The sequence below is a fragment of the Rhinichthys klamathensis genome, unplaced genomic scaffold (assembly GCF_029890125.1).
Source record: "Rhinichthys klamathensis goyatoka isolate OS25496 unplaced genomic scaffold, OSU_Roscu_1.1 h1tg000123l_1, whole genome shotgun sequence".
Classification (NCBI taxonomy): domain Eukaryota; kingdom Metazoa; phylum Chordata; class Actinopteri; order Cypriniformes; family Leuciscidae; genus Rhinichthys; species Rhinichthys klamathensis.
The window spans coordinates 6,880,703-6,935,000 of NW_026606660.1; the positions used below are offsets into that span (position 1 = coordinate 6,880,703).

Consider the following 54,298-nt stretch of genomic DNA (forward strand, 5'->3'; position numbering starts at 1 on the left):
GCGCTGAATCGGATTATAACAAGACTGAATTGAACACGAATTTGTGTAGCTTACACAATTACTAATTTCATTTTCTTTCAGTACCCCCCAAACTATTATTTATCCCTTTTGGGAGGGTCCAAGTCTCATCTAGGGGGGTCGGACCCCCCAGTCCCCCCCGTAATTTGAACTATGGGCCCTACCCACATAAAACAAACATAATAGAGCAGAAAAAGCAAGGATTCCTGTTGGTTTGCATCAATGGTATATTATTTTATTACGTGCACTTTCAGCATCATGAACAGGTAGCTCAACTAGGGGTGTGCGATATCACGGTTTTTGATCGTGGACGATTAAAATGTCTCCACGATCTGCTTTTGAAGAAATATCGTAGTATCGTGCATTCTATCAGTAGCAGTTCTGGCGCCTCCGTCTCAACATACTGTACAACACGACGTATATTCACATCAAATGTTAACGCGGAGGAACGGGACTCTTACTGGACTAAGTTATAAGTTATCTTTCGAGTCTTATGCGCTAATACGGTCAAATACACACAAGGTTTACATAAAGTTGGTTATGTCTAAAGTGAAAGCAAACAGAGAAAATTTAGAGAAAAAATGCGTGTTTATTAGACGTGTCGCGTGCAGGTCTTAAAGCGACAGTAGCCTAATGGTAAATAAGCTGCCGCTTGTTATTTTATTATTATTTTAGAATGTTTCCTGGGTTGCCCTCATAATGTTAGTATGTTTTTTAGATAAAAAAAAAAAAGTCATAATTTAGAAATAAAAGGCATTTTTCCTAGCCTGATTTTAGCCTCTGATTTGAACGCTCTGTTTGAAGGGGCGTGTCTGCTGTGGGATTCAGTGTAACCAGCCACTGCTGTGATTGGCTGACATGCTTGCAGCCACTGCTGTGATTGGCTGACATGCTTGCATATGAAATAGCTACGCATTACACGTGAAACTCTCTCGATTACTTTTACTACAGCTATTATACGTTTGTACTATTACAGCTATCGAGATTAACGAATCGTGAGAAGTTTTTAAAGTATTTAGATCTATTCCCATCACATAAAATGTTGCCGTGATGAGCATTGAGCAAGCAGATGACGGTCTGTTGATCGCGAGCATGAAGATCTTATCTTATGTTTCTGCACTCTCTCTAATGCTTTAACCAATGCAAACACGATGATGTACATATGCCGTGAGACAGAGGGTTGATGGTACCATTTTGAGGGATTAAACCGAATGGTGATTTTTGTGTAGGTATATGACCCTGTATTTGAAAAATGTGTGATAGCATTAGATTCAAGGTAGTTTTTGATTACGGAGGACGATTTTCAAACATTTGTCAAGAAAAAGGATAAATGAATTTATCTTTAAATAAATTTTACATTTTTAAATTGTATAAATTTAATACAATTTTATAAAATTTAATAAAAAAATTATAAATTTAATAAATTTTTTAAATTATAAAAAAGGATACATTTTTCTCTCTTGTAGTCACTGAACACCTTACCTTGAGGTAGGATCATAAGTGTTGATTTCTAATGAAAGCTACCATGGATCGGATGCTATCACACATTTTCCAACACTAGATATGTGTACCTTCATGAAAAGCAAAAAGAAATTTAATCCCTCAAAATGGTACCGGTAGCCCAAATTTGGGGTCCCGTCTCATGGCCTAATACAGTAAGAGCTTTGTTGTGCAGTGTAACGTGCGTAACGACTTGTCCAGATAAACTTGCGCTGTGTGGAAAGATTGTTCTTTGATCGCTTTCTGTATAATTTGTTCACGTAGCTTTTTTTGGGTTAAAAATTATCCAAAATACATTTGAGAAAATACATAACCACCCAGTGTTCAAAACTATCTCCTTGCCTTAGTTCGATTCAAAACGGTAAGCTTGTAATAATGTTTTTAATTCCAGTGGTACTGGTGGATTTCTGCGGGAGATTCGAGCATGTCTTTGCGTCAATACGTCACATCTGTACCAAGCGGCAACCTCTCTGTCTCTCTCTTGAAACCAACACGGAAGTGAATTAAACTGCAATTCATCTACTGGCCGCTTGAGGCAGGCTGCAGAAGAGAGTCAAATCTGCATCTCCCCCATGTTAAAATGCTCAAATTTACAGCAGAAAAAAACATGTTTACAGCCTGGAGCAAAAAGTGGTTTTGGTCTATATAGCTTATTTTGCCCTTCATGACAACTGTGAGGGGGGTGAATTTTTTTATAACTCATCCGTTTAAATTATATTAAGCCTGCATAATTAAGGGCGTGGCCACTTGAGTGACAGGTGGATTGCGGCCGTTTGTCTGCTATCTGTTAGCGTCACTCAGATAATTCCAGCAGCTGCTGAACTTGCCATCTCTGCCGTGTTTGTGCTTTTTTCGGGATTATTTCATATAATTTAATACACGCATTTAGGGCTGCAACAACTAATCGATAAAATCGATAATAATCGATTATGAAAATCGTTGTCAACGAATGTCATTATCGATTAGTTGGTCTGCTTACGTCACGGGGAGCGTTTACTGGTGATTGGTTGAAACAGGCCAATCATGATGCTCTCTGTCTTACACGCGCTTCATGAGGCACATACGCACACACGCAAGGCCTCTCTCCCTCCGCTGCTCTGCCGCACGCGCGCGCTACACGGTTTGGAGCACAGTCTCTTCTGTCTCGCATGCGCGCTCAAATCCCGGGAGTTTGAACTAATTTGCGGGCATCAGGGAGCCGCATAAGCCGCTATCAATATGCGGGTGACTCCCAGAACCTCCGGGAGACTTGGGATGTCTGTATTTTGTCCCGAGCATCAGGTTGCGCAATCAGTTCGCTCGCAACATAAGTGATGGATTAAAATAGCGCTACCGCAGAAATATTAAATTAAAACGGTCTTTACAAAGCGAAGCACTGAATATAAAGGCAGTTAATAACAGCAGCAGTAAAAGATTGTTTTAGTCACTGTACTCAGTGGTTTTCAGCGAATGCTTGTGCACTAATGCATCATTTTTCCTTAAATCAAGCCTGTTAACTTGCTGCGTACTTCCATTCCGTTCTCTATTTACAGCATTTGTCTATTAAGTTTTAATTGTTTTTCAAACGCGATCTACTGCAGCTCTACGTTCACACGCTTGTTTTCAGTCTTTCTATATTTATTTTATCAATGTATCCTTATAATTCAATTAATTTTAAATAAAAATTAAATGAATTATATATTTTAGATGTTTTTAGTTTATATCTTCACATCTGAACAACATGTCTGTGTAAATTTGTTTTAACAAAAATTGTTTTTTTTTACATTAATCATGGTTGTCAACTTGCCATCAGCAATTATCATTAAAAACAATGCAAATATTGATATTACTAAAACTCAATGTGTGGCTTTTGCACTTTTTAAAGTACACTTTTACACATAAATATCCTAATTTAGGGTTTTAGGTAACACTTTATTTTACGGTGTCCCTGTTACATATGTTACATGTACTTACTGTAGTAATAACAGTAAATTATGCATAATTACATGCAACTAACCCTCAACCAAATCCTAATCATACCCTATTCCTATAGTAAGTACATGTAGTTACTTAATATTACTCTGTACTTAAATATATAATTACACTGTAACAAGGACACCTTAAAACAAAGTGTAACCGGGTTTTATTTAGTCAATAAACAAAAAAATCTAATTGATTTTTTTATCCGATTAATCGAAAAAATAATCGTCCGATTAATCGATTATCAAAATAATCGTTAGTTGCAGCCCTACACGCATTATACCTTCGCCCACGCCGTTGGATTCCGTCATTGTCGAGTATGGAGAGAACAACCAGCGCTGTATTTCCAGTTGTTTTCCTCGCATGCACTAACGTTAATGGATGTCTGACAATTTCGTTGCTTTTTGCAGTTTAGATTTAAAAACGTCTAACGTTATAGATATAGAGAGTTAGAGACCACACTAGTTATGCGGTACTGTTGCTCTCACGGAACAGATATGCTTATTTAACTTTTTAGTGTTAAATAAAAAGTAACGTCAGATGAAATCCTGCAGGTGTCAGTGCTTTCTCTCTGTCCATGCAGTAGATGCACACCCTTGAATGAGCGCGGGTTTCTAGTGCATTTACTTGAACTTCTGAGGTAATATCCTTGGTTTAACCCATTTGAGAGGCGGCCAAAATCAGATTTGAAAATGGACTGAATAAAGTCCTTTACGAACTTGACGTGCGATGCCCTGCTGACTGACATGTGTGCGCATGAATCACTGTCACACGCACAAGCAATATTGTAAGTTACTGCATGATAATACATTTTTATAGCAGAATAATAATACATCACGATACACAGTCTCACTTTTAGTTACGTCTTTTAACAATTATAGGGCAAACACATGAACTTTAACTATTGGCTTTACTTCTTCAATCAGCTGTCACTTTAGCGCGAGGCCAGAAGCACATAGCATTAGCACCTCAGCTCCACCCACATCCCGCCTCTTTGCCCATTTTGTTCTGACGCCAATGTCAGAACCAGAACAAAAGTGGATGTTACTTGTTCAGATGACATTTTCCGGTGAAAATTATTATGTTGGTCATGCTTCCAAAAAGAATAATCTGTGATTCTGAATGCCAGTATCCACACCGGCGCGGTGACTGACAGCCTCACAGTCTCCTCAAACATTGTTCATCCGCGCTGTGCCGTGTTGAAGTACAACTCGCGTAAAGTTGATAATTCCGCGAATGACTGCAATTGCAGATTTCGAACAGAGATGGCGACAAAGAGGAAAAACTGAGGACTGCAGCTTTAAAGTCGGCATGAAATTAAATTTGAAAAATCTTTTTATATGTAATATTGTAGTGTTTATTATAAATGATTTATCTGTGCACTTCATTATTTTTTTGTAATTCATGTACCCTTATAATCTTTAATCAAATACATTACCCTTCCCTCCCCCCTCGAAACGACCTCTCTTCTCTTTCGGTCACGTGCCATGGCGAAAGGGTGCGGCCAGAGCCGATGAGGGTGCGACTATCGGTGCACTGCCTCTCAGAGAACCTGCTCGTATAAATATGGGCTGATTCCTGCCTGAAAATTTAGCTGCTCGTCCTCGTCGCCTCGAGAGAAATCCTCCACAACTGAATGTGAACTGGCAATCAAATCTGCCTCCATTTTGTTTGCAACGCCCAACCTCCAACGATCCAATCAATTCCCGAAGGACGAAATCAAGCCCCGCCCTAAATTTTTTTCTAATTTCAGAAGTAGTTTCACTCGGATATACGTCACAACAAGGAAAAAATGACAATCTCAACTTCCGTTTCATGACGACTTTAAGCATGCTGTAAAAAATAGGGATGGCCCGATACCGATACTGGCATCGGGGATCGGGCCGATACTGTCCTAATATACTCGTACTCGTACTGATAAAAATTCGCCGATACCACGCACCGATACCACGTACATTTTGCAAAACGAAACTGGCCGCCGCGAGTGCTTTGTCGAGGTGAACTGAGGCATAGGAAAGTATAATGTCGGCGGTTTGGGCTCATTTCAAGATAAGGGATGATGACAACAGCAAGGCAGACTGTGAGTTATGTTCAGCTAAGGTGTCGAGAGGAGGGAAAGAAAGTACATCGTTTAACACCAGCAATCTAATTAAACATCTGAAGACGCATCATAGATCTGATGGCCGAGCGCGCGCGCGGGCGGTAATGCACTCACTCTGTGTGTGCGGGTTACGGGAGAATAAAACGATTCGCGGGACTCCCACAAACTAGAAATATCTATGAATAAAACATAAAAACTAAAAGATTTTTATTCATCTCTTGCAGAAAAGCAACAAGAACAACTACAACAAAATAGAAACGATTTACAGGACAGAGTTTCTATTCATAACATGGTTACAGCGTTGAGCGCTGTAGCCACTCACAGACATATGTGTTGATTTCTGGAACGCAATGGCCAATCAGAAGCATTTAAGATAGACTCCCCTCACCGCTCAAATCGGACTTTTTTGTTCAGTGCTGAATTCTGTATGCTGGCGAATCCTCTAATTATAACAAACAAAGTGTGGATATTATAAAAGATTGATTGTGCAGTCAGCTTCATTCATAATAACAGAGATGTGTGAGATCGCGATGAACTGTCAGCTTTTAGGATTTATTAAGGGAGCGCACTTTGCGCGCATTCAGTCATGCCAGACCATGCACGCAGTAGCCTGCTTGCTTTTATGTTAAATTAACAGTGGTTTGTGTGTTAATACATTTATTATTTTAGGAATTTTTATTTATTTTTAGACTTGTTAAAACAAGCAGAGAAGAAAATAAAAACAGTCTTCTAACCTGTGTTCTAAAATAGTCGTCTTCTTTTCTGGGAGCCTATTACTTTTGCGGTAGAAATATCGGTATCGGTACTCGGTATCGACAAGTACACAAATGTAAATACTCGTACTCGTATCGGTTTGAAAAAAAATGGTATCGGGCCATCCCTAGTAAAAAATGATCTGTTAGGCATTTTGAGCTAAAACTTCACATACACACTCTGGGGACATTTTACATCTTGTGAAAGGGGCGTAAAAGGTGCCCTTTAAATATTTGTAATTAGTATTTGAGGGCTGCACTTTAATCCTGATAAATAAATATTACACTGAATGACATATAGGCTGAATCCCAATTCTCTGTCTTACCCCTTCCCCTTAGTTTTGCACGTTCACGTGAGAGTAAGGGCTATCCCAATTCTCATTTTGATCTAGGGGTAGGGCTAAGGGGAAGGGGTAGATACCCCTTAAAACCAAGAATTTTCACGAGCTTACTTGAAACCAAGGGGTACCCAGAATGCACTGCGCAACCGGCAACAATGGCGGGCATACCATCCAGAGAGTCTCATAAATTTATGTATTTTCGGCTTAAATGATTGATTAAAAAATTATGACAGTCTTGTTTTGTGCTCTACACAGTCATGTACATATATTTGCAACTATGTTGTTAATTGAAACATTTTTAAAAATCGCTAGTCTGCTATGCTAGGCTAACATTACATTGCTGATTTGCACAATCAGTCCCGCATTTCTCTGACTAGGGCGATTTCGAGATCGCCCAAAATGTCCGGGATTCGGCGTTTGCTTTCTACAGATGCCATTCATTAGGTGTACATTATTTGACACTGACACATACGTGCCAGCTTTGCAGGTGATGCATTCAGCTTCAAACGGATCCCGACCGAGACAAAAACACAGGAATATTAGCAATGCTAAAACGCACATCAACCGATCACTTGTTTTTGATTGAAAACACCTTGTGCATGTAAACAATGAATAGCGACTGCGGAAAGCAAAAGCAGAACCCAGGACATTTTGGGCGATCCCGAAAAAGAGTATGTTGTTTGGTCACCCCGGAGACATCGATACGTGCTTTGTTGCATACTGTCCTGTATCACACAGCAGACTGATCTCATGAAATGGCGTATGTATGACACACTAGGGGTGGAACGGTACACAGAAGTCACGGTTCGGTTCATACCTCGGTTCAGACATCACGGTTCGGTACGATTTCGGTACAATGGAGGGAAAAGCAAAACAAAAATGCAGAAGGCATTGTATTTTTTAAATAAGTTTTATTAATAAAGGCATAGAACCAGTTTATTTGTAGTGCACTGACAATGGTTTTATATAATTAGTTTATTAATTAAATTAATAAAAAGACCTTGCGATATGTTTGGTAATTGTACCTGAATTAATTTAAAATTAATTTGCTATATTTCAGATCAATATATTTGTTTTCCTTAATTTTAATTAACATTATTAATTAACAATGTAACATTATTCTCATCTGAATTATAATTGATTTCTGTATAAAATAATACTACCATTAAAAACGCATTCGATTTTCTTTTTTAATCAATGTAGAATGTTTAAGATTAGTGCTCTGAGGACAAGAGATGAAAACCAATGCGATATGATGAATGTCTAAAAGATGGGACCCACAGACTGTTTTGAAATGGAGTTGGATAAATATGTTTTGCTTTTAAAACAGTGTGTGTGTGTGTGAGAGTGAGTGAGTGAGTGAGTGAGAGAGTGAGAGAGTGAGAGAGTGAGAGAGTGAGAGAGTGAGAGAGTGAGAGAGTGAGAGAGTGAGAGAGTGAGAGAGTGAGAGAGTGAGAGAGTGAGAGAGTGAGAGAGAGAGAGAGAGAGAGAGAGAGAGAGAGAGAGAGAGAGAGAGAGAGATTTTGGTGACAGTTGTAGGTTACAGTTTGACAAGAGTTTACAGTGTGACAAAAGGACAATGTTGTGTTTTATTGCGAGTGTACACAAATATAAGTAAACACTTTGCAGGTTTAATGATCTGTATGAACAAAATGACGGAGTATGTTTTTTATGTTTCCACTGTTCGATCGCGGCCGCGCCTCTCTCTCACACACACACACACACACATAAACACACACACTCCAGCATTGCAATCTTGACATCACAGCCTGTTCATTATATGGTCATACCAAACGCGAATAGAGCGTTAAATTCGCGTCTATCGCGTCTTGTTCGACGCTAGTCCAAAGCGAATTGGACGCGCGTATAAAGCCAACGTTTGAAGTGAACGCGCGTTCAGAGCTAAGCCGATGGTACAGATTATGTGTCCCTAAAGAACCTGCGTATCTAACAGTAGTTCCGCATTACATTAATTAATTTCCACGCGAGTTTTATTTATTTTTATACCGTGTATTCTCCGTGTAAATTCGTGCACCGAACCGTGACGCCCGTACCGTTTCGGTACGAATACATGTACCGTTCCACCCCTATGACACACCAATTCGTATTTCCATTTTTGGCGTGCTATCAACATTAGACCCCGAAGCCGCCGCCAGGCGCCGCCATTTGCGCCATTTAGAATTTCAGCCGCCGCCAGCCAATAATTTCATAAGCCAAATTGAGCCGCCATCTGATAAAGTTTGGCTGAGCCGGCTAGAATTATTTGCATCAAATAATAATTCTATCACATAGAGACATACACACACGAAATATATAAACAATACACAAGATCTATTTTCCCACTGGATTCATAACAGCACAGTGTGCTCGTCGCTACGATACACAGACTTATATAGCACTGAACGTGATATTACTGCAGTAACAAACCACCGTTTCCACATTGCTAATTCACGACGCATGCTTCAGTGTATTGAAGTGAAATGTGCAAAACTTTGTCCAAAATAATACTGATAACAGTGTGTACTGTTTATATTAAGGCGAGACACTGCAGGCAAAAACATCGGGGGGTTTTTACTGGTCAATTTTGAGATTTTTGGATATTTGTCTTCAATAACATGTCTTCTTTCAGACTTGTGGTGAAAAAAAGTCCGAAAACACATTTAGGTCTTTATTTTACTACACTTCGTCTGTTTGCGTCTGTAGATTTCTCATAAATTCAACAAAAGTTTGCGTTCTTAACATACTTCTCCGTGATCTCTGCCGTCACCCTCTCATCACATGCACCGTTAGGAAGCTCTCTCTCTTCTGTACAATCCTGTTGGATCCAAATATGGTCATTTCCTTTTTATCAGCAACCAATCGTGAAAGTAAAAAGACTGAATGCGCGATCTCATTGGCTGATGATAAATCTTTAAAGCCCGTTTTCTCAAAATGACCTGCTTCAGCCATTTGCAGCTATGAAAAGTTTGGCGGCTGCAGCAGCCATTTAGGTTTTGGCTGAGCCGGCTAGCCAGCCAATAACTTCATCAGCCAGCCATTATTCCCAAAACAAATGGCTTCGGGCTCTAATCAACATGCATAATCGCTTTTCAGCGTGTTTATCAACGCCGTTGACTTAACGTACATTACTATATATATTAGGGGTGTAACGGTACACAAAAATCACGGTTTGGTACGTACCTCGGTTTTAAAGTCACGGTTCAGTACGTTTTCGATACAGCAAAAAGAAAGAAATGCCAGAGAAATTTCCTATTTGTTAAAAGAAAAAATATTTTTAAATAACTGAGTTTTCCTACATCTTGAAACTTTCAGGTTTATAAATGGGGGTCATCTTTGAAGGATGAACAAATAATGTTTTGGTCATCACATTAAAAATAACATTTAAATATATATTATTTGAGTTTTGAAGTACTGGAAAAAGATGTGTGAAGTACTTGAAAGCATTTCACTATTCTAGCCAAACTGGTTACAGTTAGTGTTACTACATTAAATCCATGGTGAATGTTGCTGGTCTGTGGACGTAAAGTATTATTAGTTCATTCACGGCACAATGTTTCTCCTGGTTTCCACGTCAGCGCTGTTTGATCTAATAGAGATCTACGGTTAATAACGGAGAAATGTAAATGCTTCTCACTAGATCTCGCAGCGATGTTATTACTTCAGTGGCGAATTAAAATGTTTTCTTTACTGGATCTCTTAGCGCTGTGTTGTAACAGTGTCGCTTGATTGAGATCGGCTCGCGCTGCACAGATGTTGCTGGTCCGAACTGATAAACGATCCGTGAAGCACATAATGAGTAGCGCAGTTTCGTTCCGCCGCTTTCATTACGCTTGCCATTTGATGTTTGCGCAACGTTGTGGTGGTCGCACCAGCGTGAATTTTGTCGGCAGGAAAAATGGTCCAAGGAATCGTTCGGTTTGTATGCGTACCGAACCGGAAGCCTCGAACCGAAACGGTTCAATATGAATACATGTACCGTTACACCCCTAGTATATATAAATATATGACCTACCCCAACCCCATCCCTAAACCTACCAGTCACTGGGGTTAATACCATTTATGAGTCTTCCCTTACCATCCTAGGGAGGGAGGAAAAAAAAAAAAAAAAAAAAAAAAAAAAAAAAATTCGCTCCCCAGATGTAGATCAGACATTTAACGCCGTGTACATACACGCGGAATCACTCGGACATTTAACGGCGTAGACATGCACGCAAAAGATGACGGTTCACGCAGATAGCTCAAAATGCGTATAGATAACACGCCACTTGACTTGAAAGTGGCGTGTATGTTTACGCAAAAGTCATGATGTCATGTTGCACACAGGGACGCATGAGGAAACCCGGCAGCTGATCCACTTTCGGGATGAAAACGAGCCGAAGTTTCTAAGATCAAAATATGCAGCAAAGCAACTGTGGGAGTGAGTCATGCGTTCATGTTGTAGCCATTCATTATTGTATTGGTATTGTATTATTGTAATCATTAAAAAACATACATCTTCAATCTCAATGCAAGGCAATGAATGCATACTGTATAAGTTGAATAAGTGAGTGATGTAAAATTGAGGCTACTGATGCTAAACTTTTTTAGTTTTTGTGTTTTTTTATGTTTACTTTATATATTCTGTAATAAAATATATTTTTATCTAATGTATTTATGATGATGACGTAACCAAGTGGTGTCTCATTTCATAGGGGTATGTTTTCACCCCTAGCGCTTACCACTCGGTTTCGAGGGACAAGGGCTGGGGTAAGACGAAGGTGGAGGGGAGGGGAAGGGGTAAGAGAGAATTGGGATTCAGCCATAGTGGTTGTCTTCTGTAGGGTTAGGGTTATGGTAAAAAAAAAAAAAAAAAAGTAGTAATGTTTTGCTCAGAAAAATATAAAACTAAACAGGACACATTCTAATGTAGAGGAAAAAAGTTAAAGCTGTATTACACATTTATTTTTATGCTCAAGTTGAAACCCCCTTTTCGCCTTTGACCCTACTGCATTTTATGTATCAACAGTTATAATACATAGTAATTTACATAAATATTATAAACAATCAACTTGTATAAAAAACAAATGCCTGCCAACGACCTGGGGCCTCATTTATAAACGTTGCGTACGCACAAAAGAAGGCGTACGCCACTCACTACACAATAATTGATATTTATAAAAAGCAAACTTGACGGGAAAATGTGCGGTCCTTCACGCAAGCTCTGACCCAGGCGTACGCACAAAAACGGGTGAAATGAGAAATGGCGACACCGTCGGCAGATGGAAGAAACACGTGAAAGTGTGTGAAACTGTGGACCGTTGTGTAAAATAAATGGCAATAGGCCTACTGCCTCTCATAAATAACACGAAGACTTCACAAAGCAAGTCTCAGCCTACAATTAACAGCCTACACGAACACCCGTTTGATCGATCTGCAACAGAAATGCAAATTAACACATATTTGCAAAAAGAAAAGTGAAATATGTTCTGCAATAATATTGGCATGTTATACAATTCATCCTCATAAATAAGATGGTAAACAGAACGAAATAATGTACAAAACTGATATTCTCGCCAATGTGTCCGTCAGGCGGAGCAGATATAGGTGCAATTAGATAGATAGTCAGATAGATAGATAGATAGTCAGATAGATAGATAGATAGTCAGATAGATAGATAGATAGATAGTCAGATAGATAGATAGATAGATAGTCAGATAGATAGATAGATAGATAGTCAGATAGATAGATAGATAGATAGTCAGATAGATAGATAGATAGATAGTCAGATAGATAGATAGATAGATAGATAGTCAGATAGATAGATAGATAGATAGATAGTCAGATAGATAGACAGATAGATAGATAGTCAGATAGATAGATAGTCAGATAGATAGATAGTCAGATAGATAGATAGTCAGATAGATAGATAGTCAGATAGATAGATAGTCAGATAGATAGATAGTCAGATAGATAGATAGTCAGATAGATAGATAGTCAGATAGATAGATAGTCAGATAGTCAGATAGATAGATAGTCAGATAGATAGATAGTCAGATAGATAGATAGTCAGATAGATAGATAGTCAGATAGATAGATAGTCAGATAGATAGATAGTCAGATAGATAGATAGTCAGATAGATAGATAGTCAGATAGATGTATTATTTGTCCACTGGGGAAAGTTGTTTTCATAGTAAAAATGTCTTCATCAGCTACGGAATCATGGTATTCATGCATATGCCTTTAGTTTGTTTTATTTTTGATAAAATAACGTATGACGTAGACCTATGTCTCAATCATTCAGAAAGCTGCAAGAAATTACATTTGCGCTGAACTATTTCCCATTTCCAAGTAGATTATAACCGACATCTGTAGCTTGTCATTTCGGCCACAGTCCGAGGTTGTGAGGCTACAGCATACGGCGTCTGCAACCTTTTGCCACTCAAGTGCCTTTTTGGCATTATAGGCTAATGCCCACACTGTGCCCTCCAAAAAACATTTTTCTCCTCTTTTCCACCTCGCCAACGATAACTTCTACTTCACATTGCGTGAAGTTACGTTTTTTTGATTTCCTCTCTATGTTTGCCATGATTTCGCAATCGATGAATATTAACTTATGGGCGTTTCACGGACTATTTATGGGCAACTATGGGCGTGACACGAAGCCGCAAAAGCTGCGCTACATTTAGAATTGATTGTGATTTATTAAGGGAAAAATGCGTAGGATGTGCGTGCGCACGGTTTTATAAATCCGAATATTTCTGTGCGTACGCACATCCTATGTTTCATCCGTACGCCACTTCTGACGCAAATCCTACGCAAAGTTTTATAAATGAGGCCCCTGGTGATTGTTGTTACACTTTACAGTAGATCAAATCCTTGTTTGGTCAAACAACATTTAAATCAAATGTCCACTTAATCTTTACTAGTCTAATATTTGGCCACTTCTTTATGATAGAAATGCTACAGCCACTGTAAATTATTGATCTAAGTCGAAGACATGTGGGCATCAAAATAAATTCGATGTGTTTGTGTAAGAAAGCAAATTCAGAGCAAGGGTTAAAACTTATTTTGAAATCGCTATGAACAACAGTTAGCATATTTAGAAAAAATTTTAATACATAGTGCAGCATTAGAAAACAGTTTAATTATGCGGTTCTTGGATTCTCGTCTGTGGAAAGGGCCGCTTCCTGTTATTTTGCCAGTTAATCGACAGTTCGACACGGTAATATGCGGTCGAGGATTGAAAATCGAACACTAGAATTTAATCGAGGAATCGTGACAGCCCTACAATTATACTGAATGACAGCTCTACTTTCAGAGTATGGATTATCATTGGTTTAGAAATTTCATTGGTCCATGAACCCATGGATCATGCGGATTCACCGAGATCGCCCTCCCAGCGGCAAGCCATTGAACAAGTCTCTATGGTTTTTACCTGATCTCTGATCAGTTTTATACATGTGTAGACATTTTAATGGGCCATTTGTATAATTAAAAGGAATAGGCTAATAGTAGTTAATTTAGTCTCTTACTGGGCTGTTTAGCTGAGAAACAAAACAAGCATTGGAAATTGATAAAAGAACATCATAGTTAATGATATTAGTTAATTGCATTTAATAGATTGGCTACTTTCATTAAAACATTTACAATGGTTTGTAAAAGCTTGTTTGTGCATGTTTGGCATTTCCACTGTTTTGACCAGCAGTGGCGTTGCAAACGCTACGAAAATTTCAGTGAATCATTTTGGCAGCAAAATAGGTTCAATCGAGTTTAATTCGTTTCTCCCATCACCAATTCCCATATGCAATAAAAGAAAGAACAATATAAAGCACGCACTGTAAAAGATTGTGCTCATGCTGATAAAATATAGCTTTTCAGTTTAATCAGCTCGACGAGAAATACTGTCACGTTTTAATATTGCGTCACACCCCTAATTCAAATTAATTAACAATTTTTAAATAGACTGCATCTTATTTTGTTTAGTTGTGGATTCAGAATCTTAGGAGAAGTTTATATTTAAGAAAAAGATGATTCACAATTTATCCAGATTCGTGCAGCTCAAAAATATAATACAGCCCATAACACAAAATATATCAAATGTTACCCCCTTATCCTGGTGATGACCCATACAGTGAAATAAGCATTTGCTGTGGACCAGATTTAAAAAAATATATATATAAATCCTGAACTATGCAGGTCTTAAAAGTACAACAAGGGGAAGCCAAAGAGTGTGGACCTGCCATACAACTACGACTAAATTAGCTAACTTATATGACTTAAAATGATTAATTTAGCTGCATGCCTTTATCCAGCTAACGTTAGAGATATTGGGCCTTATTCAATCATGCCTTCAGGGTTTGAACCACGTTGGTTAATTCGACCGCGTACTTGAAACAAACGATGAATTTGTCTATAAAAACTTACCAAACATGAATTTCTCCCCATCGTATACGTGGATGCCACGACTGACTGATTTAACAGCGCTTATAGTCAACTGAACTGATGAGAAGAAGTTCACAAACGCGATTAAAAAACGCCACTGGGTGTTTTAACGAATCAATGACGTCTACGTCGATTAAGAGCGCGAAAAAAAAATAAGACCGCGCGTCACGTGGATAACGCGTGATTTGAACGTTGCTGGAGAACAAAAAATAATGTCTTCTTATCTACTTAGACGAGGATCTTAAACTTGCTAAAACCATTTTTTACAGTCTGAAACAAGTCTTTTATTTATTTATTTATTTATTTATTATTTACTTTAATTTTTATTTAATTTTATTTGTATTTTGTACTGTGTATCTTCTTGCTGCTTCCAACACCCAGCTGTCTGGTGTTGAGTGGGTCGAATTATCAGCTAATAAGGGTAAATTTACATATTTTGACACATTGGAGGGTACTGTTTCCACAGTACCTTGACACGCTGTAGCGATTTCTGATGGAATCACGTCCTCATGTTCTGATATCAAAGATACGCCTTTGCAATATTTCGCATTTATATTTTTTGTACATATTTTATATTTTTCACATGATTTTATAACATTTTATTGATTGGTTTGTTAAATACACGCACTATTGCTATGTTAGTATTGTGTTTAATACAGTATCTCTTCAGTTTAAACCATAAACGCATGCTGTCCACTCAAGTGGACATCTGAAAATCTCTGAAAAATATGTGTAAAAAAAAAAAGAAGTAAAATCTAGTTTCCCAATCCTGACTGGGGTTACTATAATTCATGCATGAAAGGGTTTGTACTTTGCTATCAGGAGGATATTCTACTAAATACTTTACGAAACGGACATATTTTGCCTTATTGGTGGGCTGAAGTTTTGCAGTCATTTTCAGAGGGTGGAGTTTGTTGTAGCTGCGCGCTGTCTAACAACCAGGAAGTCCTCAATAAGACATATTTCACTTTCCAGATGCAAAGGAATGGCGTAAGTACAATATCCATCATTAATTTAATGCCATCCGATATTAAACTGCGTGTACTTATGCGAAAGCGATTTTGATGTGCTGGTCACCTGTTCATCCATGTCAGTTGATTTATGTCATGGTAGTTGTTGTTGTTGGCATGTTTCCAAAGTGCATCTGGTTCCTCTTTGTGTTGCAGTTTCTGTTGTTATTAATGGATTTCAGTGACATTTTAAAATCGTTTCTGACATCAAATATGAACTTCGCTGCTTTTAATATAATGTTTGCATAAAGCTGTGCAGAATTAATGGATAGGTTAAGTGGAGAAAATATTTTTGACAGCACGAATGCTTCCAGATGCATGCTGTTATCTGTGTGTTTCTGTCAAATAGCATATAATAGTACAGTATGTCCCTTTTGCTTTCTTTTAGTTTGGGCATCTTTCTGCCATGAATAAGAGGAAATCTTGTGCTCACAATGTTGTAAAACCCTCTAAGACTACTAGGACAGATGGTAAAACACATGTACAGGATGAGGAGGAGGTTGATGAGGAAGATGGAGTCCAGCAAGATCACTCACTCTCTTCTTCGGTCAGTTTAATTATTTCCTTAACAGAACCTGATAGGGACAATGGTGCATTCATAATGAACATTACTGTGACAGTTCAGGTCCAAATAACATTTATCCAGATGTGTAAAGAGTACCTGAAACCCATTCTTGAGTAAAAGTACAGATAACTTACACTGGAAATGATATTACATTACAAGTTACAAGTCACCCGTTCCAATGTGACTTGAGTAAAAATCTCAGAGTATCTGATTTTTAACAGTACTAAACTATTTGACTCGTTCTGAACGTACAGTAGGCTCACGATGCACGATTTCTCAACACTTGAGAGACCTGCAGTGAAAAACAAGAAACAGTTGCTTTGTGAGGAGAGCAATCACATTGCTAAATTTTCTAAAATCAAACTAAACCTCAAAATTCCAATAAATCAAGGTTGACAGAACAGCCTCAGTTAGTCTCAGGAAAGCTCAAGTGCTCAAAAATGGCTTAAAGGGATAGTTCACCCTATAATTGCAGTGAATGGCCATTTCAAGTCCATAAAAGTCCATCTATCCATCATAAAAGTGCTACACACGGCTCCGGGGGGTTAAAGGGATACTCCACTTTTTTTGGAAATAGGCTTATTTTACAACTCCCCCAGAGTTAAACTGTTGAGTTTTACCGTTTTTGAATCCATTCAGCCGATCTCCGGTTCTGCCGGTACCACTTTTAGCATAGCTTAGCATACATCATTGAAGTGGACAAGACCATTAGCATTTCTCAACAAAAAAAAATGACCAAAGTGTTTAGATATTTTTCCTATTTAAAACTTGACTCTTCTGTAGTTACATCGTGCACTAAGACCGACGGAAAATGTAAAGTTGCGATTTTCTAGGCTGATATGGAGAGGAACTATACTCTCATTCCTGCGTAGTAATCAAGAAACTTTACTGCCGTACCATGAGTGCAGCAGGCGTAATGATATGACGCAGTGCCTGAAAATAGTCCCCAGCTCGGTAACTTCCAACGTGACCGGAACTAAGTGCCTGCGCCTGCTGCACTCATGGTACGGCAGTAAAGTTTCTTGATTACTACGCAGGAATGAGAGTATTGTTCCTAGCCATATCAGCTTAGAAAATCGCAACTTTACATTTTCCGTCGGTCTTAGTGCACGATGTAACTACAGAAGAGTCAAGTTTTAAATAGGAAAAATATCGAAACACTTTGGTCATTTTTTTTGAGAAATGCTAATGGTCTTGTCCACTTCAATGATGTATGCTAAGCTATGCTAAAAGTGGTACCGCCAGAACCGGAGATCGACTGAATGGATTCAAAAACGGTAAAACTCAACAGTTTAACTCTGGGGGAGTTGTAAAATGAGCCTATTTCCAAAAAAAGTGGAGTATCCCTTTAATAAAGGCTTTCTGAAAGCGCAGCGATGCGTTTGTCTGTGTAAGAAAAATATTATAATATTTAACACGTTACAAAGTAAAATTCTAGTTTCCGGCCAAATGGCCATAAAGTAATCTACTTGCGTCTAAAGCGCAACTTGTGTCGTCGGAAGTAGCGTAGTGTGTCGTGGGGTAGCGTAAATATCAGCAGTGCGTCGCATTATTCGCATAGTTGCGGTTTACACTTAAGTGGAATCCGTATGTTAGTTTGGCCGGAAGCTAGTTATTTTACTTTATAAAGTTTTAAATATGGATATTTTTCTTACACAAACACATTGCTTCACTTCAGAAGGCCTTTATTAACCCCCTGGAGCCGTGTGGAGCACTTTTATGATGAAAGGATGCACTTTTATGGACTTCAAAACAGAAACGGCCATTCACTGCCATTATAAAGCTACATTCACTAGCATTGTTGACAAGTTTGGGTGAGTAAGGGCAAAATGCACAAGAGATAGGGTGCTTCTCATTTCTTATTTGTGCATCCTTGCTTCCTTTCCTTGCGTCTTAGCTCCATCTCCTTAGGATGCGAGGGAAGGATACACCTGTGTATCCTCGGTTCTTCGCCTCCTCACGGCGCAGTTAGAGAATTGAGATGTTTTTCTAGAGACCATATTTCTTTGTGTGCCAGTCATCCCTGAACTCATAAAAACCTTATTACCTTTTGTTTTACTTATTTGGAAATGAGACATTTGGACCAGTCACACTGAGACATTTCGAATGATACTAAACATGTATAATACTCGATAATAATCATTCACATTAAACCATTTAGATTCTTGGGTGAGTTTTTGGTGATCTTCGCATGGGGGATGAGTGGGAGAAATGTAGATTAGGATGAGGGAGGTGAGACCTTCGTCTCAATGGTGCACGAGGGGGAGTTCAAAAATGTTACTTTTCCAAGTCACACGGGCTGGAGGACGGAGGAGCAAGGAAACAAGGAAGCATCAATTTGAGTATTGAGAAGCACCCATAGTACCTTCAATGCCCAGTAGATAGGGAAATCACTTCTTTTGTAGCAGAAATAAACTGCTGCAGAAGAAAATAGGTTATGTGCAAAATGTAAGGAGTAATTGCATTACTCATCACAGATGTATTGGAGTAAAGAGTACATATACTTATTCAAAAATGTAGCTCAGTAAAACTACAAAGTAGCCTAAAAGATGCTTAAGTACTGTCTGCAACTGATTACATTTACTTAAATACTTTACGCCACTGCATTTATCTTGTGCTGTTTCAGTGTGCCGGAGACATCGGCGTGATAGAAAGTATCACTTTAAGGAACTTTATGAGCCACCATTCGCTTGGACCTTTCAAATTTGGACCAAATGTCAACTTCATTGTTGGGAACAATGGAAGTGAGAATTTCTTTAATTCAAATTTATATAATATGAATTATTTGAATGTACAATAAAAGTCAAACATTTAGAGACACTGGAAAGCATTTAAAATAAATTGTGCCTATATATGAGATTCCTTTCAAAACTTTTTTTTTAATGGCTGTTATTGGAGCAGATTGTGAAGGAAATGCTTATTTCATAGTTTTGATGACTTGACTTTACTGTTGTCTTAAAATGTGCAAAATACAAAATGATGGGTGGATGTGTCCAGACTTTTGACTGACAGTGTATAAATAAGTGGTTCTCAACCCTTTTAACTCCCAAGTCCCCACTTTGTCCGAGACAATATTCAAAGGCCCTCTTATCTAAGCTGATATGTACCTCTGTTTAATGTTTTGCATATTTATTTTAAGTGTTTTTTAGCATTTTAATTACGATTTTTATATAACTAAATTTAAATAATTTTAAGACTATTTTTTAAGAGTGGGTGCTGCCCCTTAGTTGAGAACCACTGGTATAAATGTCTCAAAAACATGAAAGTATTAACAGTGTTGTTACTCAAAAATCACTCTTTCCTCAATGTATTTTGTGATGCTACTCTAAGCTGGGAAAAGTGCCATTCTGACAGCACTTATAGTGGGTCTTGGTGGAAAAGCAACTACAACCAATAGAGGAACATCTTTGAAGGGCTTTGTTAAATATGGAGAGAGGTTAGTATATTTTAGAAGGAAAGCAGCACTAATATATCTGTATATTATAAAATAACATTGATCCTTTTGTTTACAGTTCTGCAGACATTAAAGTGAAATTAAAAAACAGAGGAAATGACCCTTATAAAGGTGACATTTATGGAGACAGCATCTGCATTGAGCATCGGATCTCAAGTGATGGTTGCAGGACTTGTAAAATCAAGAGTAAAATGGGTAATAGGATGACTTCTGTCGACAGGTTTTATCAGAAACAGGGCTTCCTCTCTGTTCACACATATATTGAGATTTGCTCTATTTTTAGGGCATGTCATTTCCACAAAGAAGGAGGAGTTAACTGCTATACTGGATCATTTTGGCATCCAGGTACTTTTTGTACAAACTCAGCTCGCATATAGTGCAATTTTATAAAAGATTTCTTGTTCTTTTACCTTAGACATTTTGGCACAGGTCTACATCAGTCAATTTCGTTAATAATCTAGTTGTTGTAATAATTTTGTTGTTTAAAGCAAAGCACACAAATCTGTAATGTCTTTATTTCTGTATGTCATATTACAGGTTGACAATCCTGTGTCAGTCCTTAATCAAGAAATGAGTAAACAGTTCCTGCATTCAAAAAGCGAAGCGGACAAGTACAAGGTGATTTATTTTTCATATATCTCACCAGTATTTAAAGCAGTGATACACGCTTAACTACTTTCATCTTTTTTACATCTATTAAACATCTTCTTTTTTTTTTCTGAAGTTTTTCATGAAAGCAACTCTTCTGGAGCAAATGAAAAGAGACTACATTCACATCAAGCAGACTAAAGCCTTGACACGTGACCAGGTGGAAAGACAAGAGGAAGTGAGGCTTTACTCATTATATGTTAATTCATTAGTCATGTATCACTCGTAGTGTTTCTCACACTTATCCACCCACAATGCACCACTGTGGTAACATCACACATATGTCATATCTCTATATTTTTAGTGTCTCAAAGATCTCAGGCAGTTGTTCTTGCAAAAGAAAGAAAGATATGAACGCTTGTCGTCGCTCGACGATATGAGACAGACTCTAGAGGAGCTGAAAAAGAAGATGGCGTGGTGTTTGGTGCGTTATTTTAGTGTATCTTACTGAAGTGTGAAAATTTCTCTGTTAGAGAGTCTCTGTTAAACAGTGTGTGTCTGTTTGTTGGTTATAGGTGAGGGAGAAGGAGAGACAAGTTGAACAGCTGGAGGAACAAATTGAAAAAGAAGAGTCTGATTGTAAAAATGAAGAAAAGCTGCAGCTCTGTCAGGTTTGTGTGATTAGTTGTAATGATTTGGGTTTGTTTTATAGTTTTTAGTACCAGTTAAACGTCATTGTCAAAGGTGAAGTGTTTGTTACATCTTGCATATATTTATATATACAAAAAAAAACTACTTGTCATGTTTCTGCCTTCTTGTCCTTGATTTTCGCTAGTCTTGAGGCTGGATCATGACAGACCCATGTTTTGTGTGCAAGCACATGGCCTTTTGTTTGGGCCATGTGCTTGTGTTGTCTCGTTACTTAACCCCGCCCCCTTGTTATCCTCGTCTTGTCATTATTATCTAGTCAGCATCACCTGTTCTCTTCATTAGTTTCTCCCTATTTTATCCCCTTGTGTTTGCTGTCCTGTGTCGGTTCATTGTGATTCCTACCTGAGTGTTGTCTTACCTTGTGAGTATCCTGTCAAGACTATTTGTCTAGAGAGAATACTGAATCTTTATTTGCTGTTTGTTTATCGTCTAGTTATTTGTCAGGTCATAGTCTAGTTCAGTCCCTCCTTACCCTGTCCATGTTTTGCCCCCTTGTGGGTTTTGTTTTTCCTGTTTTTGTCCATAAATAAACTGTCAAGCATCCTGTCTGCGCTTGGGTTCATCTTCAAGATCATAACACTACTGACACCAAACGGTAGTGTGTGTATAATATACTGTATATATGTGTGTGTGTGTCTGTGTGTGTGTGTGTATATATATATATATATATATATATATATAAGTTTGATTCAGCAAGGACACCACCAATTGATCAAAAGTGACCGCAAAGACATTTATAATGTTACAAAAGATTTCTATTTCAAATAAATTTCTATTCATCAAGAAATCTGTCACGGTTTTCTCAAAAACATTAATCAGCACAACTGTCTTCAACATTGATAATAATTAGAAATATTTATTGAGCAGCAAATCAGCATACTGCATTTAGAATGATTTCTGAAGGATCATGTGACAATGAAAACTGTAGTAATGATGCTGAAAATTCAGCTTTGCATCACATTACATTTAAAAATATATTCCAATAGAAAAAAGTTTTAAATTGTAATAAAAATTATTAGGGTTGTCAAACAATTAATTGCGATTAATCGCATCCAAAATAAAAGTTTGTGTTTACATAATATATGTGTGTGTACTGTGTATAATTATTTTTAATACATAAATACCCACACATGCATGAGTATTTAAGAAATATTTGCATGTATATACTGTATATAGACTGAATTTAGCCTATATATATATTTTATATAAATATAAACATTTTATATATAAATAACAAATTTTTCTTAAATATATACATGTGTGCATTTATATACAAAATAATTATACACAATATACACACATATATTATGTAAACAAACTTTTATTTTGGATGCGATTAATCGTTTGACAGCCCTAAAAATTATTAGTTTTTTCTGTATATTTGATCCCATAAATGCAGTCTTGGTGAACATAAAATACTTAATTCAGAAATATTAACAAATCTTACCATCCCCAAACATTAGTAGTCATTTTTTTTAAAAAATTTGTAAAAGTCTTTTTGCTTTTCAGAACAAAGTTTCCACTGCTGAGAAGAGATTACAGGACATCCAGTTGAAGCTTTGCACGCTTCGAGAAGAGCAGGAACAATTGGCAGAGGAGAGCCATAAAATGAAGGAGGAAATTAAAGTCAAAACAAAAGCACAGAAAAATCAGGAGGTGAGTTGTCTTTGTTTTCTCTTTCTGTTTGTTATTGCTTCTTCCAACAAAATCGTAAATTGACACATGCTCACATGTATATTTTAATATCTCAAGCTAAATAATACCTGCCTTTTGTTTTGATGAAGACTTGCATCTCTCCACAGTTAGATGAAGCATTTAACATACTGTAACAACTGAGCAACTTTGCCTGTTTGTAGTATTTAGTTATTCTTAAAGGAATATTTCACCCAAAAATGAAAATTGTTCCTTTTGGCATTGTTCTGTGGAACACAAACAATGTTTTAAAGAGTGTTTGTGCTTTTTTTTTGCCCATGCGGTGAAAGCGTAAAGTGACAAGAGGCTGTCAATAGTTGTACATCACCGCACCATAGGCCCCTCCCACTGGCATTCGGTCGCTTAATAGCTGACATTTGCCTACACTGGATGTGAGCGTCGCGTCAAAAGCAAATAGTGCCGTTTTTAATCACTGATGCTTTCTAAACTGGATACAGAATACAGATGCGTGGTCAGTTTCCGACATGATGCACGCATTTGAGTCTGTCGACAACAGGACAAATGGAAGAGGGAAAGAACGTTAGCTGTGACGCGTTCAGAGCATTTTGTTTTGTAAACGAGCCCAAGGCACAGTGTAAATGGAGAGTTTGCAAAGAAACTTTTAAAATAATTAAAAGATCCTTGACATGACCTCTTTAAATAATGGCAAATGACTAAAAATATTGCTCAACACATATGGACTACTTTTATGCAGTTTGTTTGTCAGCTCAAGTCATTCGCTTTCTTTCTGAATGGAAAAGAGCAATGTGAACCATCTCATTTTGTGTTGAAAAAGAAGTACTATGGGTTTGGAAAGATCTGATGCAGAGTATATGATTATACGGTTTTAATTTCTGGGTGAAATATAACTTTAAGTTAGCTGCTTGCTTTAAGCAGAGTCCTTGTTGATTTCTGAAGAGTTTGTATAGGTTTTTTAGATTGCCAGTTTTTCAGGTGGTTTACTTCCGCGCTGAGAATAAATTGAAACAATTAGAAAAGGAGCAATGCCTTCTTCAGGAGAGAATTCACAAAATAAGTCATGGGTGAGTCCATTTGTTGAGGGAACACCTCTAATTTTAGGCTTTCTGTTTTTCAAATTTTATGACAGTATGTTTCATGTCATACTGTATGTTCTATTCTTAGGGCGTTTTCACATCTATCTCATTTGAAGAGTTTGGTTAAGAACCGGTTGCTTTTTCTTCCTTAGTTCGGTTCGTTTAGGCATATATGAACTCGGATCCGCACCAAAGCAATCACTTAGGCGGTCTCGGTCCAATTGAAAGCGAACTCTGGGGTGGTTCGGTTGAGGTGAGAAAGCAATCCGACCCAACGGACCAACAAACCAAGCGGTATCACAATTCATAATAGGAAATGTGGTATATGAAAATCAGCATTGTAATTCATCTGAAAGGATTAGCCAATTAGTGCCAAGCACCACCCACTGCCTGTTGATTGGCATTTGTGAAATTTAATAATAATAATTCATTACATTTATATAGCGCTTTTCTTGGCACTCAAAGCGCTTTACATAGAAGGGGGAATTTTCTCAACCACCACCAATGTGCAGCATCAGCTGGATGATGCGACGGCAGCCATATTGTGCCAGAACGCCCAACACACACCAGCTTACTGGTGGAGAGGAGACATAGACAATAAACAATTTCCTCTATTATTATGAAAAAAATCTTTGGGAAAATCTTGCTTTGGAAATACATGATTCGTCAAATAGGCTTCATTTGTAAATTCAGCATATTATTATGAAATTTAATACAGTAATAGTGTGTGAAAGAGGATATTGTGAAATATATAAAACAATAAATGTTGTTTTTTTCATGGAATTTTACAAAATAAATCGCCTACATTAATAATTAATTAAATTGATTATTTCAGAATAAACTGGTGCGTTTAATTGTTGTTTTATAGAATTTTTATTTAGTGAATTATTTCATTTTGAGTAAATTTGGTCCTCCATAACACGTGGCATGGTACACTTTGAAATGTAGCCTTGTGAAAAGCGAATCGAACCAAGAAGAAAATGCTACATTGTTAACAAATTAAGTCCCTGTTTCGGGAACAAAGCAAGCGATCTACAGGTCTGAAAACGCCCTTAGTTGTCATTTGTTCTACAGTATCTACAGGTTTCAAATGAACATGTAGTTAAAGTAATAAACTAATTTGACAATGCTGTCAATGTCACGTTTTTACCAGTGGCAGAAGAAGTCATGAGACTGAGCACGCACAGCATCTAAAAAAAATATCTGCCTTCAAAACACAACTGGAAAAGCTTGAGACAGAGTCCAGCGCTCTGAATCAAGAGATTAAGGACAAACAACAAGCTCTGTTTAAAGGAAGAGAGGAATATGATAAACTGAGGTAAAGTCTGGCAACTTTATTATTTATGGGGCTTGTGCCTTTAATTGACTGAACAGTGAGGAGGAGGACAGGAATATGGTGGGACACAAGGCATGTTTAAACCTGCTTTGCCATAAACACAATGGCTTTAATGCGTCACGTGAACCGCTGCAGTACAGCTTCCACAAAGTCTTAAAATGTACCTAAAATGTAAAAAAAGGCGCCATCTTTTGTGATTTAAACAATATTTTATATTGTAAAAACATTCTTAGTTGCAAAAACATCTTCCAAAAGAAGTAACAATAAAAGTAAAATGTAGTGAAGTCTGTCAAATTATGAATTTTTTGCATTTGTGTAAAAATGTGTGACCCTTTTAAAGACAGAACCGCCTTTACTTGCCCTAGTGAAAAAAAAGATGTATTTGAAATACATTTATATTCTACTAAGTATTCTACAAAAACATTAACATACTGTATGTATGTACTTAATTTAAATACCCTACAATCAAACTTTTGGCATAATAAATTGAAATACTTAAAGTCTGCTAAATTGGAACAACTTAATGCACTTTAGTTATCCAGAAATAGTGCCGAAGTCCAACTAAAGATAGACTTAAGTATATTTGATTGTGCTAAAATGAAACTATTGCAAATATACTTTAGGTGCACTTTAAATATATTGCATTTAAAGAGTGATATTATCCTTACTAATAGTGATATTAAAACAAATTTTAGGCTTAATATGCTTTGTGCAGTAAAGAGGTCCTCCAAATAAAGTTTGATTATAATATTAATATCAGTAAGTTGTTTTAAGCGATATGTTCGTAAATATGTTAATGTATTTGTAGTATACTTAGTATGAAGTAAATGGATTTTAAATACATTTTGGTATAGTTTTTTTTCACTACGGTGATCCTTATTTCTTGCAGCATTTTGATATATTACAGCATTGGAGTTTTTCTTATTTTTTTAGCATGGAGGAAAAAAACATCCAGGTCTCTCTGGAGTTCAAACTGAAGAGAAAAAAGCAGCTAATGGCCAGCAGATCCAACAGACTGAAACGGTTTGGTGATCACATGCCAGAATTGTTGGAGTTAATCGACAAAGCCTTCGCTCAGGGGCGATTCGTCAAGAAACCTGTGGGACCAATAGGTGAGAGGCACGCCGAATCTTCAGATTATTCACTGAAATCTTAAACCCAAAACAGGTCAATCACCTTTGTTGTTGAATTTACCATTAATAAAATGTTTTTTTCTTCTTCGCCAGGTGCGTGCATCAGCCTAAAGGATCCCAGTTTAGCCGTGGCTGTGGAGAGTTGCTTACTAGGTTTCATCAAAACCTTTTGCTGTGACAATTACAGGGACGAAAAAGTCCTGCAAGGACTGATGTCATCATATTTCCCAAATGGCAGTAGGCCTCAGATAATCGTGTGCCCATTCACAGACCGTGTTTATAACGTTCAAGGCCGGTAAGAAATTTGTGTCCAGAAATGGGAGTTTCTGGAGACCGAGGTCTTATGTATGTACGGTAATTATGATTGTTCTATGTTTTCTTGTCAGTGGAGTCCATCATCCTGAGTTTCCATCAGTGCTGGACTGCCTCAATGCCGAGAACCCAGTGATAATAAACTGCCTCATTGATATGAGGGGCATTGAGTGCATTCTGGTTATCAAAGTAAGTCGACTTCAAATGTTTTTATGCAAAACCATGCTTTTTTTTTTCATTGCAGATTTATAATAATAATAAAAATATATATGTATACTGTATCTTATGCTCACCAAGGCTGCATTTATTTAATAAAATATACAGTAAAAACATTTCTATCAAAGGTGGAGGGTTTTAGACGAACTCTGAAAGCACGCTGCAAACTGCTATAGTGAATGATAACCAGCCATTTAAATGTTGAGCAAACAAGCTCATTGGCTGCAGATGTGACACGAACCAATCAGCTTGTGCCAATTAGTTAATGATGCAAATACCATCAGCTTGCTTTAGGGACCCATCAGCCTGCGGCATCTAGAGTTTCATGACAGAACTATGTATTAATATTGTGAAATATTATTACAATGGAAAAATAATTGTTTTCTATTTTAATACATTTCAAAACGTCATTTATTCCTGTGGTGACAAAGCTGAATTTTCAGCATCATTACTCCAGTCTTCAGTGTCACATGATCCGTCATAAATCATTCTAATATGCTGATTTAGTGCTCAATTATTCTCAATGATTATTGATAATATTGATATTCAAATTGTAGTAATATTTCACAGTATTACTGTTTTTACTGTATTTTTCTTCAAATAAATGCAGCCTTGGTGAATGTACTGTAAGACTTCTTTTTAAAACAATAAAACTTTTGACCGTGTGTGTATTATATATTTTGTTATATTTATTTATTTATTTTTATGTTTGTTTTTTGTTACTGATTTGAGACCCTGTTTTTTCTAAAAAGGACCATGCTCGTGCAAGGAAAGTAATGCAGGGTTCGACGCCGCCGAGGAATTGCCGTGAAGCCTTCACTGCAGGTGGTGATCATGTGTACTACAATCGGTCTTACACCCCTAACAACGAAGTACTGGTCAAATATCTTGGTGGTGACCCAGAAGCAGAAATACGGCAAGTGCAATCTTCATAAATATAATAATCTTTCATCAAGTCGTTTGACTCTAATTGTACCTGTTTTATGCAAAATAACTTGCAATACACCTTTTTTTTTTTTGCTCATGCCACAGTGATGATAGTTCATGCAAACTCTTATGGGGTTTGAAGCTGCATTTTTTTTCTTTGTTTACTAGCTCAGATCATGCATTACAGATTTAAGGCAAATTATGCTTGAATATATTTGTTCTCCTCTATTGATTCACAGTCTAGTGGAGTCAGAGCTGGAGAACAATCAGGCTCAGCTTTTACGGTTCCAGCTTCACTTGAGCTCTGTGAAGGAGGACATTCAGTTCATGGAGGAGAAGCTGCGTAGTGTCATCAGGGCCTGCAAAAAAAATCAGGTACTGAACTGCACAGGCTACACCATTATGCCATCCAAATTCACTTCTTTTGTTATTCCATGTCCAAACATACCTGCATAATTGATGCTGGCTTTATTTGCACCTTTATTTTTCCATTTTTAGCAATGCATAAATGAGGTTAAAGCTTCTATAACAGAACTTGAGAACATTGAAGAGGCACAGGCTGAGGACATCAGCTCCCTGGTGAGATGTCTATGAATATTTTCCAGGCTAAAAAAAATCATTTTTATCATTTCATGGCACACAATAATATGTGCTTCGTCAAATGTACAGGAAGAAGATGCACAAGAGAATGAGCAGAAGATCGAATCAGAGAGGAAAAATGTGAAAGAGGCTCGAGACGAATTAAAGAATCATGAGAAAGGGCTCATGAATATTAATCAGAAATATAAAGATGTGAAAAATAAAATGGAGCAACTGTCAGATGAGACAGAACAACTGAAGGTGAGAGACAGCATTGGGTGATCGGTGGACATCGCAACACTTAACTTAAATATTATATAATTAAATATTTCATTGAAGAATTGATTTTGATGTGACAAATATTGTTTCCTTGCTACTATTGGTGGTATCACTAAAACTACTACCGCTGGGTTCTTACAGTCATTAAAAACTCTTTTGATTTGAATTATTTCTGACTCTTGCATTAAAACCCCCAAGTGTCTTGTGCTAAAAATAAAAAATTAAGTGATTAATGAAAGATGTATTTTTCTTGAATAGGAGGAGCAAGTGAAGGCAGAGACTGTGTGCAGTAAACTCGATCAAACCATGAAGGTCTTGGAGAAGAAACTCGAGGATCATCAGGCCAATATTCAGGCCATGAGAGATGAGGTGTCAATCAGAGAGGAAGAAACACTGGTATTCACTGCTTTTTTCCCTACCATATAATATAATATACAAAATTCTCTGCTATAAGAAAATGTACATATTGTTCATCCAAACAGCAGTACAGTGACATATTGGACTTGTTAATTCTCTGGAAATTGTTTGTTGTGTAGGACTGTGAAGCCAAAGCCAAAGAGATCTGTCCTGTGCGACAGCAGGTAGATCAGAGTGCCAGAAGTATTGATGTTGAGATCACACGCCTGCGACAAAAAATCACTACGCAAGAGAGCAGCCACGGTGACAAGGAACAAGTGATCCGGTATGCAAGGCAGCGGTTAATAGGATGTTCCATTGTTCCAGGTTCAATATAAATTAAAGGGGACCTATTATGCCCTTTTTCAAAGTCTTGATTTTGTTTTTAAGGTCTACTAGAATAGGTTTTCATGCTTAATGTTTAAAAAACACATTCGTTTTCACATATTTTACATTATTGCAGCACCTCTCGGGTGTGTATCCCGTACAACGACGTAACTCACTGCTTAACTACCATAGTACGATGCATCGTTGAAGAAATCTACTAGCTAGTCACGACTGTTTCCCAAAACCATACTGTCGCAAAGTGGTCGTTTAACCACGTTGGTTAATGATGTCACGCACGTGGTGGAGTAATAACTTCTTTTTCTAATGAATCTGTTTGAGATCGCATTAATGTTTTGCTATACAATTTTACGGACATGGCATCTGAGGACTATTTCTCATTTTTCTCTGTTATTTTGCTTTATTTCTAGATTCAATCATAGGCTCTTCCGTTCGCACATGCGCAGTCTTCAAAAATGACGCTTTAAATCTCTTGACAAACTAAAAGACGTGAATGAATGTATGTATTCTAAATGAAAGATACAGATTCGACTGAATGTCAGCTTGCTTATTTTGCTCAAGATAAGGATTTATTGAGTCCACATATCATGCAAACAAGAAACTATACTTCTATCCACAGCTCGAGAGCTGTCGTTCCAAACACACAACTTTGCGATACTGTTTGCGAATGTTCGTTGGAACTATGGTTTCGGGAAACACCGACTCGTTGAACTATGCTGATAACGGTGGAACTAATGATATAGAGAATAACTCTTTGGAGCGACTTTGTGCTTTGGAACTTTGCAGAGCTTTTTCATACTCAACATTACACACTAAAGAAAGTTGAAAATGTAAAAAAAAAAGCATAATAGGCCCTCTTTAAGACATTTTCGCCCCATTCCAGTTTTTCTAATAATTTTTTTTTTTTTTTACTGTGGTTATGTTAACACACTTACAATGGAAATAAATCATGTCAGCGTTTATAAGAATATACTGTATGTGAGCCTGTATTTTTTCTTTCAATTGATTTAACTTTTTTTTTTTTTTTATCAAATCTGTAATAAATTATTTACAAATATATATATTTTTTTTTTCAGAGAGTACGCAGAAGCTCACAGTAATTACAAAAGCAAATCCAGCCAGCTGAGGGATCTCAGGAAGTTTATTGATCGTCTCGACAACATCATGATTGACCGTCAGGACCGATACAAATCACTGCGACGGTAACTTACTTAGGCTCCAACTGTGACTGTGACTCCAACTGTGACTTAACAGTGTTATGTTTGGACTTCTGTCCTTTATGTTTGCAGGCTTGTACACAATAGTAGTTTGTATCTGTTTGAATTGTGTGTTGTTTTGTCAGGTCACTCTCTGTGAGGTGCAAGCTGTACTTCAACAACTTCATGATGCAGCTGCACTGCTGTGGCTCGATGATATTTGACCACATCACTGAAACCCTGTCCATTTCAGTAAGTTACATTTTCCCATCTTGCTTGTTTTACTCAAATGCTTGACTGTTTCAAATGAATCTTTCTCAACTAATTGGATGAATCTCTTGAAAACGTGTCAATGATCATGTTTTTTTTTCAAGTTTTGCATTGTAACATTATTTCCATGGATATTAAGTTATATGGAAAATTCTTGGTACTGCTGTATAGTGTAATGCATCCAGATGTTTTACTTCCGAGTTTTTCTATATATTCTCATTACTGAAAAAAAAAACATTTTATTTTTTGGTTTTATAAATTAAAATCAGCATAAATTAAATGGAGTAAAACAAATACTAAAATGATGAGTAAATAAATACTTGACAATATTTTCACAACACTGTAGAGAATGCTTTTTCTGCATCACAGAGATACGTTAAATGTTTTGACAGAAGTCTCTTATGCTTATCAAGGCTGCATTTATTGATTAAAAATACAGTAAAACTGTGATATTATGAAATATCTTTACAATTTAAAATAACTGTCTTCTATTGTAATGTATTAATGTAAATTATTCCTGTGATGGCAAAGCTGAATTTTCAGCATCATTACAGCATCATCCAGTATTCAGTGTCACATGATCCATCCTAATATGCTGATTTGCTGCTCAATAAATATTTATTATTACCAATGTTGAAAACTGTTGTGCTGCTTCATGTTTTTATAGAAAACTGTGATGCATTTTTCTTTTTCAGGATTCTTGAATAGAAAGTTAAAAGAACAGAATTTATTTGAAAAAATAAATTGTTTGTAACATTGTCTTTACTGTCTTTGATCATTTTAATGCATCCTTGCTCTTTCTTTAAAAAAATAATCTTACTGACCTCAAACTGGTATGTAATGGTAGTAACCTAACCCTGAATGGTAGTATCTGGGTTCTTTTGTCATGTTTGTTAAATTGGTTTTGCCCAGGTGAAACCCCCAGGTCAGGAAAGAAACAACGTCAGTGACATGCGTTCCCTCTCGGGAGGAGAGCGCTCTTTCTCCACTGTCTGTTTCATTCTGGCACTCTGGGAAATCACTGAGTCACCCTTCCGGTGTCTTGACGAGTTTGATGTGTACATGGTACGTGCCTATATAATGACTTTGAGGACATGTGTCATGTGTTGAACATTAGTATTTCATAAATAAAGGAAGGTTTAATAAAGCTCTTTTGTGTTTTCAAGGACATGCACAATCGCAGCATTTCAATGAACATGCTTGTGGCGCTTTCAGAACGTCAACATCTGCGGCAGTTCATCTTCATCACCCCTCAGTCCACCAGGTAGAAAAATAAAAGTTTTAATGAAGTCCTCAGACTGTTATAAGGTTAATCTCACTGAAACGTCTCTGATTGATATCTCACCCCAAAATCAAAACAAAGAATTAAGATATGTATATTAAGATTTTTCATTAACAAAAATGTTCTCTAGCCACATTTTAAAAAGAGCAAACAGCATTAATAAATTAATTTCTGCTTTAAAAAAAAATAATTTAAATAATTCCCGCCTAAGGCATACGTAAAAAAAAGGTGCAAGGCCTGGTTGAGTTAGTTAGTAGTGTGTTGAAACGCGCGGCTATGGTAAGGGGGGTGACATTTCCAAAACACGCCTAAAGTGGTTGACCAATTACAACACACTGGTCCAACCGACCAATCAGAGCACATTGCGCTTTTCGGAAGGAGGGGCTTCATAGAGACTTGAAATTATCAGGGCTTCGTTTCACGAAAGAATCGTGGGCTAAGTTGATTGTAGAAACCATTGGTGGCAAGGGTTTTACAATCTTTGGGAAAAAACAGTTACTGACAGACTAAGAAGTGAGGTGCTGCAACAATGTCAAATATGTGAAAAAAAAAGTGTTTTTTAAACATTCAAGCATGAAAACCTATTATAGTAGACCCCAAAAACACAAGCCCCCAAAGACCACAATCTTTGCTTAAAGCAGGTTTCTTGACTACTTGCTGAACTAGTGCTTGCTTAAATCATTTGCAGACTTTAGTTAATCAAATGCGTAATTGTAAACTGAGCAAATAACAAGCCAAAAGCATATTATTCCTGTAATGAGAACATTTTCTTTGAAATGCCGATTGTCGCCCAGGGTCTCATTTGTTAAGATGCTCATAATGTGTTGCATTCAAAGTCATTTTGAGATCCAAAACACTGCCTGTCCAGGCAGCACTGAATTCTAAAGATGATATAATGTTATTATATTATACACTCACCTAAAGGATTATTATGAACACCATACTAATACTGTGTTTGACCCCCTTTCGCCTTCAGAACTGCCTTAATTCTACGTGGCATTGATTCAACAAGGTGCTGAAACCATTCTTTAGAAATGTTGGCCCATATTGATAGGATAGCATCTTGCAGTTGATGGAGATTTGTGGGATGCACATCCAGGGCACGAAGCTCCCGTTCCACCACATCCCAAAGATGCTTTATTGGGTTGAGATCTGGTGACTGTGGGGGCCATTTTAGTACAGTGAACTCATTGTCATGTTCAAGAAACCAATTTGAAATGATTCAAGCTTTGTGACATGGTGCATTATCCTGCTGGAAGTAGTCATCAGAGGATGGGTACATGGTGGCCATAAAGGGATGGACATGGTCAGAAACAATGCTCAGGTAGGTTGGGCATTTAAACGATGCCCAATTGGCACTAAGTGCCTAAAGTGTGCCAAGAAAACATCCCCCACACCATTACACCACCACCACCAGCCTGCACAGTGGTAACAAGGCATGATGGATCCATGTTCTCATTCTGTTTACGCCAAATTCTGACTCTAACATCTGAATGTCTCAACAGAAATCGAGACTCATCAGACCAGGCAACATTTTTCCAGTCTTTAACTGTCCAATTTTGGTGAGCTCTTGCAAATTGTAGCCTCTTTTTCCGATTTGTAGTGGAGATGAGTGGTACCCGGTGGGGTCTTCTGCTGTTGTAGCCCATCCGCCTCAAGGTTGTGCGTGTTGTGGTTTCACAAATGCTTTGCTGCATACCTCGGTTGTAACGAGTGGTTATTTCAGTCAAAGTTGCTCTTCTATCAGCTTGAATCAGTCGGCCCATTCTCCTCTGACCTCTAGCATCAACAAGGCATTTTCGCCCACAGGACTGCCGCATACTGGATGTTTTGTAAACCCTAGAAATGGTTGTGCGTGAAAATCCCAGTAACTGAGCAGATTGTGAAATACTCAGACCGGCCCGTCTGGCACCAACAACCATGCCACGCTCAAAATTGCTTAAATCGCCTTTCTTTCCCATTCTGACATTCAGTTTGGAGTTCAGGAGATTGTCTTGACCAGGACCACACCCCTAAATGCATTGAAGCAACTGCCATGTGATTGCTTGATTAGATAATTGCATTAATGAGAAATTGAACAGGTGTTCCTAATAATCCTTTAGGTGAGTGTATATAAAAACTTATTATATATAAATATTAATGTTTTTTTGCATTATCTTTCAGCCATCTGCCTAAAAGTGCCAATATTACAATCCACCAGCTTCAGGATCCAGAGAAAGTAGCAGAGGAGGAGTGAGATGTGCGATAGGCATGGACATTGCCTGGAGAGACTGTACTTAAAGTTTGCTAAGTTTATATGCCATGCCTGTACAGTTTGTTATGCATTTGCTTTTATTTATTTTTAAAGAACATTTTATGGTTCTAGTTCCTTTGCAAAGGACGTTTTAAAATTGCAAAGCGTTTACCTAATGTGTGATTGTGAACAGTCAGTTCGGTCGTCTTAAATCCTTCAGAGTATTTCGTGATCATCTGGTTCTTTGGGAAATGAAAAAAGGAGGTTCAGTTTTTGTTAGCACCTGTTCATGACGGTTTGAGTATGTTTACAGCTAGTATTTGTCAGTTTAAACCAGCATCCTCTGTAATAAACCACAATGCTTTTCCTAGTTATTTCATTTGTGGTCACACACGACTAAGCACCTGCATTCTGAAAACAACCCATAGATAGTTTATTGATTTTAATCACAATGTCGTCAGTGCAACTGTTACATACCGAGTTTAAGACATGCCACAAATAAAACACAAACCTCATATTACACAATTAAATGACTGCTTGAATTTGGCTTTACCGTATTAGGTACAAATATTTACAGGGCAAAGATATACACTATTTATTGGGCATTTGCATTTTACAAAGATCTCTCTATTCTCCGTCAAAGGTATTGACGCCATCCTGAGTGTCACAGGAGGTGAAAGGGTGTTTTTTGCGGCTTGCAAAAAATCTGGGATGCCATATATTTATGTAATTCTCCAGAGAACATAAAATATGGAGGATACAAAATTTTGAGAGTAAATTAGAAAGGGTACTGTGTAGCTAAAATCATAATTTGAAATGTTGAGAACTCGAGTAGAAATATTGTTTTACAAACAAAAAAAAACGGTCCAATAAAAATGCAGCACACTAAGATAAAATGTGTACCAAACCCATTCTGGATAAGGTTTTGTTGTAATACTAGGGGAAGTGGATCTATTACTAAACGCCCTCCAGGGAAAATTCACTTGAAATGTTATATTGCCCGTTCTGTTTTATTACTGAAAACAATTTCACAGGCAACCATTCATGCATATGCAATGAGACTGCGCAAAGTAAAAAAAAGAGCATAACGCAATAAGAGCGATGTTAGTGGTCGTTTAATGTTTGAAAAAGAAGCGTTTGTTTTATACTGGTTATTAGGTCCTTGAGTCAGTGCAAAATATGGTGAAACCACCAGAAGCCAATGGCAGATGCAAATAATGCAAAATTTCAACAAAGATGAAGGCAGGGCTGGAACGTGTGTCTTACTGAAAGCTTTTACAACACAAATGGTTAGTCTTTTAAGAGGAAACATGCACCCAAGGGAGGACATCTAATGGATAGATGAGTAACAAATGTAAATCTCACACATTAGTATTGTTATTGACACTATCGTTTATATAAGGCCTCCCTTGTATTATTTGTCAAGGTTGCCAAAATGAAGAGATTAGGTTTTACACTTAGGACATGCATGCAAATAACTTACATTTATATTCTCAAGTACAAGCACGTTTGGAAGGAGGGCTGCATAAACCTCTACACCCTCCTTAATTTCGAGTATTGATGTTCAACACTGATTTCATCGTAACATTTAGTGTGACATTTCGATTTCGGTAAACCAAATTACTGTGTGAAATACAGCAGTAAACGTAGTGTGTGTGATAGGAAGTATTGCAGCTAGAAATGAAATACGGCGGAGCACTTCACTGACGATGAATGCGTGAAAACAACTGGACTTGTCTGATTTAAACGTCTCACATTGTTGCATGTTCGAAATTAAACGGATATACTCTAAACTCTTTAGCATTTAACATTCTCATGCATACTAGTTGTTCAATCACAAGAAGAAAGTTCATTTAAAAGTAGTCCAAACATGTTACTCTTGTGGAAATGAGAGTGGAAACGTATAACTCGTTCAGTCCGGAGCATGCTAGCATGCGCAGCCTCACTTCTGCATGTCGCACTGCAAGAGCAGTACGATGGATGGGTCGCTCTTGGCGGCTTCTTTGAACTCATCTAGTGAGATCTGGTCGTCGTTGTTTTTATCCATCTTGCTAAAGATCCGATCCACTCTTTGCTCTGGTGTCAGACCGTCCTCGTTCATCTTCATCATTATCACGGTTCCCACCATTTTATAAATAGCCTTCACACAGAGGGGAGAAAAGACTCAGGTTTAATGGCATGAGAAGGCTTTAAGATTCCGATATACACATCAGAGCATCATTCTTAAAAAGTTGAAGTGTGTGATTTCTGTGCTACTGGCATCACCAAACATATTAGGTAGTGTTTATGACGCCAGGTGCTTTCAAGTCACTTTCGTCAGAGCAAGATGGTGGTGTACCTTCTCTTAATTAACTACACAAAAATTCAGCAAGTTTCACTTTCGAAGTGGAACTTCAACACTGTGTCTTGGATTGACGCTATGGGGAGCGCCGGTGTCTGAAGAACGTGACAAGCAAGCCAACGACAGTCCATGACGCAAATAACGGAACACCAGTGAGTATTAGAGGGTGCCTATAATACACTTCATCAGCTTTTTTTGTCTTCAGGAGCCGCTTGTTTGTATGGGCATGTAAGATAAACACTGTTGGAGGAAACTGGATGCGCTCATTATGATGCATTCACGGTAAGAAGCTCTGTTCCTGTTTGATTCTCTCCCGAAGGATAGGAATCCAGCGTTTACACAAGCGTTTTCGGCCCTCGATGGAGCTGGACGCACTCAGTTATGCATTCACGGTAAGAGGTTCTGTTCTCGCTTGATTCTCAATAGATTGATAGGAATTTAGTGTTTGTGTTAGTGTTCGGCTCTAGGGGGAGTTGAATGCATTCTTTGGTCTACCCACACTTGACTCTCTCTTGGTGGATCAGAGTCGAGCGTCTACACCTCGCTTGGCCAAGGCGGCAGGACAGGATAGATCGCAGGGAATGTAGGCGAAGCATGGGAGGAGTCTTACAGGAAGTATTTCCCTTTTTGGGCTTTTAATGTCGGCTCTGTTGCTTTCATGTCAGTTCAGGAGGCCACTCTGTGGCCGCTTCTGACCTGAATGATTAATGTGTCATGTGCATGTGACATATGCCCCAATTGAAGAGTTGTTTTTCGAGATATCTCTCTCCTGGTGCTGCATCCTCTTTGAAGGCTCCTGCCTTGCCAGTGGAGCGAGTGTATTTGCCTCTTAAGGAAGGTGAATGCACTCACTGTGATAAGCCACAGTGAGGCCCCCATTTCTGATAAAGCATTGTGGGGTCACAGGTGGGCAGAGAAGAAGCAGAAGTTATCTAATTGGCTCGTCTCCTCTGCTTACCAACTTGTGGCTCATTGCAAAGCAAATACAGAAGCAAGACAGGCCTGTCGTGGCCCCGACACCATGAATTCCACTCAGCAGTGCTGCTGGAAGGTTGCTTACGCTGAGGCTGGGGTCTGCCTTCATGGACCTAAACCACAGAGCATGGACTAATGCTAAAAGTGTGAGTTGCAAAAAAGTTGTTACGCTATCTTATCTGGTCTAGAGTACTGCTGGGGTTCAGCATGCTCCTCTGGACCCTCTGTCCAGGGTCAGATTGAAAGAATGTAAAGGACCTCGTTATACAGACTCTACATTATCATTCATGGCCCCCCAAGGTGAGAGTGGCGTTGATCTGTGGTTGTGGGCATAGGTTTATTGTCTCTGGCATCTCTCTTGGTCCACTCTAATATCCTGAAGTATCTTTTTCCAGGGTTAAACTATATTCTCCTATGTACTATGTTAGTTACATGTTACAACTAACCCCTATATTAGGGTCTAAAGTAGAATTGTACATTCCCTTATAAATGGTTGCTTGGGATACCCCTTCAGGGTCGATGCAGGGTGAACAGAGTTATATAAGGCAGTATAGATTCCCTCTACTTCGTTTACCTCCCCTCCCAACTACTGTTGGATCTTGAAGAAGGGATGTATGCTCCCTTTCGGATGGGTGTTTTAACGGGCTCTCTAGTATGACCCAAGTTCAAAGAACCTGACAAGGTAGTTTGCCTGATAAAGAGCATTCCCTTGTTATTTTGCACTCAAGTGAATTGAGTCTTTTATAGATCCTGGAAAAGTACCCTAATTATTCCAGGGCATTTAACTAGAGCTGGAGCTCCCCTGTGGTTTTTACTAGGGGTTGAGTTTGATGACAATAATCTTTGGCAACTATATTTTGCCACTCTCATATTTGCATCCCTTTGGATGAAAATTTTCATTGTATTCCCCCTGGAATTAGTGGTAATATCCAAGGTTGTACTTGAAAATATTCTTCCTTTGGCGGATACTCCCTAAGGGCTGTGTCAAGGCAAAGAAGCTGACATAGTTGAGCCATTTATTCCTTAGAGCTCTGCTCTTGGCTGATGACTGCCCTGCTAGGGAGGGAGGAAGTTTGTAAAGGCCAGGACTTCCCTTGTTATAAGAGCATAGAAGCTTGCGTATTTTTCTATTATTTGAAGATAGTGGCTCAGGGACTGGTACCACTTGACAATCTATATGAGTCTATATGGGCTCTTGATTGACGCTCTGATTCCGGCTAAGTAATCCGTAGAGTCAGCTTATGCTATGCCCTTTATGTTTTTGCATATTCACAACTTAATAAGACAAGCATTCCTTCAGCATGGTGTAGTGGGTATTTGTACCTCATTGCGTCAATCCAAGATGCACTGTTGAAGATCCACTTCAAAAGGGAACGTCTCAGGTTATGACTGTAACCATGGTTCCCTGAGAAGGGGAACGGGACACTGTATCTTGTTGCCATGTCTTAGGCCTGCCTGCGTATCTCCTTCAGACAAAAGAGTTGATGACGTGTATTACAGGCACCCTCTTTTATTCACGGGTGCTCCGCTAGTGACATCGAGTGTTGTCTGCCAGTAAAATTGGCGTGTTTATCACACGTGCTACAGACACCGGTCACGTTGAGTTCCCCTCAGCGTCAACCCAAGACACAGTGTCTTGTTCCCCTTCTCAGGGAACCATGGTTACAGTCGTAACCTGAGACATTTTTTAACTCTACTTCTAGAAAATGAAGAACAAAGAATGTGCATCAGGTGTGTTTTGCTTTGTATGTTTTTTAATTCTTTTAGGAAGCCAATGTAAATCTTGTTACATTTTATATAATATATAATATAATATTTTGTGCTTTTTGTTGGGTGTTTTTTTGTTGTTGACAGTACTGTTTTGAACAAAACAAATTGTGGAAAATGCTCATTTAAACACAGGTTCATCCAGTGGCATTCATTTCATGCAAATAAACCAATTTTTGGTACCTCTATAATCTCCAGCATCTCAACTCGAGTGATCTTGCCATCTCCATCCAGGTCATACATGTTGAAAGCCCAGTTGAGCTTTTGCTCAAAGCTTCCCCGTGATGTGATGGACAGGGCGCAGATGAACTCTCTGAAATCGATAGTGCCGTCACTATTCTTATCAAAGGTCCTGAATGCATGCTGCGCAAACTTCGATGCGTCACCATAAGGAAAGAACTGCAAGGGAAAAAAAAAAGATTTTAGTCCGTTGATTGGTTTGGCAATTTGGTTGATTGTTGTGATATGTTAAAAGAATTGTTCACCCAAAACTGCATGAAGAATTTTTGACGGTATATCTCTATATTTCATAGTGACAAAAGCACAACATTTAGCACTATATTCCAAGTCTTCTGAAGTCATATAATAGCTTTGTTTGTGTTAGAGTCAAATTTAGTTTAATTATTCACCGAAAATCTTCCTCTCTGCTGCAGTCAAAGGGCCAGATTTACTAAACAGGGTAGATTAGCATGAGAGCACAATTCCATAAAAGCGCAGATGGGAGTGTAAAGTTTTTCATGTGATCTACTGACGATGCGCAAATGAAAGAACACAGACGCAGCCGGATCATTTCCTACCAAGAGTCAATGCAAATTAGCGCAATCTACCAAGAGCAGTGCAAATTAACGCCTGGTTTAAGACATGCTTTTTTGTGCGTTAAATAATGGCTCAAAAACCAGTAAACTGACTAGCGCAAACCTTAGTAAATCACCTTGCATGATTGATTTAAATACTCTCCTCCCATAAATTTTGCACCTGAAAGGGAAACTCCTACAAATGCATATGCAATAAGATAAGCCACAAAAATAACCCTGTCCAGGCCTTTTCAGCACAAATTTTTCACTGCTTGTCTTTAGGAAATCCTGACCAAAAGAGAGTTTGCTCTGGCACAAGCTGTTAGTATATCTGGCCCAAAGAGTATTAGTGAATATTCACCTACATTTTAGTCACAAAGCTCTCATGTGTCTTTAGATGCCTTGGGATACTTAATATCACATTTCAACATTCACATCCAACTACTCTCATGGTGCTTTTCTCTCTTTTTGGAGCTTGCTAGATGTGTCACTATGACTTTTCATTGTATAAAATGTTCTGCTTAACGTCTGTCCACATACAGCTTTGGATTGACGTGAATAATGACAGCAGTTTTATTTTTTGAGTGAACTGTTCCTTTAAGAGGGATTTGTGTATGTTTATTGATTTTCATGTCTGATTTTTCTATAGCAGCCACAGCAGGTTCTGTTCTTTGCTTCAGGTCCATTCCATGGCAATTCATTAAAAAATAACTGGCCACCGCGCAACAGGTAGAATGTGAGTCCTCACATCTCACAATATCACAGTTGTTCCATGAATAAAATTTCACAGACTGCAGCTTTGATGGTAGTTTGTGCTTAACTCTACTGTCTTCAGTTAAACATACTATGACAGTCACTCTTTTTTGTTAGCTTTCTCCTTTTTCCTGACCTTTTTTTTTAAATCCAACAATACATATATATATATATATATATATACATATCAGATAAAACCAACACACCTCTCTTAAACATGAATTATGATTTGAGGAACCATGTCTTGAGCGCAAACGATGCTGGAAGAGTTAACTCCCCAATTTTATAGGGATAATTCATCCCAAAATAAACATTCTGTAATAATTTACTCGACCACATGCTGGTTCCAAACCTGTATGACTTTCTTTCTTCACCAGAACACAAAAGGCAATAATTTAAAGAACGTTGGGAAATTGGGAAGAATTGCAGCCCATTTTATATGGACACATAAAACACAGAGACATTTCTCAAAATATCTGCTTTTTTGTTGAATAGAAGACAGACATTCATACAAATTTAGAACAACATGAGGGCTTGTAAGCGATTACAGCATTTTCATTTTTGGGTGAACTATCTCTTTAAGTCCCAAGTATGTGCACCAATAATAGTGATGTTTGACTTGTTGAAATGCTAGACTAAACACCAATGGTCTCTCACCTTAACATAGAGCTGCTGGAACTCATCCAGGTTTAGTCGACCGCTGGGACAGTCTTTCAGGAAGCCCTTGTACCATTGCTTGAGCTCATGTTCATTAAACTCTGTGTTCTTCACAAGGTCCTCCATCACCTCAGGGGTCAGTTTGCTGTTCTGTTTTCCCATGATTACTGCAAAGGAAATAAATGATATGGTGACAGAAAGTTCTCCAAAGTAGTTCTATAGTGGTGTTTTAATTAGAGATTGTTAATGGATACAGCATCTCTGACAGCCACTCTGTTCCTGAATAGGGAATTTGAGTCTGAACTGTAATCTATCTATAAGCACTGGTCCCACAATGGAGCAACAACGTAAACTGTCACAAAAAAATATTTTTTGATTAGCAGTTGATCGTATGTGTTAAAGGCCAATGATGATTATATCAGCATTTGGCCATCAAACACCTCCATTGATAAATCTATTGATATATACAGTGCTTAGCATAAGTGATCCAAAGAGGAATGAAAAAATCATCTTTTGGAAACTGATCTTAATGCCTTAATTTTAAAAAATGAGGAAAAATTCAACCTTTAAGGACACCAATTTTCTTTGTGAATGAATAATGTATCGTAAATAAATAAATGTTCTTCCTTAAAATACAGGGTGCATAAGTCAGGACACCCCTGTTAAATTCCAATAGAGGAAGGCAGATTTTTATTTTTAAAGGCCAGTTATTTCATGGATCCAGGATACTATGCTGATACATTTCCCTTGGGCTTTGGAATTAAAAATTAGCCCCACATCATCACATACCCTTCACCATACCTAGAGATTGGCATGGGGTACTTTCCATAAGATCATCTTTCAATGCAAATCAAACCAGCTATTAGGCTAACTGAAATAAAACCATGCCAATCTCTAGGTGAATTTAACAGGGGTGTCCTGACTTATGCCCCCTGTATTTTAAGGAAGAACATTTATTTATTTACGATACATTATTCATTCACAAAGAAAATTGGTGTCCTTAAAGGTTTTAGATCAATTTCCAAAAGATAATTTTTTTTATTCCTCTTTTTAGTCGACTTTAGCATGGGTGTAGCACTTATGCTAAGCACTGTACATAATACTTTCTAAATGTATTTATACATTCTAAACTTAATGATAGAAATATGTACACTGTAGAAAATGATTTTTTTTTGTAGGAGTATCGTACAGGAAAATACTATTTCAGTCTTTGTATTTCACGTTTAATTCAATGTGTTTCTTTGTAATTATTTCTGAAATTTACTAGCAATTTCTGAGTGAAAATTGTTTCCACACCCATTTTTTCAGTGTGCACAAATTTGATGAAGCTTTGGTGCTTCAAATTTGGTGCACTTATTTTTAAACAATATTTATTTAAAAATTACTCAAAATATGTGTGCATTGAAAAGACTGTCCGAATATTGCGGAAATTACACTTCCAATATCTTGGCGAAGACCACCTGATTCTCGACAATGTCGATTTTGTAAAAAGAAACTCCTTTATTTAAAATATATATTGTTTTTAAAGAAGTCTCTTATGCTCAATAATATTATTAAAAATATTATTACAATTTAAAATAATGTTTTTCTATTTTAATATTTAAAATGTAATTTATTCCTGTGATCAAAGCTGAATTTCTCCAGCATCATTACTCCCGTCCTCAGTGTCACATTATCCTTCAGAAATCATTCTATTATGATGATTTATTATCAATGTTGTAAATAGTTATGCTGCTTAATATTTTCTTGGAACATGTGATAATTTTTTCAGGATTCTTTGATGAATAAAAAGTTTGAAAATAGAAATCTCTACTGGTCAAAAGTTTGGGGTTAGTAATTTTTTTCTTTTCTTTTTTGAAAGAAATTAATATTTTATTCAGCAAAGATGTGTTAAATTGATAACAAGTGATAGTAAAGATGTATATGTTTAGAAAAGATTTGTATTTTAAATAAATGCTGTTCTTCTTAGCTTTTTATTCATCAATGAATCCTGAAAAAAGTATCACAGGTTCACAAAAAAATAGCACGTTTCCAACTTTGATAATAAATCAGCATATTAGAATGATTTCTGAATGATCATGTGACACTGAAGACTGGAGTAATGATGCTGAAAATTCAGCTTTGCATCACAGAAATAAATGATATCTTAAACTATATTAAAATAGAAAATTATTATTTTAAATTGTAATAATATTTCACAATATTACAGTTTCTGTGATCAAATAAATGCAGGATTGATTAGCATAAGAGACTTCTTTCAAAAACATCAAAAATAGTAGTTTCCGAACTTTTGACCAGTAGATAGATAGATAGATATAGATAGATAGATAGATAGATAGATAGATAGATAGATAGATAGATAGATAGATAGATAGATAGATAGATAGATAGATAGATAGATAGATAGATAGATAGATAGATAGATAGATAGATCTACCAGCTGCCAGTCAAATTTTTTTAATTTTTTTAAATTGGTTTGAAATATGAAATTTAAATAATTGCATCAACCAATAACTGGGCCAATAACAATAAACAATATTCCACAATATGTGAGTTCCAAAAACATTTTCGGTTTAATATAATATATATATATATATATATATTATGGTATATATAATGAAGCCAATGTTTGTGCTGCATCTCATGAACTGTCATTAAATTAGGATCACATCTTAATTAAATTGGCCTGCTCAGCATTGACCATTAATGCAATGCATATAGATTGAACATTACCCAATATAGGCCTACATAAAGGAAAAGAACATGATGTCATGCATAGTAAATGTAAATGATTTAAAATATGAATTCAAATGTATATATGCAACTAGCTCCACAAAATAATGGTACACAATGTACAAGTTATTAAAAATATGAACACAGGGATGTCAAGTGAGATCAGATTATTGCAATCAGCCTGACCGTGTTGTGTTTCTCTAAATAGATCAAAGTCACAAGAGTTTATGTGTAAAAATGGGCATCAGGTAAAATAGGCTACAAACGGGGAGGGGTTGGAGAGGAGCTTTTTATTTCCATGTGGAGCGTCTGTCTGTGTTTGCAGCTTCTCCTGCATCAAATGTGCCGAGCGACTGAGCATGAAAAACTGAGCAGCCTCGAACACATTTTCTAAGAATGCAGCTTTGATTAAAGAGAATCAGGAATATTATTACCCACGACCCATTCGTCATTCTTATGTAATAGCACTGGGGCTTTTTCAAGCACCAATGGCTGAACGAATGACCTTGAGAAGGGAAACCACTGGGAAGCGAGGCAGAAAAAATTATCCATAATCCTAAACGGAGGAATTAAAGGTCTTAATGACGAAGATCTGTTGAAGAGCGCAGTGTCACCATCTGTGCGTTTGGTTAACATGCCATTTATTCTACATCTCGTCCGCCCGAGCCTTTTGATGTGACAGTAGAACATGATTTGTTGGCTACCTATATACATATAACCAACCCTACTAACATATAGCATGCCATTTTGAATCATTCAAATGTGTTTTAATGTTGCACCAGTGTGAATGTGGACCACTCCGACAGACCGCAGAGAAAAGACGCAGTCCCTTTTTGCACTGCGCTCAAATCGCATTAAAAATCTCTCAAGTGAAGCTGAGAAACATCAGTGCATCTCTTAAATTCATTACACAACACCAAAGGTTTGTCCATTAACAGAGAGTAACAAGTACTAACCACTAAGCGTTCGTAACAGTGGCTGTCAGGGCTATAAATGCATCAAATATACAGTTTTTCTAATTCAAGCTTAATACACCCTTAACCTGCGCAGAGTGTTCTTTTCTTTTCTCAGAGTGAACCTTTTCATTCAGTCACATAGAGGCATTCATTCATTCACTCACTCACTCACTCACTCATTCATCCCTGGCGCCTGTTAGATCGTTTCGATGCATTAAACGGCAAAAGCAGAAAATTAAACAAACACGACCGCGACGCACATAAATATCTCACAGCTGCATACACACGCATGCATCGCCTCTTACCTTCAAGTAACGCGTTAGAGGCTAATTGAAATGTGCTGGTGCTCGCAACCCGTCAGCTTTTGCGTGTGTCGAACCCAAATTCCTCGGATTCGTCGCGTTTACTGGACGCCAAATAACGCGTAAAGGTGATTCCAGCTGACACGAGCCCGCTTCCGTCTGTGTGTGTGCGCTATGCGACGCGAGACATGCGGCATGCAGCGAGCATCACCACCACACCACTGCTGCTCCAACGCGTGCGTTTGCGCAAATTGTATGCTTGCAACCCTGCTCTTGGGGGCTCGTGTCAGTAAACACTCTTTTAACCATCGTATGCATGCGTATTGGTCAAGGGTCTTTATTACCTATTGTGAAAGGCTCCGTGTGCTGTATGTTTTTTATGTTTGGGCTCCCAGAGACCCCAGTGCGTTGTCTGTAGGAATAATAATAGTTATTTTGAAGCCAACCTTTTTATATATTTCCATATTCTTTAAATACGCTCATCTGACCTAGTTAAAATAGTAGAAGAGAGATATAGGCTATTCATGTCTTGTTACATAGGCTCGCACTTATAGAAATGAGACGAATCCAATAGCGTTGTTTCAAATTTTTAGAAGATTCAGTAAAAAAAAAAAAAAGAGGTCAAAGGAAATAGCTGGCAGGAGCTCAAGGTCCAATCAGAGAATCTCAGCATGTGTTAATGCAGTTATGTCTTACAGCTGGAGTATCAGAGACCCCCCACATATTTTTACAGGGTGTTTTAAACATAAATTGCAGTTGCGTTAAGAAATAGTTTTTTTTTTTAGCTAATAACGTGGCTTTTAGCTTATACCAAGATACTGAGTGATTTCTATAAGGCTAATGCACCAGAGATACTTCATGTGTGGTTTTGAAAATCAGCAAGTCATATCTCTTGATTAATCACTTGCAAACATGGTCTGTTATTGTTTCAGTATTGGCTAATTATGCAATTGGAAAACTGTTGTGTATATAATTTTGCTCACATTAATTTTAATTGGCTTCAACATTTCAAGTCAATTTCATTGGAAATGGTACCTCTGTTTTCACAGTCAACAAAAAAATCAAGTCAAGTCAAATGTATTTGTATTTATTTACAGAAAGTCATGATATTAATGTTTTATTTCAGTGGTGTCCAAAGTTGGTGGGCCACTTACAGAGTTTTGCTCCAACTTGCCTCAACACACCTTAAAATTGTGGTCAGTTTAGGTCACCGTGATATTTGCCAAGACATGTTTCTATAAACATATTTTGGTGATCCTGGAACAACATTCCTACCAAAACATAGTCCTAATCCCTTCCCCCCAAACCTAACCCTATACCCATAAGTTATCCCTAAAATCAGAGGGAAATTATAGATGAATAACACTGATGTAGAAGCACCTAAACTAAATTTGCTTGTAAGCCTAACTTGACATAAACTGTAAACTTGTCCCTCAAATCTGATTGGAATGTTGTTCCAGGATCAACAAAGATGTTGATCCAGGAACATGTTGCACTTGGTGAAATCACATTCACCAAAGCTGGGTCTCATTTTGAAGGCTGCGTCCTCCGGAGGTCACATTTCGAAGGCTGCTTCATTTCAGTAAACTGAAGTAAGAAATCATACCAATTTATGCTTCCCTAGGAATCACGGTAATTTTTAAAATGGTCCCTGTTCTGAAATTAGGCATCCTTTATGACGTATGCAGCCAACAAATGCGACCTCCGGAGGACGCAGCCTTCGAAATGAGACACAGCTCAAGTTTCTAGTATGCCTAAACTTGATCAGCTGGTTCAGGTGTGTTTAATTGGACAGTGAGCAGGAGCAGGATTGGACATCCCTGTTTTATATCTTCATCATAGTCGCATTTAGCAGATTAGAGCTGGATGAAAATATAGTTACATTTTGTGATGATATAAACAATCAAGCAGTTGAGATTTGCTTAATAGGATTTATTGCTTTACATGAAGGTACTGTATACTATCCAGGTAAAGTACGATGAATATATCCAACTTATTCTGTCACCATTTACTCACCCTAATATCATTCCAAACCTGTTCATCCTTGTGTGAAACAAAGTAGTTTTCTTTGCAGGACGTCCACGCTGCTCTTTCCATAGAGTGAAGGTGAATGGTTACCATGTCTGTCCACTTTTAATTTTTGATGACTGTGCCTTTAAGATGTCTGATACTGAAATTAAAATGTGGGAGTGCCATAGGTTAGTTGTCACAACAAGAGAAATGTTGACATGGAGCAGCTAAATCTCGAACCTCCGGGGAATCACCCTTTTGAAACGGGATTTTAACTGTTGTAAAAGCGATGCCGTTTTTACTCAACTGGTGAGTAAGGTATTTTATTAAACAGAGAAATTGCCATAATAGCTCTCTAGAGTTCATCGCAAAGCATTATCTTGTGAAGGGTATTCATCCACACAGTCACGCAGAGCCGAAGCACAACCAAAACAACGTTCTTCCGCAAAATGTTTAAATGCTAGAGGGCCAAAAGTTACATAGTGTACCTTTAAACATGACTGTAATGCATTCCTAAGTAATACTATGAATAAATGTATAACTCACTCAGGAACCCCGTATAGAAATGATTGAATCAACAAATTTAGATAAAATGTGCAGTATGACATTTGTTTTAATCTTTCAATGTGGCAGCAGGGCAAGTCCCAGTTTCAGTTATTTGTGTTAATATCACTCCTGAAATGCAAAGCATTGTTATCAGTCTCCTGTGAGAAAAAGTTAAATATTTTTTTAATGCAGAACCAGCATTTGAGCCCAGCTTGTGAAATGATCCTCCTTGATGAAGCAGACAACAACACCCTCCAATCACGTGGACTGATCCTGCTCTGTGGTGGTCTGACGTCTTGAGGATGTAAAACATTTGGAGAAAAAAAAACTGCTTCCCCCCTGATGTAACCCAGCCTGTATTCTGTCTATTTCTGTTTGTATTCTCTTCACCGATAAAGCAGGGCTTTATGAGCAGAGAGGCAGGTGCGTCTGCATGAGTGAAACCTACAGGAGGACCTGAGTGAGTCACTGGGGTTCACTGAATCTGACGGCTGTGCTGAATAATCCTCGGGATCCGGTGACTCAGCTGGGTTTACTGAAGTCAAGAGGAATCAAGTTTGGTGAAGAAAACAGTGAAGTCAGTAGAAAGCACAGTGCTTTCATATGAATTACATTGGAAACACCATAAAGTATCAACACATTCACTCATTATATTGTCATATTTCATGCCTGTATGACTTTCTTTCTTCTGTGAAAACATTTCAAAAATCACCTCAGTGCTTTTGGCCATAAAATGGAAGTCAATGAGGTCCAGCGTTGTTTTGATGACCCCGTTTCCTCCGGAAATGTCTTCTTTTGAGATCTTTTGTTTTGTTCTGAAGGGACAACATAAGGGTAATTTTTGTTTTTAGGTAAATTACCTGTATCACTTTAAGAAGAGAAAGCAGTGCTTCACTAATTATGTTAATGAGACTTGAGATAAAGAAACTGTTGTTTTCTCTAATGGACGTTAATGGAGCAAAGCCTTGACTATGCTGAATAAACTGCTTTTGTGTGGAAAAAGCTTGTCATTTAATGAATTGACAGCCCATAGGCTAATCTTCAACATGTTTGCTCTTAAACATTTGTTTTGAATTGATCTGTTTTTAGAGTAGTTTACACCGAAAAACAAAATGCTGTTTTATAGAAAAATATAAGGATAATTGTGTGACGAATTTCAATGACGTCAAGGCTGCACTGAAAAAACAATGAAAACAATGTACTTGCTTTTTCTTTTCCAAGTTTTTGCATGCAAATTTTTAAAGTAAATTTCACTAATGGAATTAAGTCAAATTAACAAAGAAAATAAGTAACTTTAACTTGGCCAGTTAAAGTTTGTTGAATAATTTCTACTTAGTTGAAGTTTACTTTGCATAATTCTGTTTCAAGTACATTTTAGGCCTACTCAAACAATGAGCTTTTGTAAAAGCCACACTTTTAAAGTATGCTTTTGTTATGAATTCTGTTTCCCCGTTCTTTGTGTTTTTGGTTTAGTCCTGTTTCCCGCTCCCCGTTATCTCTATTCGTCTTCCCAGGTGTCCCCGATTAACCACGCCCCTTTGTCATCTTGTTTAGCTTGTTTGCCCTTGTATTTAAGCCCTCTGTTTCAGTCCAGTCCTTGTGAGTTCTTGATGTTGTAGTGTTGATGCTGGTTGTTCTGTTTCTGAGTCCTGTTCCCTGTCTGAGTCCTTGTCAAGTTTGTTTAATAAAGTGTGCTGCAAGTGGATCCTGCTACTTCCTTGTCTCAACCACATCGTGACAGAAGAACTCACCGCAAATGAATCCAGCAGCACAACTGATATGTCTCCGCCAAGGAGACCGACCGGTTGAGGACTACGTGAGGGACTTTTTGTTGCTGGCTCACCTATGGATGATTTGTGCCTAATGATATTTTTTCGTGGAGGTCTTTCTGAGCCGCTCAGCTACCTGATGCCACTGCATGACCCAAACGGGTCTATTGAGCAGTATGTCGACCTGGCCCTTTTGCTGAGGGGTTCGTCATTTACTGTGGGTTTGGCTGATGAAGCACCCTGCCAGCTCACAGTCCAGCCAGAGCCTGTCCAGCCAGAGCCCTCGCCGCTGGTCTCGTCCAGTCCCGAGCCCGTTGCCTGCTCGCCAAGGCCTGAACCAGTCACCTGCCCGCCAGAGTCTGAGCATGTGTTGTCCGCCCTGCCAGAGACTGTTCATACTGCACTTGAGTCTGCTCTGGAAGACACCGCGCTCATTGTGGTGTCCATGGCTGTTTTGTGTGTGTGGGCAGCACACACATCGGCTACAGCCCATGAACTCAGCCCAGATCTTCACTTCACGCCTGCAAAGCCAGTCTTAGAGGCAGAGCCAGTCTTCGCGCCAGAGCCCGCTGATCCTGTGCCAGGGCCCGCTGATCCTGCCCCAGAGCCCGCTGATCCTGCCCCAGAGCCCGCTGATCCTGCCCCAGAGCCCGCTGATCCTGCCCCAGAGCCCGCTGATCCTGCCCCAGAGCCCGCTGATCCTGCCCCAGAGCCCGCTGATCCTGCCCCAGAGCCCGCTGATCCTGCCCCAGAGCCCGCTGATCCTGCCCCAGAGCCCGCTGATCCTGCCCCAGAGCCCGCTGATCCTGCCCCAGAGCCCGCTGATCCTGCCCCAGAGCCCGCTGATCCTGCCCCAGAGCCCGCTGATCCTGCCCCAGAGCCCGCTGATCCTGCCCCAGAGCCCGCTGATCCTGCCCCAGAGCCCGCTGATCCTGCCCCAGAGCCCGCTGATCCTGCCCCAGAGCCCGCTGATCCTGCCCCAGAGCCCGCTGATCCTGCCCCAGAGCCCGCTGATCCTGCCCCAGAGCCCGCTGATCCTGCCCCAGAGCCCGCTGATCCTGCCCCAGAGCCCGCTGATCCTGCCCCAGAGCCCGCTGATCCTGCCCCAGAGCCCGCTGATCCTGCCCCAGAGCCCGCTGATCCTGCCCCAGTCCTGTCCAGCCCAGTCCAGCCCAGAGTTTCCTTCGCCACTGGTCCTGCCCAGCCTAAAGCCCTCTTCACCCCTGGCCCTGCCTGTATCTCTTGAGCCGGGGTTCGGTCCTGAGCCGGTGCCTGCTCCAGGCTACGACCCCGTAGCTACCCCCAAGAATTTTTTTTGGGGGGGGGGGTAGTAGGCCACCGCCGTGGCCGCCCGAGGGGTCCTCTCCGCCGTGGCCGCCCGAGGGGTCCTCTCCGCCGTGGCCGCCCGAGGGGTCCTCTCCGCCGTGGCCGCCCGAGGGGTCCTCTCCGCCGTGGCCGCCCGAGGGGTCCTCACCGCCGTGGCCGCCCGAGGGTCCGACAGCTCCGCCCTGGACGCCCGAGGGTCCACAGCCTGCTCCGCCGTGGCCACGCCCTCAGCCTGCTCCGCCCTGGTTGCCTGCGCAGCCTGCTCCGCCCTGGTCGCCTGTCCTGCCCATGTCCCATGGTCCTCCTCCGTCCATGTTCCGAGACATGGGTCGGCCCTTACAAGACCCAGCTCCCGTTGCCGGCGCGGACCTGGCCCTCCGGACCGCCTCCGCTCCACCACCCTCCAGAACTATCTTGTTTTCTGTTTATTGGCCGTCTGGAGCCGCCGATAGGAGGGGGGTAATGTTATGAATTCTGTTTCCCCGTTCTTTGTGTTTTTGGTTTAGTCCTGTTTCCCGCTCCCCGTTATCTCTATTAGTCTTCCCAGGTGTCCCCGATTAACCACGCCCCCTTGTCGTCTTGTTTAGCTTGTTTGCCCTTGTATTTAAGCCCTCTGTTTCAGTCCAGTCCTTGTGAGTTCTTGATGTTGTAGTGTTGATGTTGGTTGTTCTGTTTCTGAGTCCTGTTCCCTGTCTGAGTCCTTGTCAAGTTTGAAGTTCGTTTAATAAAGTGTGCTGCAAGTGGATCCTGCTACTTCCTTGTCTCAACCACATCGTGACAGCTTTACTTACAATAAGTATACAATACAGTAAATATTGAGTAGGTAACATTCTAATACAGTATATTAGAAGAAATGTGGTACTGACACAAACAGGGAGATCTCAATGGTACACAATAGCTACACAATCGTTGGATCATTTGAGTATGAATGTGTCATTTTGAGTTGGGTAGTACTGTCACAAAACAGTAAGTTAATAAACCAAACAACAAAAAAAACGATTCAACGACACATTCGTTTGTTCTGTAGAATTTACTTCACCACAGAATCCTTTAGCCGTTGTGTTTTTTCCAATGGTAGAGCCATGGACCCTCGTATCTCCCTATAATAAGACCATCTCTGCAGTAGCTGCTTCCCATGGCAATGTGCTGAATGATGTCAAGTGCAGGAATGCTGCATTGTGGGAAATACCCATGCTGACATCATTCTTGCCTTCAGCTGCCAATGGGAGAATCAAGCTTTCAGTATACATAGCCATAATGTCTAAATGAAGAAGATACTCAGTTCGGGTCAACTGACTTAATCAATAAGAGACGTGATGGATGAATGCAGCAGCTGCTTTAAAGAGCATTGTGGACGCATAGAAACAGGGTGATGAATAGATGACATAAACAAAATCAATTTTGAGCTTCACATTTAAAAATGTGGTTGCCAGGGTGTTGCTGTGTTGTTGTTTATGTGTTGCTATGCATTTAGATTGTTCTGGTTGCTAGGGTGGCCAGAAAAGAGTCCTCAAAGTCTGATATTCTGGTCTGAATATGTCTTTTCTTTAGTGCACATCAATCTGAATTTTCAGATTGTTTCATCATTTATAAAAACAGACATTGCAGAAAATAGCAAACCAGCTCTCCAAAAGCTGCTTGCCATTAGATGATGACATACTGTACATAGTTTTTAGAAGGAATAACCTTAAATGCTTTTCTCTCGGTTTCTTCATAACCTTCATTGCCGGGAGAGACTCAATGACGAGTGATGTGGTTCTGCCACGCTTGTGGCCCGGGATCATTCCTGTCTGGCTGGGGACGAATGAGCCGGTCAATGAAGCTGATTGCATTTCACTCCTGTTGTCTGGCCTTTGTGCTGAATCCACAAGAGCACACGTTAGATCTATAGACAACAAACAGAGAATATTGACATGATGGGTTACTGGCCATTAGGCTTTACTCTGTCAAAATGTGCTACTAACTACAATTTTTTTGAGTAGGGGGAATTCAAATTTATGATTACCAGTAATATAAAAATTTCTACAGTGAATACTTGTGCTCCACTGTAAATTATTTTATGTAGATTATTTTAATTTATTGTATAATTATTTTAATAGAACGAGCTCTGAAACTCTTTATAAGGGCAATCTGCATAAAATGATTTTTAAACATTCAAATTCAGTAAGCTCAAGCATTTGCAAAAAGCAAATGGAAATTAATTGGTTCAAGGGAATCGTAAACATCAAATTGTCAGTAATAACTATAAAGATGCTTGTGGGTGAATCTCATAAAATAAAGGTAATGAAAAGAAATAAAATAGTTTTCTACTGTACAAGCATTACTGAAAGTGTTTAATGAAAATACATTCCAGTTTTGCCTCAATCGCTTTGGCTCAATTCTTAAGTAAGATTTTTTTTCTTTTCTCAAAACAATAAGTTCAGATCTCTGAACAATTAGTTTCTAGTTCACATCAGATTTGAATTTCGTATTGATTTGTCGCTTTGGTACATTTCTCAGATCATAACTGAAATTCTCAAAACTTGTTCAACCTCCACATCTAGTCACGTGTGCACATCATAAAAGCAATTTCTCATTCTTTTGAATCAAATTGCAATACATTAAGTACAGTTGTCTGCTGTTTATTATCAACTGCTTATGTCAGGTTGCTCGAAATTAATTAAACATCCCTCAAAACACCCCTCAAAACATCTATAG

The 54,298-nt window shown here is 38.5% G+C and overlaps 2 protein-coding genes and 1 long non-coding RNA gene across 4 annotated transcripts; 2 read left to right on the forward strand and 1 right to left on the reverse strand.

The window, feature by feature from the left end:
• Window positions 1-9,739: 9,739 nt before the first annotated feature.
• On the forward strand, window positions 9,740-10,755 carry LOC130088830 (uncharacterized). Its single transcript, XR_008807505.1, has 2 exons — window positions 9,740-9,791; window positions 10,662-10,755. It is a non-coding gene; the product is annotated as an uncharacterized LOC130088830 (long non-coding RNA).
• Window positions 10,756-15,987: 5,232 nt separating this feature from the next.
• Window positions 15,988-35,202, forward strand: smc6 (structural maintenance of chromosomes 6). Of its 2 annotated transcripts, XM_056255999.1 has the most exons (27): window positions 15,988-16,083; window positions 16,492-16,650; window positions 19,295-19,412; window positions 19,999-20,104; window positions 20,181-20,317; window positions 20,406-20,467; window positions 20,660-20,740; window positions 20,847-20,948; window positions 21,075-21,194; window positions 21,286-21,381; window positions 22,931-23,077; window positions 24,068-24,156; window positions 25,319-25,486; window positions 26,438-26,616; window positions 26,731-26,932; window positions 27,024-27,138; window positions 27,918-28,081; window positions 28,332-28,467; window positions 28,591-28,671; window positions 28,762-28,932; window positions 29,209-29,346; window positions 29,487-29,632; window positions 30,768-30,893; window positions 31,034-31,139; window positions 32,070-32,222; window positions 32,324-32,421; window positions 34,603-35,202. In XM_056255999.1, the coding sequence occupies exons 1-27, from the start codon at window positions 16,069-16,071 to the stop codon at window positions 34,673-34,675; spliced, it is 3,288 nt and encodes a 1,095-aa protein (XP_056111974.1). In that variant the 5' UTR covers window positions 15,988-16,068; the 3' UTR covers window positions 34,676-35,202. The 2 variants fall into 2 exon arrangements, with proteins under 2 accessions (XP_056111974.1, XP_056111975.1); XM_056256000.1 differs by lacking the exons at window positions 21,075-21,194; window positions 21,286-21,381.
• On the reverse strand, window positions 35,082-46,215 carry vsnl1b (visinin-like 1b). Its single transcript, XM_056256004.1, has 4 exons — window positions 45,954-46,215; window positions 41,960-42,126; window positions 39,939-40,154; window positions 35,082-36,812 (listed from the first exon to the last, which is right to left on the reverse strand). Exons 2-4 carry the CDS (start codon window positions 42,119-42,121, stop codon window positions 36,615-36,617), a joined length of 576 nt encoding a protein of 191 aa, XP_056111979.1. The 5' UTR covers window positions 42,122-42,126; window positions 45,954-46,215; the 3' UTR covers window positions 35,082-36,614.
• Window positions 46,216-54,298: the final 8,083 nt, after the last annotated feature.

Excerpts from the sequence above, each read along its gene's own strand:
- smc6 (XM_056255999.1), top strand. Across the intron at positions 28,672-28,761 it reads CTGAGGACATCAGCTCCCTG|GAAGAAGATGCACAAGAGAA; the intron begins GTGAGATGTCTA and ends TCAAATGTACAG. Across the intron at positions 32,422-34,602 it reads ATCACCCCTCAGTCCACCAG|CCATCTGCCTAAAAGTGCCA; the intron begins GTAGAAAAATAA and ends ATTATCTTTCAG.
- vsnl1b (XM_056256004.1), bottom strand. The coding sequence starts at position 42,121 with ATGGGAAAACAGAACAGCAAACTGACCCCTGAGGTGATGGAGGACCTT. Across the intron at positions 40,155-41,959 it reads TCCAGCAGCTCTATGTTAAG|TTCTTTCCTTATGGTGACGC; the intron begins GTGAGAGACCAT and ends TTTCCCTTGCAG. Across the intron at positions 36,813-39,938 it reads AGATGCTGGAGATTATAGAG|GCTATTTATAAAATGGTGGG; the intron begins GTACCAAAAATT and ends CTCTGTGTGAAG.